This window comes from Populus alba, chromosome 11, assembly GCF_005239225.2.
Source record: "Populus alba chromosome 11, ASM523922v2, whole genome shotgun sequence".
Lineage (NCBI taxonomy): Eukaryota > Viridiplantae > Streptophyta > Magnoliopsida > Malpighiales > Salicaceae > Populus > Populus alba.
The window spans coordinates 17705197-17756425 of record NC_133294.1 but is presented as its reverse complement, the minus strand read 5'-3'; the positions used below and the strand labels follow the sequence as shown (position 1 = coordinate 17756425).

Sequence of the window (51229 nt, the reverse complement as noted above, 5' to 3'; positions counted from 1 at the left end):
ATTATACTTAATTGTACTCGTGACAAGTTACCAATAGCAAATGACTCTTACTTTTTAAGAAGTGTAGAGACATCGGCAAGTTTAATAAAAACAAAATAATATTTTTTTAAAGTTTTTAAATATACATGACACGAAAATTTTCTTGATGAACTTATAAATGCATTAGAGAAACATCAACTTGAAGTTAATGACATAAGAGGAAAATGATATGATAATAGCTCTAATGGTAGAGCTTTTTACACCCCATCCCATGTGGTTGTTATAATTTAAACTTATTTTATATGATATGATTAATTCATGTCTTAAGGCTATATTATTTTTTGGTGTAGTTCAATGTATATATTCATTATTCCCCCCTTCTACAAAAAAAAAAAAAAGAAAAAGAAAAAAAAGAGAGGAAAAATATTACAAAATAATCCAAGTTTGTCCCTTAAACAATTGTCACAAACATGTTGGGAAAATCAAGTAGAAAGAGTTAAAGCTATAAGATATCAAGCTCAAAAAATAAGAGATTCATTGCTACAATTAGCAAAAGTAAGTGAAGATCCTAAGATAAAACAGTGAAGCCACATGCTTAGCAACATATGAAATTTAAAATTTTGAATTTTTATTAGGTATGACTAGTTGTTTTGTGTCAATTTAATTAGTAATAGTTTGCAATAAGAAGAAATGCATGTTTATGTTCTTAAAGATCAATTAAAATTTCTTATATCATACTTAAAAAGTTATAGAGAAAAAAGATTCATAGATGCTTTGATTTCTGTTAAAGAAAATGAAATGAAAATAGAATTGGTATTTCATGAAAAACATATGATTCATAGAATTAAAAATTTTGATGACATTGTTGATGATAACATAGTATTAGCGGCTGAAGAATCTTTTCGAATTAATTATTTCTTATAGATGGTAAATCAAGTAATTTCTTCAATTCAAAATATGTTTAAACAATTCACTGCAAATAAAAAGTTGTTTGGTTTTTTATTTAGTTTTGAGAAGGTAAAGAAGTTTAAGTAATTAGATAGTGTTTGATATTGCGTTTTGAAAAAAATTAAATTTTTATTTTTACTTCAAATTAATATGTTTTTTAATATTTTTAGATCAATTTAATATGCTGATATTAAAAATTATTTTTTTAAAATAAAAAAATATTATTTTAATGTGCTTTAAAATAAAAAATACTTTAAAAACAAACTCTACCATATTTCTAAACAAAGGATGTTTCAAAAAACCCTGTTTAGTTCTTGAAAATAGTTTGAAGCATGATATATATTATGATATTAATAGTTTAGATATGCTCTGGAAGTAAAAGTCTTATAAAAAATTTTACAAATAAAAACCAGTTCTGCACTTGAAATACTAGATTATATAATAAAATTAATTTCTTTTTTTTAATACTTGTATTACTTATAGAATTTTATTGATAATACCTATAACAGTTACAATAGCTGAAAGAAGTTTTTGGAAATTAAAATTAATTAAATTCTTATTTAAGAACAATACAAGAAAAACTATGAATTAACTATATTACCTATATATAAGGATCTATTAGTAAGGCTTGATTTTAAAAATTTGATCCGAAATATTATAGTTTCGATCAAAACTCCTTTTTTTTTTATTCGAGAAAATCCCATATATCAAAAAATTGTATTTTGTGGATTCAAATGAGCAAGTAATATCCTAATTATTCCATGTTCTTACAAGATATGCACGTTTTGACTCAAATTTTACTATCATGCCATGTCCCTTAAAGACTTCGCTCAAAACTACATCTCGAGATTTGTTGTGCAAATCTTAAGCACTTTGCTGTTATGTCATAACCCTTGAGGACTTCGCTCAAAACTCCATTCACCTTAAACATACTCAAGAACATATGAACATTGAATTGAATAAAATCAAAGGAAATGAGAGGTTTTAAGGAAAAACATATAGAGAGCCTCAGCTCAAACACATTTAAGAATCACAACACTACGTCTCAGCAATGCCAGTGTTGAGTCAAGTCGTGTAAAACCACCGTATCCTATCCTATCCTGGAATTGTCTCTGCCAAAAACCAGGGTGGTTGCCCAGTTCACCACCACGTAAAGCCGGTTCCTCCAGCTGACCACACGCGTAAGGTAAGCTGAGCGCCAAATCAACCAGCTAACAAATCCAGCATGTGATAAACCTTTTGCATCCTGCCATAGATAAAACGAAGGTTTCATCAGCTGATGACAGAGGTAAGATTAGCTAGAAGAGAACTGCTAAGCAATGGAGGGCCACAAGTGGTCCAAATTTACAGGGGCGACCGTGCTTAGTGCCCATTGGTCAGGAGGCATGGCCGTAAAAATTGTTTTGCAAGATCTCAGGGTACCTTGGATTGGCGTAGATCAACCAGCGCCTTGTAACGACCTACTGATGCCATGCTCCCCAGATGCTTGTAGACAAAAGGATCACCAAGAGGGATATCTTTTGCACTCAAAGCCTTGCCTCCATCATGCTTTCCGATCTTGTTAAACAGCTCCAAAAGATACTTCCCTTGCCTTTCTGCAACCTGCAAATGAATTGTGAATTTTATGAGCTTACAGCTGCTTGTCCTTGAGCAGCTTAATATAAAAAAAGGGAAAAAAGAAACTGTCTCCTTAATTGCCCATTTCACAGTCACCAAAAGCATGCAAAGATTTTAGATTAGCTAGACTATTGTGACAAAACAGTGGAGGATGGATGTGTCAGAGAGGTAAACTAGCTAGAGGGTCTGACCTGAGCTAAAGCTGGAAGCACTGGTCTCCCTGAATTTTCAAGAAAACCAGCACAGTCTCCAAGTGCAAACACATCTTCTACGGACGGGACTCGCAACCATTCATCAATTCCAATCCTGTGTCAATAAGATTAGTCAGCAAGACCTTCCAAAGACAGGAATTGCAAGAAAGTAGAAAATTTTCAAATCAAATTGCTGTTTTGATACCTTCCACCAGGGGACTTGGGGAGGTCTAATGACTTCACAAACTGAGAGGGACCAACACCAGTAGACCAGACCAAAAGACCATAAGGAACATTAGTCCCGTCATTAAGAACTATATTTTTGGGGTGCACCTCTTTCACTACTCCTCGCATAAAACCGACACCAGACTGAAAAAAACTCCAGAATGTCACAAGCAGTTCATAAGAGAAATTGTTCAAGTGCACAATAGAGATTCGAGTACAAACAAAACTACCTTGGTCAAATGATTTGTTGCATATTGCCGCAGGCTAACATCAAAGGATGACAGGATCTCATTTGCCTGTTTAAGAAAGGAAAAAAAGGCAAAACCAAAATGTTAGCAATTTAATATCTCTTTGCAGAGTTATTTGTAAGCAAGTAGAGAAGCATGTACATTACCTCTATGAGGGTGACTTTGACATAATCCTTAACATGAGTATACCGGTCCCGAACATCTCTCATGATAAAATCACTCAACTCACCACTAAATTCCACACCAGTAGGACCACCTCCAATAACTACACAATGTAAAAGCCGTTTCTTTTCTTCTTCAGGTATGCCTGCAATAATATAACTGGAATAAGTCTTTCAATTTTGTTTTTTAAATGATGAATTAACAGCATGGAGCTGCCTGACTGAGCAAATAAGCCAGCTTCAGACACAAAAGCAGAGCTTCTTTTTTGCCTGGGAAGTTGGCTGGAATAGAACCATATCTAATGAGCATAAATCTAGATTCTCTTGTTAAAACCGGGAGCCAAAATTCAAGAAATGGTTCCCTGAGTTGTTCTTGGATCAAAGAATGAGCAAATACTTGAAATATTGGACAAAAAGGAACAGCTTTGATCATTTCTTCTTCTTCATTCTTTACGAACTCTGAAAAAAGGCATCAGAGTTTGAAATGGAAAACAAACTTTATAATTAAATAGCAGAACTCACCTGGATTTTCAGAAAGCATAAGATTCAAGAGAAGCTTTTTCCTTATTTCTTGAGCGTGATTCACTTCTCTAAGAAAAAACGCATGTTCCTTTACTCCTTTGATACCAAAAGTCAGAGGCTCAGATCCAGCAGCAATGACAAGTTTGTCATATGCAACTTTAAACTGGTAAGGTTCATGTGGCAGTCCACCATTGCTGATTGTCTCACAGTACACCTGATCACATCAAAGTAACATCTAGTTTAAGTACTTTCACATGGAAAGCAAATTACATTGGATTGGCAATTGCGTATCCAATCAAAATACTATTTGAATTTGCATTAGAGGGGAAATGTAAGACTCACCTCATGCTTGTCTGTGTCAACGCCAAAACAGGAAGCCATGTAAAAGTATGAGTCGGGACTTGTTGCCAACGCAGATTGTATCCGATTAACAGGCTCAACCACTGAGCGAAACTCAAGTGTTCCAACACAAGTTGAAGCCAGCAAAGGTGTGAACACCATGTGATTCCTTGGAGATATGCAAACAATGTCATAAATCTTGGTGTCCAGTCCTTTCATGAATCGACAAGCAGCCCATCCAGTACCAAGGACAACTACCCTTGGCTTTTCACCAGGCTTTGTTGCTTCAAGCCCTGGATACCTTGGTTCATCATATTCGGATTCTGACTCCTCCGCAACCCTCTCTGCAGTTGTAGATTGATACCGTGGAGTTACCTTGATTCCCCTGCTCTGCATATTCACGTGATTAATCTTCCTGAAGCTGGAAATGTATGAAAAATCACTGGCAGCTTTGGCATTTTGAAGGGAAGGTAAGGGACTTCTATGGATAGATACTCCTTCAGTTAATAACGCATCCCCTTCACTTGAGTAACTGCCAAAGGTGCCTCCTGTTCTTCTCAAGCCACTTCTAGCAACCCTTGCAAATGCCATGTCAATAAAGTATCAGTCTAGAAACAAGAGCTGATACCCTCAACCACTCAATTCAGGATCAAATATAGTAACCTTTTCTTATTTAACCTGCAATAAAATTGAGAGAAATGAGCTAAGCAAACAGCACATGTATATGAATTCTTGAAGGAAGAGCTCAATGTACGTTTATATAGAGAAAGCCAATTCAAATTAGTTCCCAAAAAACTGCAATATATCATCTAACTAAGCCTAGCTAATTAACGATTTCAATTATGCAACTTCACAACAGATCACTTCTTAACTTCTAAGGTTCGGAAGCAATTCCCCTTCATTTTGCAAGCTCTTAAACCAAAAGGCAGGAAATATAGTTCCCTCCTGAATAATGCATCATGCGGTGAATTACATAACCCCAAAGGCCTAATTAATTTCTAATTTAGATGATAAATCCTCAATAGCCCAAACATGAATTATAACCATTCAAGGAACTCTAGAGATACATAAAAACGCTTGAAGCAAAAAAAATGGGCGTTGATTTAGCACAAACACATAGAGATACAACATGGTGGCATCGGTATCAGAATATTCGTTAATTTAAAACTAATCTATATTAATTTATTAAGCAGCAGCCATTTGAAGGTGGATTTTTTAATGATCACTCACAAGATCGAATCACAAACATCAAAAAACTAATTTACCAAACATGTTTAAGCTACTAAAACAACCACAAAAACTCATATAAACCCCTGGAAGAAAAGATTTTGCACATAAAGAAACATCATCCTAGTCCATTATAGAGATTTAAAACTTTCAGAGAAAAAAAGAATTGAACTTCCACAGATCTTGAAACAAAGTTAAGCACAAGAACTAAAACCCACCACCAACAAAACTGAAAATTAACCAGTAGCAACGCATGCCTAACACAAGCAATGACATATGCCATGATCAGTTACCATACTCAAAGTAAACAAGGACCATGAACAAAAATAGAAACATAAAAAAAGAGGAAAAAAAACATTACTTTCTTAAAAAAAACACGAACTTTTCTCGAGTTCTGCTTTGAACTGTACCCGAGATTTCTGTTTTCGTTTTTTAAGACAAAGTTGCTATCTCTTTAGTAATAATGAAACACTAAACAAGAACCAACTTAACAACAAAAACAAATTTCAAGTGTTTTATGAGGGAAGAGAAAGAGAGGAAGAAATCAACTCACGTCAAGGAATGTGCGTGGGAAGAGAGAGAAGAGAGGGGTAGAAGAAACCAAGGAGCCGACTTGAGTTACAAGAAAAATGCATGAATATTATTTAAAACAGCAAAAGCGGAGTCCGAGGAAGGAAGCAAAACCGAATCATCATGTCTTCTGTTTTCGTATATTCTTATTTTGTGCGCTGGTAACGAGCATCATAGAAAGAAAAAAAAAACATCATGGAAATTGTTCGAGAAATGTTGCAACAGTAAAAAGAGAACGTTCTACAAAACGACTTGCTATTTGGCCCCTTTTTTTCGCGTTTTGGTGTGGTTTACGTTTCGGAAGGACAATTACGTCCCTGCAGTCGTCTGCATGTGTTTCGTGTGGGTGGCTGAAGGGCATAGTTGTTAAACCCTAACTGGAAAAAAAAATCTAGATTATTTTATTAAAATAATAGTATTTAATTAAAAAATAGATTTAAACAAGTCAATATTTAAAAACAATTTGATTATTTTAATGTGATTCTAAAAACTCGATGGAGTTAATCATGTTTTACCAGTTTAATATATTTTTTATTTAATTTTAATTACAAATCAAATTAGATTTTAAATAACAAGTTTCTAGATTAATTTAATAGACCAGTCAAACAGGTTAAATAATTAGAGCGTGTTTGGAATTGTAATAAAAATTATTTTTTAAAGTGTTTTTTATTTGAAAATATATTAAAATAATTTTTTTTATTTTAAAAAAATTATTCTTGATATTATCATATTAAAAAATTTGATTTTTTTTAAAAAGCATATATATATATATATATATTATATATATATATATATAATATATATATATATATATATATAAACAAACGTAAAGGGTACCTAAAACCCTTGTTTGACTAAGGTTTAGGAAGGCTGTTAGCAAGAGTAGAGTTAATGGCATACAGTTGGGTTGATGGTTTAAATCTCCAATCAAATCTTCCACTTTTTTGGAAATTGAAAACAAAGTCAATGGGAAGGAAGCATATGGGGACCACAGCCCCCAGGAATCTGGAAGGGAGTTTTCGTGTAAGAGTTTTAGGCTCACGTGTCCAACAAGGTCTGCTTCCTTATTGGTCTTGATGCTGTTGCAGAGTAGTAGTCTCCCGTGATTCAGGACTTGCAGCATCCTTGCTGATGCTGATTTTCATTTTCAAACTGTGAATTAGCACCGTCAATTAGCAATACCACAGGTCACACGTTTTGAAATGGTCTAGTGGCAGGGAAATATCTCAGATTCACTGTAACATGTTTGTTTTTATGTTTTAAATATTAAAAATTAAAAAATATTATTTCAATTCATTTTTAAATAAAACATGTTTTAAAAAGATTACTATCTTAATACCAAACGCGATATTCACATGGCATTGGCTTGACAGAGTAGAGAATGATGTATTTTCTTTAAGTAAACCTAAACTGAACACGACCTGGAGCAGTAGAAGCCTCCCATGATTCAGGACCGGCGGCGTCTTTGCTGACGCTGATTTTGATTTTTCAAACTGTGAATTAGCACCGTCAATTAGCATGACCGCAGGTCACACGTTTTCAACTGGCACTCCGGCAGGGAAATATCTCAGAAAGTCTGGTCAAATATACTGTAGCATGATTTTTTTTTGTCTTTGATTTTAATACCGATAATATATTTTAAAAATTGAAAGATTTTATTTTAATATATTTTTAAATTAAAAATATCTTAAAACATAACCTAGGCACATGTCATTTGCTTGACTGAGTAGAGAAAGATGCATTGGCTCGAAGAAAGCCTAAATTGAACACGACCTGGTGTGCCGTCCAGACACAGAGACAGACACTGGCGAAGTTTGTCTGCCTGTCCAATGCTAATTCGGTTCGTTTTCAAGGAGTGTCTATAAAATTCTCTCTCTGAGGAATATGAATGGCATGGTCAACGGGGTGTAAAGGTCCAGGATCGGTGTTTCTCAAGCTCCAAAAATTATCAAGAAAACCCTAAATCGAAAAAGTTTGGAATAAATTCTTAAATTCTTTTATAATAATCTCTAATGAACAATCCATACAATAAATTATACCAAGAAATTAAAAGAAATTGTTTCATGTCGAACCGTCTATTTTTTAAAAAAAATTCATATTCGAGTTCATGGTAAAAAAAAAAAAAAACTATTACATTCCAAGTGGATATATATTTTAATTATAGTATCATTATTGGTATAGATTATAGTTTTAAAACCTGGCTCGGCTAGGCAGGTCGACCCAGGATCTGACCAACCTAGGGTTGGAATCGAGTCGGTTGAAAAAAATAGAAAAAGGAAAAAACTTGGTGTAATCTGGTTAGACTCGGTTGCAATCCGTTGACTTGTTTTTTTTTTATTAAAACAACGTTGTTTTGATTATAAAAAAAAAAGCATTGACCCGGGCGACCCAATTAAAATCTAGAACCCTGGTCTTAAACCGGGTCGAGTCTGAAAACTATGGTGTAGATTTCTCGTAAAGATAACTTATATATGTATTAAAATAGTTGAGATTTTCTTGTTCTCGAGTTTGTATACCTCTTTTTAGATGCTAATCTTAGTGCTACAACCTTTACATGGAGTGGAATCCTTACATAATCTTCTTTCTAATAACAAAGTACCAAAGTTGTTTGGTATTTGAGTTGTGAACCATAACACCTTGATTGACAAAAGAATTTTATAATTTAAATTTAGTTTCTAATATAAAAGATTGATATCCATCACAGTGTGTTTCTATCATTTTCAACATTTGGATTATAGTTTTAAAACCCGGCCTAATCTGACCCGACAGGTGACCTGATTTGGGACCCTGGGGTTAGAACCAGACTAAATTTAAGAAAAAATAAAGAAAGTAAAACCAAAGTGACCTGGCGGGTTGACTCGGTGACCTGATTGACCAGGCAATAGTTGATCAAAAACCCGATCGCAACTAAATTAACATGTTAGACCGAGTTTTATAATCATAAAGTTAATACTATTTTGAAACAACTATATTATTTTGTTGCGCTAATATTAAAAATAAAAATTAAAAACATATATTATTATAATATATATTTTAAAAAATAATAGTTACCGTAGTCTTATATCACTGACATCTTAAGGTCCACATAAAAGTTCATCCCCACCGGTCTTTGGTATCTTCAATGCCAAGCCAAAGATAAAGTTGGTGGCTAGTTGATATGGAAACTTGGTGGCAAGAAGAGCCGAAATTATTTGACTAACAAAAAAGGTTAGCTAGATATTAAGTAATTTGTATGAAATTATTGGATTGATTTTGACAACCAAGATGGGTTAGCCAGATTTCTTGAGTAATTAAGAGAATTATCGGGTTTATTGATTAACAAATAGGTTTATTGGTTAATCCCTCTATTCTTTATGCCTTCATATCATATTATTTATGATATCTAAACATATGTAAGAACTATATTCAAACTCAATCTAAACATCTTGTTTTCATGCTTTCTCTCTTTTTTTTTTAACCAGTTCAATTCTCTTTTACATTGAATTTACTTATTTTTCTCAACTTTAATGCTATTTCTTCACTTAGTCTTTCTTAAATATTTCAAATATCATGATTAAACATAGTTTTCTAAATATCAACATCGAAAACTCATTCCTCCACTTTTTCTTCATTTGGCCGAATGTCATCTTCCTTTTCCTCCCCCAAATTTTTCTTCATCTACTTGTTATTTCAACTTGTTTTCATGTTATTCCACTTCAACTTCATCATTTTTCCTTTTCCTTCTAACTTCCCCAAATTCCCATAAGAACCTTAAGTTCAAGAATCAAGGATTTAAGGGAAATTAAACAAAAATTCCATGAAATTACTTCCTAACTTAATCAAGTAAGCTTAAAAAAAAAAACCATCTAAATCAAACATTAAATCCAAACTTTTCATGCTTACCAATTGACTTTCTTCCAATTTCTCTTCTCTCCCAAGGTTAGCCAAATTCCCTCTCTCAATTCCTCCTTCCTTCATTTGATTCTTTCTTAGATTAGTGTTTTATAAATTGAATTTTGTAAGTTTACAAGGTTATTCTCTCATTTTTTTTTATTTTTTTTGTTTTTATATTTTTCCCTTACTTTTTTTTCTCTCTCTCTCTCTTACTTTTGACTTATTAATTGATATTATGAGACTTAAATATATTGATAAGTATAAGTATTGAGAGATTGATTGATGAATGAGATATGATCCAGGATGATTGGATCAAGATGGAAGTTTGTAATGGCATATAATAGAAGTGTTGTCGATAACTTGGTACTAACAAAAAAAATAGAGGAAACTCTGTTGAATTTTCAAAAATAAAATAAAATTCTATAATCTTAGACTTTTTATTCAATACTTGACCTCTGTAAAGAAATGTTTGAGACTTCATGACATTATAAATTGAAAATGTTACATGTTCGCTCTAATTGTCAAACAGGATACCATTCGATTGGTTTTCTTTATTGCAGCACAACACTTTTGGTTCATTTTTCACATGAATTTAAACGAAGCCTTCTTCTACAGAGACATACAAGAGCAATTACACATTGAGCCACCACTTGGTTTCATAAACAAAAGCTAATGAAATAAAGTTTATAGGTTGAAGAAAGCTTTTTACAGACTTAAACAAGCACCAAGAGCATGATAGTCGAATATATTCATACTTCAAGAAGGATGCTTTTCATAAATGCCCATATGAACCCATATTCTTCATAATGATAAAAGAAGATGGGAAGATGTTTTTGTTGTGTCTATATGTGAATGATCTCTTTTTTATAGGAAATGATGAAACAATGGTGGTAGAATTTAAAAGCTTAATGAAAAAGGAGTTTGAGATAACAAATTTGGGATTGATGCACTACTTTATTTGCATTAAAGTAAAACAGTCATCAAAGAGAATCTTTATTACTCAGTTGAAAAGTTCTAGATGAAAGATTAAAATCCTATCATCATACCAATAGAACCAAGCTTGAAGCTACACAAGAATTCTGAGGGAAGGACGATTAATTCTACTCTCCATAAATAAAACAAATTGTAGGAAGTTTAATGTATCTTACTATTACAAAGCTAGATATTATGCATGCAATGAGTATTATAAACAAATACATGGAACATCCTACCTACAGAACTTATTTTAGAGCAACAAAAGGGATATTTTATTATTTAAAGATCACTTCAAGCTATGTGTTTATGATGGGATCATGAGCAATTTCATGGTCATTTTAAAAAACAACCAATAGTGATCTTATCTACCACAAAAGTTAAATTAATGGCAGTTAGTTCATATGCCTTATAAGCAATTTGATTAAGAAAGTTATTTAAGGTACTATATTTGAATAAAAAAGATTTTATTGTTATGCATTTTGATAACATGTCCCTTATAAAGCTTGTAAATAATCCAATCTTTCATGATAGAAATAATCATATAGATGCACGCTATCATTTCTTACATAATTTTTACAAAGAAAAAGTTAATAAATACTGTTCATTGTTGAAATGCGGATCAAATTGCAAATATAATGATCAAATCATTACAACGATTAACGATGCAGTACGAGCCACGTAACTAGGGAGGGGTTATAATGGGTGATATCCAACTAATTGAATGATAAGGCCCGGCCCAGTCACTGATCACATCAACAGCACTCTACTCTGCTTGCAAGGGTGACCAGATCGGGGTAAGAAAATAATAGATTTGGGGTCAGAGTTGTAACTAATTAATGACGTCTCAATACTTGATCATCTCCATCAAGTCATACCATGAACAGAACATTTGATTGGTAAAACAACGTAGTAAAATCTTGTTTTTGGCCTGGAATCTTCAAGGAATTTAGGAAAAGCAATTGATGAACTTTGAGTTTTAAGATTATGCAGTGTAACAGCAAGGAAAAGGGAAAGGAAATCTGAGAATGCGAAGAAAAAAAAAGAAGGAGAATCTGAGAAGAGATCAGTTTTAACTTTCTTTATAATTACAAAATGACAGAAAATGTGGCTGTGGTTTTTATACAGCAGAGTTAAGCCATAGCAACCTAATTAACAACCTTATAAATTAAGACCAGGATCATACATGAGACAGTTGTAGAGACATTAGTTACAGTAACAACAAATATTACAGTCAAAGTTTCCAAGTCCTGTGCTGGTTAGTAGGTTTTTTTTTTATGTTGGTGACGCAAACCCTTCTTCGGGATCCCCAAAAATCCGATTCAAGAACATGGCTAAACGAACTCCACCTTGAGCAATGCGTTTCATGACAATTGGCATCCTCGAATCGAAGTAATCATCTATGATCATGCAACATATTTTCAAGTGTTAAACTTCAACCACACTCTTTAATTCTTAATATTTTGGATTTTAACAGATTGACATTAGTGTGCGTTGTTGTCTTTAGGTGATATATACGTACCTGCTAGAGTTACACCTTCCTTGACGCCTTTGTAACCCCATTTGCAAGCCATGTTTATGCTCTCTGTGGCATACCTACACACGTAAAAGGCAAGCATGATTAACAAATCTGAACTACGTAACCTAATGAGAAATCCCAGTTATTTACATGTTGTGTTTTGAAAGAAACATGTAGATGTCTAGAATTAGAGAACTCACTTGTCTGGACATGAAAGGAGATCATCACAATCTTTCCACGATGCTACATCGTCAAACCATATTCCCTGTGTAACATGGCAGAAATATATAACAGTTGGTTGAAGAGAACCAGATGTTTAATGTATACATGAAGATGAAGTGAATAGGCAAGTTGTCTTACATCAGTGAAGTTCCCCTCTATGGCTTCTTGCAAGAGAGCCATGTCATTGTCATAGAAATCCTTTAGAGCTGTAAGAATAATCTCCCTGTCCCATACCTGGATAAGCAGATTCAACTTCAGTCATTCATAAAAAGAAGGAAAAAGAAAAAGGACACTGCCCCTGCAATATTATCTGTACAGGAAAACTGCCACTGCAATATACATCATAAGCTGAGGCTCCAAGGATGGTCATTGATGGTACTCACATGGTGAAGATTAGATTTGTGCCTGAACCATCGCAGTTCAACGGTGTTTCCTCCTTCATCACTAGTGAATCCAACATGCATTGGCTGTAAAAACAAGAAGAAACTCATTGAATTATGATAAAAGAAAGATCATAAGACGTGCAGCACCGGAACTATATATATATATACCTGATGAATATCTCCCATGAAGTGGGACAAGAATAACAAGGCTTCTGTCAAATTATCTGCAAAGTTGTTAAAAGAAATTGTAAATCACAGGACTCCAACAGTAAAATCATAATCCTGGAATGTGGAATTCCTTACATCGACGATCTGCAGTGCCGTCCCTATAGTGCAAAAGCTGAGAGGTAAAATTTTGGATGGCACCATCAACACAAGCATCTTTCACACAATCCCCTAACACAAAGTAACAAATTAGCTACAGCAGTTTACTAACGACTAAAAATAATAGTGATAATTATGAGGTACAAATTAGCTTACTCGAATAATCAAATGTGCAGGCTTTGTCTGGTGTGTCAATGAAGTGAAGTGGGCTAGTCCACCTGTATCTATACCAATGGCGGATTTGGTCAGGCCATATGCAGAGTGCCGATAAGTCGCCGTTGAGGTTGTGAGGCAACAGGTTTTCTACAGCATGTGCTGCCTCAGGCCCTAAAAGATTCTGCTAATTGAAAGTTCATCTGTGAGTAAACAAGAGGACTCATAGTCTTGTTGCAAACTAAAAACGCATCTCCTGACTCCTGACCATTTCTTTAAGGCAAAGTAAGCTCGCTTATCCATCACGTAACAGTTTTTTGATTTTTCATACTTTGATGTACCTTTCTTAAACGGGTATTGTGTGAGCTTAAAGACATTTGTAAATACCTTACGGTTTTATTTCAGGCAAGAAAGGCCCTATTTAGGTCACTAACAAACACAATTTAAGACTTGTAAGAATTAACTAGTATATGGGGAAGCAAATTTCAGGACTGCAATCATGATTTCACGGGTTTGTTGCTTGAGCAAGCTAGCATTTAGGTGTATGATGCACAACTCCCAGATGCCAGCCAATCAAACTGGTTAAGTCCCTATAATTCCGGCTCACAGGCCTTCATTGGATCCATTGTTCTGTATTCAAGGTGGAAGAGGACCAAAATCGCAAATAAACAGACTGTTGATATCCAGAAAATTGTTTGAGCTAACACAGGGGAAAGGGTAGAGAACTTGTAAGAATTATAGTAACAAATTCAATTTATTGGTTGTTATCTCATGATGATGAATATTCGCCTCTAATGATGATATATCTTCCTTGATTTTTGATAGAATTTTAGTTTCTATTTTTTTGCTGAAAAGTAATTTGTTTTTTTGGATTGAAAAGTAAATTCTGAGAAAGTGAATTATTTTATGATGTTTGGTAGTATAAAAAAAAAAATTAAAAAATATTTTCAAGTGTTTGGTTATGTCATGGAAAATAAACTAGAAAATAATTTATTAATATTTTATTTTTCTCAAGTTTATTAAAATAATAAAGAACAAATCTTACAAATTAAAAGTTGAATGAGAATGAAATTGAAAACAAAATATAATTTCATAAATTGATCTCAAATAAAATAAATAATAATCAAAATAATAGAGATCAAATCTATAAAAAAAAATTAAAAGATGAAGAAATTAAAATAATAATAAATAATTAACATTTCATAAATTATTTCAAATAAAATAAGTAACAATTAAAAAAATAAGGATTAAAATTGATAAATAAAAAATTTCAATAAAAAAATAATAAGGAAAAAGCAAATAACAATTATAAAAATAAGAACCAAAGTTAATATAAAAATTAAATTTTAAGAGATGAAATTGAAATATAAATATTCAAAACAAAATATATATAGCAATCAAAAGTTTGAGGACTAAATTTAATATAATTAGCAAATAATTTAACATTTCTAAATTTTTTCACAACTTCCGGAAAGTGTTTTTCACTTAAATTTTCCTGGAAAACACTTTCCTGATTTTCCTTTAATTAAAAAATGTTTTTCGTTGATCAACTTTCCTAATAACAAACAAACACAAAAAAATTTAAAAAATAATTTTTTAAAAATCACTTTTCAGAAAGCAAACATAGCCTTAAACATATTTCACACCTTAAGACCTATGGACCTACTTCTTAGAAGAAAGGATATGAGATATTACCTGTGCAATCCGACAAGTTATTATATGACCCTCCTTGCTCCATCCCAGAGCTCCTGGCAATGAAATGGAAGCTACACCCGCAAAAAAAACAAATGCAAGAGCACACAATCTCAGCAAACCTCTAATTCTATCCATATCTTTACTTTTTTTCTCAGCTTGAACTGCCTGATGTTTTCTTCCTCCAATATCACAAAACATGAGAAACGAAATGAGCCATTAATTTGAGTTTTGGATACATATATAGAAAGCTTAGAAAAGGTTCGGTTACATTTATACAATAAAGAAAGAAGGGTTCTTATTGAGTACAAGTATTAACCACTCTTGAGTGCCCTTCAAGTTGACATTTTCCATGTGCAAGAAGGGCATATTCGGGAATATCCAAGACAAAGCATACCACATAACAGGATTGAAATCAAGAATTGGTTTAAAAGATTAGTTTGGAGCTTGCTTAACAGAGCTGACGATGAGTAAAGTATTACGCATAAGGTAAGTTCGAGCTATATATAAATTGGTCCGGTGGTCCCCGCTCTGTGTAATCAACTGAAGATGCTTCTTTCTCTCTTTATCTTCATGCTTGAGCAATTTTCACGTGAGAAGCAAAAATGCGGTTCAGGGTGGCAGCTAACCGAATGCCCCCTTGGGCTAGTCTCTTTTCCACAACGGGCAGCCGGGAAAGAAAGTAATCATCTGCAGCGCAAAAGATCAAGGATTACAAACTATTCTTAACAGAGTATGGCTAAGGAAATTCAGGTAGTTTATGACGTGAGAAAACAGTCTATTTGTTAAAAAACTTGCTGGATTGAGTTTGCTGCAGTCCACAAGCATAACATGCTGGATTGAACTGGACATGTGCATGGTTAAATACATGAGAAGCATGGTCCAAACGTCCATACGATATTGTGTTGGCTACAAAGACCTTTGCATTGTCCAATCAAATATTGGAAGGTCCGATTTTGCGGCTTTGAGCGTAGAGATAAAATGATTCATGGGATAAAATGACATGTAAATAAAAAAACACAAATATGTAGCATTTTCAAGGTTAGTTGTGATAACAAAAATGGCATTTCCCCTCTTACTTGGAATAAAATAAAACCATTATCAACAACCTGCAGGGCACGCTTTGCACCAGTAGGAAGCAGGCAAGACTCATGAGGTATAAGCTTTACATGAGTCACATTTTAATCATATGCAAGGCTACCCTGATCTAGCTTCTGTAACAAGAATCTAAAATTTATTCATTGTTTGATTGAAGAGAATACCTTCCAGAGTGCTTCCAGGCGTGGCACTCTTGTATGCAAACTTGCATGCCAAACTAATGCTTTCAGAAGCATAGCTGCACAATTTGAAGGGAAAAGGATCAAGCCATTATTTACCAAGTCCTTGCAACTGATGGATGAAGTGAATTTATTCCCCGAATGAAATGAAAAACTTGCATCTCGAGCAATCAAGTCTAACTCTATATGGGAGAATTGACATGCGTATGTGTTTCAGCAGTTTCAAACGAGTAAAGCTTTCACCATTCTGAAAATAGCTCTTTCAGTGCATGGTTGATTGCACTATTACATGTCTGCCATTACGCAGATGAAGCATGCAAGGAAAAAGGAATATACTTACGGGTCTGGACAGACTGTGTGGTTGTGTGCACAATGCTCCCATAGTGGTTGTTGATTGGACCAATTTTCCTATCAACAATGAAATAAAGCAATAAAAAAAAGCTTCTCACTAGAAAAAATGGCAAATAAATAAAGCAAAGGCAAAATCCAGGAGTACGCACTCACACAAAATAAAAATTTGTGAAGCAACAAATTCATATCCCCTAGTTATAACTTTCATGCGATTTATATAGAACAATTCAGAACAATAAAAGAAGCAGATATATCAAGTACTGTCCTTCAACACTACTGATACCAATGTACATGCTATTTTCCAAATAGAAATCAGAGAAATAGATTAGAAGTATACTGTTATATTTTCCTGAATGGCCCGTATCATGGTCGCAAGATCTGAACTGTAGAATGTCTTCAAGGCTGTTTCAATAATCATGTTGTCCCATACCTGTGAGAGAGAATAACAGTATTGAAACTGATATAGGAGACTATATAATGCTAATGACATCCAAAAACACATGGGAAAGAGCATTTGTTGTTCCAAAAACATATAAACGATGACCATTATTTGGAAACCATATTGACCCACAGGTAGGTGAAGAGAACAAAATAAGCATAAAAGAAGGTCATGTCAAAGTAATTTGATGGTCATTAAAGTCCACAATGCTTTTCTATTTAGAGCAAAGCGAGTGAAGTGCTTTGCTGCTTACTTTACTGTGTATACCTATCATCCAAGTTGATAGACCAACTTGGATACTCTCAAATTCTTGAGAACATGATGGATCATGTTTAAACTTGATTTTTTACATAGTTTTCAGATATATAATTAGCAAGGTACTTGAATTTAAGCTAAAATATAATTATTGATTTGAATTTAAACACGATTCATCATGTTCTCAAGAACATGAGAAGATCCAAATCCATTCCATGCACATTAACTGTCTCAAAACATTCTCTTTGTTTATAAGGGAATCATCCTCCGCATGTGTAGATTAACACACTACAGAAAAGCTTACATGGTGCAGGTTTGACTTCCTACGGTACCAACGGACTTGTATTGTGTTTCCTCCCAAATCTCCAAGGAAACCTACATGCAGGGGCTGTCATCACAAAAAAAGTTCTGAAATCAGGTCAGTAGACAAGTGAGTCAAGTTAAATGGCTCTGCAGCTAACAGATGAGCATTACTAAACATCATCACATATAAACCACAACAGATAAAGTATTTACTAATATCACAGAAGCACTCCAAAGGAGTAGAGACCCAAATAAGGCATCCAGTTATGTACTAAAAAGAACGCCTTCAGAAACAAATCCTTCCTGTTCAATGATGACAGGTTTCTATTCCAAGGTTGCTTTTTAGTTCTTCAGTGTTGCATGTCCATAGAAGCAATTCCAGAGAAAGAATTTAAGATTCTAATTATATATGCAGAACAATCCAGTTACCATGCTAATTAAGATTTAGCACCTATGTGCTGTATTAAAGCTGTGAAGTCTTAGCAATAGGCAACAGGAGCAGACCTGGTGTACATCTCCAATAAAATGTGATAAAAACATAAGTGCCTCCGTCAAATTGTCTGCACAACCAACATAGGAATAGTCCGCATATCATACTTTGCAAAAGGAAATGTCATGATATATAGCACTTGCATGTGCCAAATTCAATGATATAATGCTTAATTACAGTTTGACTCTGAATTGGAATTCTGATATAGCGATGAAAGTTGGTTCGTGTAGTTGTGAATTGCTCCAGTGACACATCTATCTTTACGTCCAGAAGAGTCATGACAATCCCCTGAAAGAAAGCTGGAGAACATTAAAAGGGCTAATATTTGCCTCTATACCCCAGCAAAGTGGAAAGTCATGAATGCAACTCAACAAAAAAACTACCATTGAATTTACATAATAGTGCAAACAATATATAGCTGATCCAAAGAATAGAAGGGGCAAGCTGAACTTACTACAGTATTCATAGTTACACCTGAAATCTGGCGTATCAACATAGTGTAAAGCACCACTCCAGTGATAGTGGAATCGGATCTCATCAGGCCAAGAACAAACATTTGCAAGATCACCTTCAGCAGACTCTGGAAGCAATTCCTTCACCGCAGCTAGAGCTTCTGCAGTTAGATACCCCTAAAGAATCAAAAGTGCTTCATCAGATAGGATTAACAATTGCAATATTCCAGGCAGATTCTGGGCTAGACATTGCTCTACATGATACTTATTATGTGGTTGCACATTCCCATTACATACTTTCTATGGGAGCCCGTTTTGCTTTATTTGCAGGATTTTACTACTGGGTGGGTAAAATCACTCATTCAATCATTATCTTCTAATCATTGACAAAGATACCGTAAAAAAACTCAACAAACCTTGATCATTATCGTTCTCCACACATCTCTTGTTTAGATTAAGTATTTGTGGTCCCACAATATGCGACCAGCAACTGCTAAAATGTATCAACAAGTTCAGGTATACTAGTAGTACTGGAGATTTTTCCATAATCTCAAAACTCAGAGTTCACTTGAATTAAATCTCAATTAAAGTTGCCTAGGACGGGTGGATTAAATTACCAAAAAAGCGAATCCTAAACAGGAGCATGTATGCAATCAAGGCTGGTCTAAAAGTCCAAGAAGAACTGGAATATTCGATGAAAGCAATACCAACAGTTAGTAAAACCAAACGTTTTCATTTTCTTAGCAGCTATAATTCAAATTCTCAATCAGACAATCACCCCACATCCAAAATGATAAAAAGAAAACTACCTAAGCAGACCTAGAAACATAGCAAGCAAATTAAGTGAACCAAACAAAGATCAAATTCTGATCACTGAGAGCCAAATACAAAATTGACAATTTAAAAAGTCCAAAATTATAAAGGATAAAGACCAAATCTCGCCTCTGCAATTTTGCAAGTAGCATAATGACCTTCCTTTCCCCAACCAAGAATCCCAGTAACAAATTGAAGAAGAACAAGCGCCCTCACAGCCCACAACAGGCCAGACACCCCCATTTCTGTTCAGTCAATAAAGGGTCAGTTTCACTTTCAACTAAACCCCCTTGCTTGGTTTCTGAGAAAATGGAAGAAAGAAGACAGAAAAAAAACGGTACAACATTTCAAGGTAAAAGAAACAGCTCAAGTGACCCACATGGAGGAAGTTACGTAATACAGTGAAAATGACCCACATGGATTAAGTTGCGTGATTGAGAAGGGATACGGTGAAAGTTTCAAACTTTGAGATTAAAGTTTGTTTTCCGTTCTTTCTTTTTCTCTTGGCATTTTCTCGGGAAACAAACAAACAGAAACTAGGTAAGATTAAGAAAAGGAAAAGGAGGGAGATAAAAAGGGACTTTTTTTTGTGTAACGAACTTACCTAACTGAGAAGGTGATCAATCTGGGCTGGCCTGTGTTGTCCCAATTGCTTGCTTCGGATTATGATGCTTTTCTTTGATTTTGGATGGTTGCGGTAATATGAGTAACACTAGTTTCTAATGGGGTTGGTTTGGGGAAAGTTACACTATGGTATACCAAGTTTTAGCTCTGTTCATTTTGATACATGGACATGTTTAAGGCTATGCCTTAACTTAAACAAGTAATTTTAGAGAAGAAATTCAGAAGAAAATGGAAGAAGAAGAAGAAGAGATGTTTTATCATTCAAATACTTGCATTCCTTTCTTTACAACAGCTCATGTACACCAAGATTCTAATTGACTTAACCATATCAACTGTACTAACTAACTATCATCCTCACGTGTATACTTCTCTGCAGTTGCTTTCCACCCTTTATTCTCCTAATTATTCACATGCTTATCCCTTTATTTATCACATATCAAATACTTCATTGATGATGTAAGCTCATGATCATAACAATACTTTTATCTTCAATAGTTTCTTATCCTCAAGAATCAATATTGAATTCTGGAAATTGTTTTGCCAATTCTTCCAGCTCTTCCTATGTAGCATCCTCTTGGAATATATTTGACCACTGTACCAGACTCATTATTATTGTCTTGTTACCTTTCTTCATCAATTTTCGATCTAGGATTGCTATTGGACTAAATTTGATTCTGCCCTCTTCATCAGTCATGGGATAGCTTATAGGCTACCCCTCCAACCTTTTGTATGATCTTATAGGGACCATAAAACCTCGGGTTCCGCTTCACATTCTTCCTTAGTGCCATACTCATCTGCTTATAAGGTTCAAGCTTTAAGCAGACCAAATCACCAACTTGAAACACCTTTTCGGTTCTGCCCTTGTCAGCCATTTACTTCATTCTGTTTCTAGCCTTTTCTAATTATGACTGCAACCATCTATCCATGTTCACCCTCCTTTGAATAACTTCATTCACAGCTGCTACTGGAGTTGGTGCAGACGGAGTTACCTCTAAGGTAGGGTAGGAGGTCGATAGCCATATAGCTGAGTGATAGCTCGAATTGTACCACTACTGAGCTTTAGACAACCAATTATACCACTTGTTTGGATTATGCGTGGTCATACATCTTAGAAAGGTTTCTAAGCACTGTATAACCTTTTCTACTTGACTATTGATTCAAGGATGGAATGTTGTGCTCATAAATAACCTCACTCTTAGTAGTTTGAATAGTTCCTTCCACAAAAGACTTGTGAAAACTTTGTCTCTATCAGTCACAATAAAAGATGGTAATCCATGAAACTTGTATACATGTTCCAAGAATAACTTAGCAATGTCTTTAGCTGTAAAAGGATGAGTTACAGCCAATAAATGTCCATATTTTGTGAATCTATCAACAATTACCAGTATATATACCATATTTTGGCAATCTTTCCACAAAGTTCATTGTTATGTTCTTCCAAATACCTTCTGGTATAGGTAGCGGCTGCAGTAAACCAGGGTAGGGTACTCTTTTCCATCTTAGCTTGTTTACACACATCACAATCTTCCACAAATCCTTTAACTGAGGTTTTCGTGCAAGGCTAGAAAAACATTGCTTTAAGCCTCTTGTATGAATTCTGTATGGTGCATTCCCTTCCACTTGAGAGTCATATATTATACTTACTAGCTTCTCTCTCAGATTTCCTCTGCTATCAATAATAATTATATTGTTATACCCTCAAACCTCTTATCAAATAAATATTATGGCCAGTTTTTCATGTTAATCAACTTTGTAGTCACAATCTTCTTGGATTGTTCACCATCTTTATATGATTCACTGACTTCATCGATCCTGTGAGAAGTACTCATCCCATCCATAGAGCTTTTAAAATTGCATACATAGATGATTTCCAAGATCATCTCTTCTCTGGTTAGTTCTTGTACAAGGAATTATTCCACCGGTCTCCATGGTTCTTGGATGAGAAAGTATTCCATCAGCCTCTAAATTGGTTCTACATTTTTTTTGTCAACTTTGATTTCTCCGAGAGTCTTAAGATGCCGAATTGCCTCTAAATTGCTTTTTTAGTAAACAATAATCACTTTTCATCAATCGAGTACATGGATTTTAACGTTTCAGTATACCATTTTTTTATTATGCCAATCAAGAAGGCTTTGTTTTAGAGAAATTCCCTATAAAATAATATTGTATAAAAGATATTTTCAAATTAAAATGAATATTTTTATTAAGTTGACCAAGAATTCCTTTTTAAAGTTGTAAGATTACGTTCATCAAATGCGATCTAAAGTGTTAGATGAAAGTTGTACAAGAAAATAAACAATAAACGAGGTAAAGATAAGCAATGAATTGAGTATTTGGTACCTTGAAGTTGTATAGTGTTTACATGGCGGCACATATGTGAACTTATATTGCTTTTTTGAGTTTTTAACAAATACAAGATAGTGAAGAAACTAACTGGCTGCTTGAAATGCTTATTTCTGAAATATGCAGGACACTCAAAATCACAGATTTGAAGGACAAATCTGGAGAGCCAGAGTTGTTATTGAGAAGCCATTATAGTAATCGCCTCCGTCGGAGCAGCATTGGAATCATTCACTGCATAGAGCTTCAACCACAAAGCGTTTTACAACTCCAGGACAGGGGTCACCAAGTTTAGCTGCTGATATAGGAATTGAACATCCTTCTTGGCCAATGCAAGCCTGTAATTATCATTCAAACGTGTAATAGATGAAGAGAAGCAGGAGGAAGGTGCTAGGAGTAAGATGCAACCATTGATGGAGGACAAATTTATTTCACAAGTCCAAAATAGGAAGGTGCTATGATTAACAGTAGAATAGTAACCAAATAACCAGCAATTGTATTTGTATGGCTCAAAGGAAATGGACTCTTAACTAAGAAAACGTTGCAACAGAGAATTCCAAGAAGGCTTTCGAAGGAAACAGTGACTCATTAAGCCTCAATCCTTCTAACCCCCAAAATAATATCCAGATTTCAAATGATACGATATATGTAACAATTTGGGAGTTGACAAGAAAAGATACAAAACTCAGGCTCGTCTCTGTCAGAATGTCATCCTTCAACATTTAATGCAATGCGAAGAATTGAATTATCTTTCAGATAACATGCCTCTTAAGTCTTCAACACAATGAGGAGCCAATAGTGGCAATTACTGTTACGATAGCATCTGAAATATGTGACTCATGCAACGGCCAAGATTAAATGCTTGGATAACTGAGACAGAAAAACGAGAACCCAGGTAGCTGTTGTGTGTTGGTCCCGCACCATGTGATGGGGGACCACCACATTAATTAAAAGGAGAGGCAGTTGACTATCTCTCTTAATTAAAAAGCTGGAGCTGCCACTGTAGACGCAGCAGAAGAAAAACAAGAGAGAAGAGAAAACCGAGAGAAAAAGAGAAGAAGAGGCAGCAGAGCAGTCCGTCCTCTTCCTTCGATTCCTAGCTCGTTCACCGTTGGATCGGGCTGAAATTTTAACAGCAGCTTCTAGACACGTTGCTCTTCATTCTAGACGGTTGGATTGAAGATTGGTGGCGTGGAAGCTGGCCGTTTTGACAGAAAACGGGGCTGTCAGTTTGTGAGTTTTTTCTCCAATAATTCTCTTATAATCTTGTTGTAATCCGAGAATAAGTTGTTCTTGATGATATTATGTTGTATCCCTTAGTTGAATCTGAGGAAGAACAGTTGTGAACCCATTATTGTTGATAGTGGAAGTTTTTTAGGTGGACTACGGTCCCGTGGTTTTTCCCGCATCGGGTTTTCCACGTAAAAATCTTGGTGTTGATTTGTGTGAATTTTTGCATTATATTTGGTCATTGTTTGATTCTGTTTTTACTGCACAAAGAAGGAAATAATTGGGACTTGTGAATTGTATTCCGCTAAATTGGTGTCCGGTTGTTCCTAGTTTTCCCAACAAGTGGTATCAGAGCACTGGTTGTGTAGATTGAATTTCTTGTGCAGTTAAAATGGAGAAGGAAGATTCGGGCATGATAAAGCTCACTTCCTCAAATTATTTTCTATGGAAAACAATGATGGAGGATCACTTATATTGCAATGATTTGGCTTTACCGATTGAATGTAAAGGAATAAAGCCTGATGAAATGGATGATGCAAAATGGAATGGGCTTAATAGAAAGGCTACCGCTAATGTTAGAAAATGGGTATCCTCCAAGTCTATTAATCATATTTCTCAAGAACATGACTGCTATACAGTTTGGAAGATGTTGGAAGAAACCTTTGCCAAGGAGAGTGCACAAAACAAGGTTTTTGTAATTAGAGACCTTGTGAATTTGAAGTATAGAGATGGTGAAGATGCTTCGGTGCATATAAATGTATTCCAAGGATTCTTGAATCAGTTGTCATTGATGAATCTTGAGTTAGCCGATGAAATGCAAGCATTAATCCTATTGAGTTCATTGCCGGATAGTTGGGAGACTTTGGTGGTGTCACTTAGCAATTCTACTCCGAATGGAAAGCTCACTTTGAAAACAGTGAAGGATTGTATCCTCAACGAAGAGAAGAGAAGGAAAGGGACAAGCACTTCCGAGTCTCATGCACTTGTTACAGAAAGTCGGGAGAGAAGTCCAAGCAGGTTCTCTCACAGCAAGCAAGATAGAGAATCCAGCAATAGAAAAGGCAAATGGAAGCCAAGAGGAAGATCTCAGTCAAGGAAGGGTTTCAAGTGTTATTATTGTGACAAGCCTGGGCATATGCAAAAGGATTGCAGAAAGTACAAAAGAGATCAAAAGGGTAAAAATGAAGACAAGAATGAAGAGAATGGTACAGCTGCAGTTGTATTTGATGGTGATGTTGCATTGTTTGTGATGATGGTTGTGTTAATCTTGTATGTCAGGATACCACCTGGATTGCAGATTCAGCAGCTTCTTACCATGTTACACCCCGACGTGATTTTTACACATCCTACACTGCTGGTGACTTTGGTCAAGTTAGGATGGGAAATCAAGGGATGGCTAGTGTTGTGGGCATTGGAGACATTTGGTTGGAAACCAATACTGGGTGCAAGTTGCTACTCAAAGATGTTAGGCATGTGCCCTGATATGCGCCTACATTTGATCTCTACAGGTACTCTTGATGAAGAAGGCTATTACAATTTCTTTGAGATGGTAAATGGAAACTCTCCAGAAATTCCCTAATTGTTGCTAAAGGGAAAAAAGATGGGTCTCTACATGTCACAAGCCAAGGTGATCAAAGGGGAGGTGAATGCAATTGAAGATTGCTCTACTGATTTATGGCATAAACGGCTTGGACATTTGAGTGAGAAAGGCCTTGGCATCCTTGCCAAGAAAAAACTACCTTCCATTAAAAGGTATGAACTTGAACACATGTACTCATTGTTTAGTTGGTAAACAACATAGAGTAGCATTTCAAAGATCACCTTCACATAGAAGATCACATGTTCTTGATTTAGTTCATACTGATGTTTGCTCTATGATTGATAAGTCTCTTGGAGGTGCATTGTACTTTGTTAGTTTTATTGATGATCACTCCAGGAAAATTTGGGCCACTTGTTTGAAATCCAAAGATCAGGTGCTTGATGTCTTTAAGGATTTCCATGCCAGAGTGAAAAGAGAAACTGGTAGAAAGCTTAAATGTATTCGAGCTGACAATGGTGGTGAATACAGAGGTCCTTTTGAGAAGTATTGCAGGGAACATGGTATCAAGTTGGAGAAGACAGTTCCTAAGACTCCACAGCAGAATGGAGTGGCTGAGAGAATGAACCGAACCATTGTTGAAAAGAATTAGATGTATGCTCTCTCATGCAAAGCTGCCTAAGTCCTTTTGGGGTGAGGCAATGAAGACTGCAGTTGCCATGATCAACCTTTCTCCATCAGTTCCTCTTGATTTTGATGTTCCAAAATAGAGTTTGGAAAGGAAAGGATGTCTCTTATGCACACTTGAGAGTGTTTGGATGCAGAGCATTCGTACATGTTCCAAGGGATGAAAGGTCTAAGCTTGACAGCAAGACAAAGCAGTGTATTTTCTTGGGCTCTGAAGATGATGAGTTTGGCTATAGGCTATGGGATCCAAAGGAGAAGAAAATTGTGAGAAGCAGAGATGTTATCTTCTTTGAAGATCAAACCATTGAAGACTTTGAACAGAAGGAGAAAACAGAGTCTACTACTTTTATCCCATCTAATTCAAATCCAATACCTACTCCACAGTTACCTTTGATGCCTGCTAATCACGGTGGAGATTTGCAAAATGATGATAATGGTGGTTTTCTTAATGAGCCATTAGTTGGTGATCCTGAATCAGCTAATGATGATATTGATGTTATTCCTGAACAGGTTATGCAGGAAGCTCCAGATGAGCCACAATTGAGGAGGTCAACTAGACCTCGCCAACCTTCCACCAAATACTCTCCTCATGAATATGTGCTGGTTACTGATGGGGGAGAGCCAGAATGCTTTGATGAAGCTATGTCACATGAGAAGAAAAGTGAGTGGTTGAAAGCAATGCAAGAAGAGATGAAATCCTTGCATGAAAACCATACTTTTGAGTTAGTGAAGCTTCCTAAAGGTAAAAGAGCACTCAAGAACAAATGGGTGTTCAAGCTGAAAATTGATGAACATTGCTCACAGCCAAGGTACAAGGCAAGATTGGTTGTGAAAGGTTTCGGTCAGAAGAAGGGTATTGATTTTGAAGAAATCTTTTCACCAGTGGTCAAGATGTCTTCAATCCGAGTTATGCTTGGTTTAGCTGCTAGTTTGAATCTTGAAGTTGAACAACTTGATGTGAAAACTGCCTTTCTTCATGGTGATTTAGATGAAGAGATCTACATGGAGCAGCCTGAAGGGTTTGAAGCAAAAGGTAAAGAGCAGTTAGTTTGCAGGTTGAAAAAGAGCCTATATGGTTTAAAGCAAGCTCCAAGACAATGGTACAAGAAGTTTGATTCTTTCATGGTGGATCATGGGTTATGACAGGACCACTTCTGATCATTTGTGTATTTATGAAAAGGTTTCCAGATGGAAACTTTATTATTCTCCTGTTGTATGTGGATGATATGTTGATTGTTGGCCATGATGCTAAGAAGATTCAGATGTTAAAGGAAGAGTTAAGCAAGTCTTTTGCAATGAAAGACTTAGGACCGGCCAAAACAGATTCTTGGCATGAAGATCACACGTGACAGGAAGAAGGAGAAACTTTGGCTATCTCAGGAGAGATATGTTCAAAAGGTACTTGAGAGATTCAACATGAGCAACTCCAAACCGGTTTGTTCTCCACTTGCAAGCCACTTTAAAACTAAGTCTCTAAGCAGTGTCCTTCAAGTGATGAAGAAAGAGATGAGATGAAAAAGGTTCCTTATGCATCCGCAGTTGGTAGCTTGATGTATGTCATGGTTTGCACAAGGCCGGATATAGCTCATGCAGTTGGTGTGGTTAGTCGGTTCCTCTCTGATCCTGGTAAAGAACACTGGTCAGCAGTGAAATGGATACTCAGGTATCTCAAAGGTACTTCTAGTTTCAGCCTATGTTTTGGTAATAATAAACTTGTGTTGGATGGATACACAGATGCAGATATGGCTGGTGATGTTGATTCTAGAAAGTCCACATCAGGATACTTGATGAAGTTTGCAGGGGGAGCAGTCTCATGGCAATCAAGGTTGCAAAAATGTGTTGCATTATCCACTACAGAAGCTGAATATATTGCTCTTACTGAAGGGGGCAAAGAGTTGTTGTGGATGAAGAAGTTCTTACATGAACTTGGCCTAGTTCAAGAGAACTTTGTGTTGCACTGTGATAGTTAAAGTGCAATCCATCTCAGTAAGCATCCTACTTTTCACTCTCGATCAAAGCACATTGAGGTTAGATATCAATGGATTCGAGATGCTATGGAGATGAAGTCATTTGTTGTTGAGAAGATCCATACCGATGATAATGTGTCAGACATGATGACCAAACCTCTACCGAGAGAGAAGTTTGAGTTTTGCAAAAGGGAAGCAGGCTTGTCAGAGCCTCCTAAATTGAAGCTTACATGTTGATCGCCAGTATGGCGAATTCCTCACATGGTGCGTGAGGGGGAGATTTGTTGTGTGTGGTCCCGCACCATGTGATGGGGGGACCACCACATTAATTAAAGGAGAGGCAGTTGACTATCTCTCTTAATTAAAAAGCTGGAGCTGCCACTGTAGACGCAGCAGAAGAAAAACAAGAGAGAAGAGAAAACCGAGAGAAAAAGAGAAGAAGAGGCAGCAGAGCAGTCCGTGCTCTTCCTTCGATTCCTAGCTCGTTCACCGTTGGATCGGGCTGAAATTTTGACAGCAGCTTCTAGACACGTTGCTCTTCATTCTGGACGGTTGGATTGAAGATTGGTGGCGTGGAAGCTGGCCGTTTTGACAGAAAACGGGGCTGTCAGTTTGTGAGTTTTTTCTCCAATAATTCTCTTATAATCTTGTTGTAATTCGAGAATAAGTTGTTCTTGATGATATTATGTTGTATCCCTTAGTTGAATCTGAGGAAGAACAGTTGTGAATCCATTATTGTTGATAGTGGAAGTTTTTTAGGTGGACTACGGTCCCGTGGTTTTTCCCGCATCGGGTTTTCCACGTAAAAATCTTGGTGTTGATTTGTGTGAATTTTTGCATTATATTTGGTCATTGTTTGATTCTGTTTTTACTGCACAAAGAAGGAAATAATTGGGACTTGTGAATTGTATTCCGCTAAATTGGTGTCCGGTTGTTCCTAGTTTTCCCAACAGTAGCAAACTTGGGGTCATCATAGCATTATACTCAACTCAGCAAGTCCATGTGAGATCCAAGAGTTTTAGATTATGTTGCGAAGTAAGTGTTTCTTACCTTCTGCACAATTGTTAACATGTCAGCATGACAATTCCCTGGAGTGAACGTTCCGCATTTTCCTTCAGGAGTTCCAAAGCTAGCAAAGTTGATACCAGCAATGTGCCATCCATGTTCACAGGTCAGTCGAACTTCTGGAGTTTGAGACATGAACTCTAAGTTTGGCTTCCAGGAATCAGCTGGTGGAGGATCATCTTCTGATACAATAGAGCATATATCTTGGCCAGTTCGTGTGAGCAGAGAAATCTGTGAAGGGTCACCTCCAAGTTCTTCATGTAGGACCAGTAGGTTCTCACCAGGATGAACCCAAGTGCGTGGAATATGATACCTGAGCAATGAGATAAATTACTTACAAATGATGAAATCATTTGTAATTATGTTTTAGTTATGATGTAACTTGTAAGTGCAATAAAATGAACATTAGATAAAATACATGGAAAAGCATTCGCAGAACAAAAGAATTGAACCTATGATCTTGGTTCTCATAAAAGGAATCTATTTTGCTAGTCTTATTGTATTCATATAGAGCAAACACTCTGAGTATTCCACTTACAGTGTTTGAGCAGGTTGACCACATTTCTTTTGGCATTTAAATGAATTGTAAGCTCCTCTGTAATCACAATTGTCGGTGCAACCGGTTGATGGTGATAGATAGGCGGACCAATAACGTCCTATGCTTTGCCCGTTAATCCATGCCTGGCCCTTCCCCATGGTTGCTAGATTTAAGGCTAGGGGACCGTTCCCTTCAGGAGCAAGGATTGTACCCTAAGAATGAAAGCAAAAACCAAAAAAAGGATGCAGTAGTCTGATGGTGAACTTATAGGAAAAAGTAGCTTCAACTTGTGACTGGAGAAGGGCAGGGCCTGATTTGAAATATGTACTTTATTTAACTGGCACCATACAGTTCATTATTGATAGAACTGAACAAAAGTTGTAGCTTGTAAATTCAAGCTCGTAATGCATAAAAACCCCCCGAGTCTGATTCAGCTGTTAGTTTCACAATTTTTCTTCATCAATAATAGTTTCTCATCACATATCTACAACTCAGAAACTTCATTATCATGATGGGCAAATCAACAAAGTTTTCCAGGAAAAATGACAACTGCAATCTACGTTTTTCCAGTCCAGTCATATTCTACAGCACTTAAGAACTGTCAAGGCGTTCAAACATCCATGAGTGTTAAGCCATAGAGGTGCTTGATATGTGAAAAAGAAGGGAATCATCAAACCTATAAAGCCATAAAAGGGATCGAGAAACAAGAATGATGGCTTAACTGCAGCCAGTGCTAAGTATGAGAAATATTTCATCAACCAATTCTTGAAACATATGCATTATACAATTAATCATTAAAAATTAATGAACTAATAACTTTGACGGTTGAATGCATCCACTTACCTTGTACCATATCAAGCTCTTATTAACAGGTAGAGAAGTCCCCTGACTCCACAGTGAGCTATTTGTAAGACTGACGTTATCCAGTCCAAGGTATTCCCCTTCAAGTCCCACCTGGAGAGGAGAAAATGTTTAGGGCAGCTAAAGTTGAAATCTTCTTGGTGATTAACAGGAGTGAAGTGTTCTCTTGCATGGAGGGTGGGGAAGTACAGTAATAGGCTGTTCTCAGCGCAAGGGCTTGGTATTTTAATTTCTTTTTCTCAGAAAAAAGACAGTTAACTTGTGATGTCTAGAAATTGAACTTCGTTTGGCAGAGCTTCATATAGATAGATTAAAGAAAACTCTGTATAGGACAGAATCTTTCCAAGTCAAGCTGATATATAAGATGTATTTTAACCTGGTAGGTCCATTTTCCGGAAGAGAGATCTTTCTTGGTCTTGTGCAAGTCAACAAGAAAAACAGAATGAATTCCAGCTCCTTGAACATCAAACCATGGTCCGTAGTTCTGATGCTCAGAGAAAACATTAGAGATGTTAGTAACGGGCATCAAAGATAGCTTAAAATAACTGGAGACTGGTTTGTTGCTCCAAGGACCAATTAGTTTAAATACACAAAACATCGTATACTACTAGAGGAGCAGCTAGCATTTGCTATGAAGTTCAGACAGTGATTTCCATTGAAAAATCCGCACCCACTGGTGGGAAAAGAAGACTGGGATCCTCGTATGTGCTTAGAGCAGACACTTGAACAAGAAGCATGTGCACGTGCATCTACATGTTCATATATTAAGGTTGGCAAACACTTATAAAGAGAAGGAAATCATTGGAGGGTAGGGCACCCGCTTACAGACCACTAGCCAATAGATTTTCAAATGGGTCATAACAGGATAAAAAGAAGAGATAAATTGTCCAACACTCATGGAGCTTATTCCTCGTATGGATTGGAGCAAGAAGACACTGCAAAAAAATCCAATACTGATTTTGTGCCAACGCATATCAACTTGCAGAAAACATTTGAAACTGATCAGATGGTGCTTGTGTTCACACATCAGTACAATCTACTTGGAAAGTAAATGAATCTGTCATTACCTGTACACCAATCAACATGCTTAAAACATCCAGTGTGTTATTCCCTTCTTCAAGACTAATTTTCTGAGTGAGTGAGAAGCTTGCGTCATCATGATTGCCATATCCGAAAGCTGACGTGTATCCAATATGCAATGTGCACCACTTATCATAATAATTCATAGACACAATAGGCAAAGCAGCAACAGATTGCTTTGAAAATTATTTATTAGAATGGCTGATAATGTATCCGCAGGCAATTAGCTAAAAAGGGAACCCTGTAATTCAAGATGATTCCATGTGAAATGATAACAATAGATAAGCAATCAGAGAAACTGAGGATGTAAGAATGCTGGCTGAAAAAGGGCATGAAAACTGAAGAAAAAGGGCAAAATGAAGCTTCCAATACAGAAATTAAAACCAATCAAGACAGAAGAAGACTTGCATCCTGAACAAATAATTTAAATAAGTTGGGAAAAAAATCCATAACAAAATCCCAACATGAATTACCATCATAGAGACAAAAGTCATATATTGCAAAATCAAGTCAGATAGCCACTAGAAAACCTACCTACAATTCTCTTGTTAACAAAAACAAGTGCTGCATGCCCCAAACTCCCAATATTCAAAAAGTGTTCTTTGTCTTGTCCAGCTTCCACATAAAGACTGCCAATATGGTGAAGCAAAGCCCGAAGGAGAAGGGAAACCAAAATTAAAGAGTCATGAGAAAAAGCAGGAGTTAGTATGGGTAAGAGGTTCGTGAAAAAGGCACCAATCTTCTTCAAAAAAGACTAAATACAGCATAGATTCAAATGATTTCTGAAAGGAAACAAAAACATATATCAGAGGCCTGCTTAGTTTATTAAATCACTTTCCATCTAAACAAAAAACAAAAAGGTTGGTAGAAACATTTGATTTCGAAAAGAATAAATTTAACTGATCATCCAGGTTAACTAGATGTAATCAAATTACTCGTCCGCACAAGAACCAGCAATATTAATGATGAAGGCCGGATGAATTACCTGGTTGAGTACCACAGAAAATCACTGGTATCTTTTGTTGTATTAATCTGCTCCAGTAAACCTGGCTTTGTAAAAGAGTTGTTACCCCAAATACCCACTTCTTCTTTATACCAACTCCATGGTGATGCCACCCCTAAATTTCCATCAACAGTGGTGGAGCGGGAAAACAAAGCATCTCCTATATGTCTTTGCGTAACAACCTTCAATACAAAGAAGGATGCGAGAAATGAATTGCTGCGTAATTTAAGCATGGCTTTTGCCTATAAATTTGTATGAATGATTGCTACATCTATCAATACAGTCACATAATCACCAAGCAAGATTTTCATTTTACTATGTACCAGCAAAAGAATTTTGTATTGAAGGTTGTAGTCTTTAGTCATTTATAATCTTTCGATGAGTACCTTAGCCGTGTTGAAAATGACATTCTGGCAATCTGCAAGTATGCTCACAGACCATGCAGGAAGAAAATACGTGTTGCCGTTAAATGTGACATTTGCATCTGAACCACTGTCATAATTGGCAAGAAAGGCTGCACAATCATTGGAATGCTTATAGTAGACATGTGCCTGATGAAACGAAAGAAAAGGGTCAGTGCAAAACGCAGGAAACCAATGAAGAAAGCTTATTAATGGCATCATATAGTGTGAGAATCTTAAAGCATGAGTTCCATAATGCAGTAGGGAAAGGCATGTAGAAAATATAAGCATGTCATTGCTAAAATTGCAATGGGAAGCACTAAAAGCAGGGTTTGTCAACAACTTATCAGCTTTAATATAAGCAAATTACTTTATGTTCCTTAATCCTGAATCAAGGACAGCATCTTGGCAACAAAGATTATCCCAACAATGTCTTATATATTGTTTAGTCCTCAAATTGACCGAAATATATCAGAAGCTGGTTTCCAAAGAAATGGAGACTTGTGTGGACAACACCAAGCCTGTCATCTAAAACAGATGAGCATTAACAGAATATGAATTTTCAATGTGGTAGGTAACAAAAGCAGCCATTGGGGTCCATGGAATAAGAATTGAAACAAATTTTCGAACTAAATTAGTGGCAGACAGAAATATATATATCGGTGTAAACAAGCTAAATTCAGGGTTTTGGTAAGCTCTGATGATTCAATCTTGATGGAGAAGGTACTCATGTATCACATCCAACATACCTCTAACTTTTTGCCTAGCTGCTGGTGAACTGGATCTGAGCTGACCAAATATTCTTCACACTGCTTTATTGCACTGTGCAAATCACGTAAGTGGCCCCACTTTGGCTGTCTAATAAAACCTGCATTAGATAAACAGCCACAAGGTATTCTGTATCAGTTGGAAACTACAGCTTTATCTCGGATAAATATTGCCTTGCTAAGCGCTAAAAAAATATGATTCTGAGATAATTAGACAAGAGATGTAATTAAAAGGATTCTTATCACTAACACAGGTCACTGCAAAGTATATGCCAATTGACTTAATTCTATACTAAAATGGTCAGAAACATCATGGTGATGATGCAGATTACAGTGAACTGAAAAGGGTGACCATGAAAGTGATTATTGAACAGGACCAATGTATCTACTGTGTGCAAAGACAATGATAAGATTGCAGCTCAGGAGATTGATTTACTGGTTAAATGGAATAATTTACTTGGGGGTGCATCGATTTAGGGATCTTTTTAAGCTGAGATAAATCAGTAGATCCATTATCAAAAAGTTTACCATATTCATCTATCGGGGCATCGTAATCATAGCTTGTTGCAACCATAGGACCTCCCGCAATTCGTCCAAAGTTGGTTCCACCAAAATACTGCAAATAAATATCAGCACAGAGGAGAGAAATGGAAATGAGAGTTGCATAACTGTGTTATGACATTAGGTTCACTTATTCAGTGTAAAAAACAGAATAGGAGAAGCAGAACATGTTACGGCCTCACCATATAATAGTTTTGAAAAGAACCTCCACGCTCAAAAAATCGTGCAACAGCAAATGCTAGGTCCTCAACAGGTCGATAAGGAACTGCATAGCCAAACGCAAGAAACCTGCAATATTGAATAGGACATAGGACATCTTATTCTTCTCTGATTAACCAGAACCTTGAATCATTCTTGATGTTCTCTCACAAGGAAACAATTAAGCTAAATCAGCTCTGGATTATTACCATCCACTATAGTTCTCAGTCCACATTTTTGGTTTGGAAGGGGAATTTGGGGTAAACTGGTCACAGTAAAATCCATTACATGTGTTTATCTGCATTGAAATGATAAACACACGAGCAAGAACAAATAAAAAGCATGTTATAGTCCGAAGTTGCTATAAGCTGTTCAGAATACACCTGCAAAGAACAACAATTTGTTATCAATTTAATCATACAACTGGATCAGGAGCATCTTCTTGTACGCACATCACCCAGGGTACAGTTGTGTTCAGACTAATAGCAGTTTCTGCAGCCCATTTGACATATAATTCTCCACCAACCCCATATGCCCATTGAACATTTCCATATTCATTCTCAACCTGTTACAGCACACACGGGACATGAAATCAACAAGACTTTCTTGTTGCACAACATAATATAGTGCTGATTTCATAAACAGCAGTGGCTAACTTATATATATGTCAGAGCTTAACAATAGTGCTTCCTTAAAGAATCTTCAACTAGAAACCAAGAACAGATTAAGATCTAAGAAGTGTCAAAAATCTTCACACGCAGCAGGATATTCATAAAGACAGTACATGTCTTCTGTAGAATGAAAAATTATGATTGTAAGTTTCTACTATTAATAAATAGAAATAGAATATTGGTCAACCACCTGAGCAAGAATGATTGGTCCTCCTTGTGATGCAAAAAGATTATCGTCCTTCATTAGATCGACAATTTTTGTCAGAAAACTCTTCATTGCATTCTGCAGGGACAATGATGCATCATGTAACTCATAGGAAAAGATTAAACTAATCAGCAGCAATAACATTATTACTATTAAATGCATCGTCGTCGTCGTCAAGATAACAATGTACCTTAAATATATCATTACTTGTTCGAAACTGAACACCAGGAATGAAATGTAACCAAAGTGGGAAACCCCTGTCATAATAAATTAAGGGAACTTAAAAATAATATTGATGCTAAACTAGAAAGAAACTGTCTGAATAATTTTGGAGCAGATTACTTATGATGATGTTTCTTGACAATTATCCTGTATCATGAGGAGCCTTATGGTCATTGTCTATGTAGTGTACAGACATTATGCAGCACATTGATGAAATGCAGGAGCACAAACACGCTTTCAAACTTTCTAATTTGTTAAAATAAATAACGAATAGGGAGGCATACAAAGTGTGGAAACAGAGAAGGAGTGTTAAGACTGAAAGAGGGAATTGAAATCAGAAACAGACCCATAATTCCACTCAGCACAGGCATATGGACCAATCCTCAGATGAACAAAAAGACCGGCTTCCTGAACCGTTTTCACAAACCGCACTAAATCAAACCGGCCTTCAAAGTAGTACTGTAAAAACCAAAGAAATCATCAACACCCCCGACAAATTAAGACAATAGAATCAATAACCAGTTGTCCCAAATTTCAAAACAATCAACAGGCACACAATTGCTACTAAACAAACACTGAAACATGCATGCAGACGACTTACTAAAATCATCATTCTGTATAACCGGTCACACTTCCTATCCATCTAATAATGCATTAAATTCACTATGCAAACACAAGGGCTAGCACATTACCTGTCCTCTCACAGGCTCATGATAGTTCCAAAACACATAAGTCTCAATCACATCCAGCCCCCCTTCCTTTGATTTCCTAATAATTTCTGGCCACACCTGAAATCCCGTCTCCGACAAACACATTCCATATTATCACACGTTACAACGTCATATAACCAACGAAACCAATCAAAGCAGCACGCATGCAACTGAGATAATACCAAGAACCCACCTCAGGAGTGGTTCGAGGATAATGAATAGAACCAGACTGCAAAACCCTTCTCTTTCCATCAATCACCAGAGCTTTGTGATCGTACGTCACTGTAACACACCACACTCTTTCAACCCAAAAACATTGAAAAACTAAAACAACAAGCAAAACCAATGCTAAACAAGAACTCCTGCGTCCCATAATACCACTGGTCATAAAACTATGGAACGAGGAGAAGTGAACCACTTTAGCTCCTTAAAGTGATCGAGCAATGTAAAGAGGAACATTATCAAGAAAGGAAGATAAGATTCTGGGTTTTGTTTGTTTCCTTTCATTTGTTTGAATTGAAAAGGAGGAATAAGTAAAGAACGTTTTTTAAGGAGGAGAATCCTGTACGTTCATGATTATCCAAACGGCATTTACAAAGCTTTGTTTTGTCCAGCTAGCGATGATTGTGAAAGGAAGAGAGTTTGATGAGAAAGAGACATTTTGGAAAGAGACGATAGAGAAATTGATGAGAAAGAGACATTTTGGAAGTTCTTGAGTGGTGAAATGCGAGATAAGATTGCCCTGTTTCTTGCTTTTGGCAGTTTCGATTGACGGTATGTTACAGCGCCAAAGGCTACGTGGGTTGTCCACCTTCATGATTGTTCAAAAATTAAGGGGGTGTTTGGCGTATTCCAACTAGGGTTTTTAAATTTTCTCTCTCCAGCCATGCGAAAGAGCCTCCCATGCACAAATATTCCCCGTACAAATCTCCATGCATTCTCTCCAGCAATCTCCACATGCAAATCTCTATACATTTTCTCTCCAGCCTAGACGACTGGAGTGTCGGCCATTGGCCCCGGCCGACAACTGATCTTGGATTTGTCAGAAATTTTATACTCCTATTGATATTTTTTATTAATTATTTTTTAAATTTATTTTAAAAAAACATATACAAAGAAAAAGAAGATGATAAAATTTATAACTCATCAAAAATTATAAAATTATCTTAGTCTAAAATTTCTTTTTCCCTATCTATTTTGTTCTTTAAAATAAACTAGAAAATAATTAATAATATATCACTAATTACTTTCTAAATACTATAAAATCTCATGATTTATACTGAGTTCTACTTTGAAACATCTTTTTTAGTAAAAATAATATTGTTTCAAATAAAAAATTTTTAATCAGATCTTGGGTTGATCCCGAACTTGCGAATCAACTCACAAAATCCACCAAATACATGTTTTAAAGTGTCTTTAAAAACTGTTTTTAGAAGATTTTTAAAAGTATACTTGGTATAAAAAAAATATTAAAATAGTATTTTTTAATAGTTTAAATGTATTAATATTAAAAATAATTTTAAAAATCTAAAAATATATTTTTAAAAATTTTCATCACCACAGTCCCAAATAAAAACTAAATTATGGCTCAACAACCATAGGTTGACCAACAGTTTCGTCGACGATCCACCAGTCCTCTTTATTTCCCAGTTTCCTTTGAAACAGGTCCTTAGCCCTTCTTCACCACAGAAAGATAAAAAACGAAAATAGTGAAAACGAAAGAAATCTCTCCCGTTTGTCCCTTTTATGGCAAATCAAATGAATAAGAGAACATGGACTCGCAGACTGCTAGGTGTCGAGAACTGACTGGAGGCAAAATCTTGATCTTGATTGGCCTTATTTATTACTTTCCATCACGCTCTAAGTTTGTGAAATAATTAAAGAAACAATACGTGGATTTTTTTTAACCGGTCGTGTGATCATTCGCTTGGAACAGTGATTTATGGTTTAGTTTAACTCCAATCATTGTATCTTCAAAACTATATAGTGGGTTCTCTTACAGTATCCCAGAGAAGCAGGAAAAGAAGACAAAAAAACTCAATCAAGAAAATCTCAGTCTCACTTCATCTTCTTGGTCCTGTAAGTGTTTCGTTTTTCTACGTTAAAGAAACCTCACAAACTTTATATTGTTCAGTTCTCTTAAGATTACACTGAGGTTGGTATCTTCTTGAAATGGTTGCTTTGGTTCTTACTAGAATGTAGTTTATGGTTTGATTAAGAGGATTACATTGCTGCGGCATCATGGGATTAATCAGTAGTTGTGCTTCATGATATTTTATACCTGCCATTATTGATGACCCTGAAAATGTTAACTTAAAAATGTTGATACATGTTCCTATTTGCATCTGCATATATGTGCGTGCGTATGCATTACTGCCACAGTTATGGATTGATGAAGTTCCCAATATGTCTCTGAATTCATTATCTCAAAAAGAACATACAAGTGAGCCAAACTTTGGTAATTGTGTTGGATTATTGCTTTGTTTTTAAAAGGATTTATTTTCGTGACGGGCTTCATTTGCTCCTAAAATTCTGTTCGTGTATTGGATAGCTGAATTTTTCTTCTGAAACTAGAGGATTGCATCTCGGTTGTGCCATCATTGGCAGCTCTGTAACTGCTTACTGTAGATCTTGGTACTTGTGTGCCTATTTACATGTGCACATATGCACGGATATGCATGTTACCCTAAGTTGGATGCATCAGTAAAGCTCACACATTTATCATCCACCGATATATCCTAAATTGATGTTTTCCAGTTGCAGATCTGAGTGTGCAGTATAGAGGAATAGTAGTTGATTGCTTCTGCTATCACCATTTTCCACCTTGCAATTGTTTTAGAATTTAACTTATTGATTATCCTTTTATTTTCTGACTTTGATCTGTTAAAGCAGCATTTGCTTTATTTATTCCTACCACTGAGAACTGGTAAAAAAGGTTCTGATGATTTGCTGATGTTCTTTTGTAGATTTCTGCTTCTCAATTAGCTGTTTAATCATGGATTTCAGCAATATGGATCGTGGACAGATTACCCTATTAGGGTGCGGGTTCTGTGTGCTGCTTACACTGCTCTTCACAGTGCAGCTCCTATCTCAGCATCTGTTTAACTGGAAAAACCCAAAGGAACAGAAGGCCATAATAATTATTATCCTAATGGCTCCCATATATGCTGTTGATTCCTTTGTGGGTTTGTTGAATTTCCAGGGGAGTGAAGCATTCTTCACGTTTTTGGATTCAGTTAAGGAATGTTATGAGGCCCTGGTGAGTTTTCAATGAAATAATTGTGATTTAACTTTGTTTTGTAACTCCTTTCGCTTATGACATCAGTTCTAGTTTCTCATTTCTACTTGCAGGTGATTGCCAAGTTCTTGTCATTGCTATATAGTTACCTGAAAATATCCATTAGCAACAATATTGTGCCTGATGAGGTCAAAGGAAGAGAGATTCACCATGCCTTCCCAATGACACTTTTTGTGGTATGGAAATGATTTCTGCAGTTTCTTTCCTGTTTATAGTTTATAATATATAACAGTTACATGAGAGGAATGCTACCGTTGACTTGTCTATCCAAGTTTTTAAGCACATTACGTTTATATAAAATGCAGCCTCACACGGTGCGGCTAGACCACCGTAATTTAGTAGTGCTCAAACACTGGACATGGCAATTTGTCATCATTCGCCCAACATGTGCGATCTTGATGGTAACTCTGCAAATGCTTGGCATTTACCCCAATTGGTTGAGTTGGACATTCACCATTATCCTCAACATTTCCGTTTCACTGGCTTTGTATTCTCTGCTAGTGTTTTACCATGTATTTGCAAAAGAGTTGGCACCACACAAGCCTCTTGCAAAGTTCTTATGCATCAAAGGGGTTGTCTTCTTTTGCTTTTGGCAGGTAAGTATCCTTCCCGTACTCATTCTGCTTCCTGTTCATCTTTTCTCTCTCCCTCCTGCTTTGTTGTGCAAAGGGTGGGTGTGTGTTCTTAAGCCAAAGGTGCAAACCAAGCCCTCAAGGGCTCCAAGGGCACAAAAGGAGACCTAACAACCTGAAGCAAACCAACCAAATCCCCCTCATCCCCGATAGGATAGACAGGGAGAATATCCAGGTTAATCCGATCAAAAGGAATTTTACAATCTTTGAAGATTATGGCACCTTGTGCAAGTATCATTTTCACGATTTATTTAAGAAGAAAATAGGCGGGCCTCTGCAAGTCACTTAAAACAGAGCCATTCTAATGGGAAGCTACTCTATATGCTAGCTAAATCTTTTGCTTTGAGATGGTTCGGATTCAAGTTTTATTGGGATATTTGGTGTGAGTGGTTCAGATTTTAATTGGCTCGAATATATCAGATTAGTGCTTTCGATATGGATAAGCTACTGAAAAAAGATGGCTGTGGCTTGTTTGCTTGTGCCTTTAAATTTGAGATCAGGGCCATGCATATTTGATTAAATTCCATTTGGAGACTCTTCAAAAGCCTTGAAATAGAGCTGTGCAGTGTACCTAATGCATTTTGTAGTTTTATGGGCCTATAGAATACCTTCGGGAAACTCATTGTAAATGCTTTTTAAATCACCGCTAATCATTTGGACTGTCTAATCAGAGTTCCAGAACTGAGGAAGTGGGTTAACTTGTTCTCTAGAACAGATCAGGAGGTTATAGCTGTGGCTCTAAATGTCTAAACATATGTAGGTTCTTGTGTATAATGTATGTGCATCTCCAGATCTCAGAGGATTGCAACTTCCTTCTGTCTTTCTCCCTTTCCCTGCTTTTGTCTTGCCCAGTTTTATTCATGGTGTATGGATGCCATCACTTGTCCATGAAGGCCATTTTTTTACCATGTGCAGGGAATAGTGCTTGAGATGCTTGTTTCGATGGGCATCATTCGGTCTAATCATTTTTGGTTGGATGTGGAGCACCTTGAAGAAGCTTATCAGAATGTCCTGGTAATTTTGGAGATGGTTGTCTTCTCTGTTCTCCAACGGTATGCATACAATGTTGCACCTTATAGTGGAGGAGTTGATACAAAGATGCTTAAGAAAAGAGAGTGATATGACCAGAATTCTAGACCATGGAGGGGACATGGCACTACACATGCTAAGAAATGCACTTCCATAGGTCTGCTCTATACTTTTATGGAGTATGAGGTGTCTACCTTTGTTAATTCTATCGTGCCCGTTTTTCTCCCTTTTCTCTCATGGCAATGTTGCTGTGTTCTCTGTTATGGACAAATTTGCTCATTATCATAAATAAAGTTTTCTTCTGCCTACCACATAAACTAATTCTAGTAAAATGTCGATATTGTATCTGGTCTCGCATGCTTTCTTGGTTCTCTTTAATGCAATAAAACTTTGAGACAGCCTGCGAGTAGGTTTGTTTGAAAGCGAGGATGACAGCAGAGATGAAAATGGGCACTTTGATTTATTCAAACTTGTACTATAACAAACGCATGGGGCACCTGGGACTTCCCAGTTTATCTTAATTTCAATGATTGAGCTGTTGAAACTTCTCAGATTGAACAAGATTCTTAACTGTGGACAGCTTTTCAAAACCAAAATTGGCTTTGATTTCTGAGCTAATACTGGTTGGAAACATTGTGAAGGATTTCTATTTGAGATTGTTGGCACCAAGACAACAGCAGTTGGAAAAAGGCTACAGTTGGTCTTCTTCCTTGAATCCTGCCTGCAATATTCAACAAATATTGGATATAGAATTGCAGTTGAGCTTCCTGCACCATGTCTTGTGATAGACAATTAGACACTTCTTGGAGAACTCCGACCCCTCTTTTTTGGGTTCAGAAAGACAAAAATTACACCTGGAGCTCAAGAAACCTCCATTACAGTGTCATCTGACACAAGTCATCTAACAACTTCCATTGCGTTCAAATTGCCCATCAAGGTGGGGTTCTTCTGAACTTTCAAAGCATATTGTTTATACCATCCAATTATGGCAGCACAGCTCTAGTTTTCTTCTCTCTTACACGCTTTGTCTGAGATTGAATATTCTAATCTGAATACTATCGAATGATTGTTCTGTTGAACCATTATCGATAACATATTATTGTACTTGTAATTGAAGTCAATTCTGAAGTGGCATGATTCCTAACAGCTAGGGATGGTGGCCCAGATAACCCAATTGACTCATGTTCAAGCTTATCTTAATGAGGGTGGTTTAGTCTGGTTTAGCTTGTGATTTCAGGTCTAGTTGAAGCTGCCTTGACTAATGGTGAAGCCCTAGCTAGTGCTAAGAACATTATGCATCTCTATCATTTTCATTTTCTTCTGTGCTCATTGATGGTAGTTGAACAGAGGTAACAAAATCAAGAAAAAATGGTTTGATAAGGCCTGCGGGCATTGATGGGCAAATATTCAATCAACTTTTTGTGATTCGAAGTTTTGTCCATTTACAAGAACTTTTTTTTTTTTTTTTCCAATTTCTACACACAGTAAGTTCTAGCGCTCACATGAAATCTCCTGTAATTTCATGTGAAAATCCAGAACGAGATAGTTGACGCTAGGATCTTTCGGCTTTGGATTTTCAAGAACAGAACTGGGAAAGGAGCCGGCATCTTGTCCACATAATTCACTTTTGCATTATTAATGGAAAATCTAATTGGAATCCAATCAGTAGGATTTGATCTAACTAACGTCCATCAAGGGTTACAATATAATTGTGAAGATCATTAGAGAAAATGGACAATCGCAATTTGTCAAAAAGATTTTGATTTCCATGCAACTTTGTGTTGAATGGCTACCAAGGTTGTGGTCCTAGCTGGAAAAAAGATTTGAGTTATCAAGCTGTCGGGTTGATTTATAAATTGCTGGGTCAAATCAAATTTATTGTTTTTATCCAAAATAATATCATTGTAGTTATTTTACTTGTATTTTAGTATTTATCGTGATCGATCGAGTCTAAGTAAAATTTAGTTAAAATAATTAAATCATAAATCAACTCAGTCGGGTTAATCCTAGTTTAATTAAATAAAAAATTTTTTAAAACAACATCATTATAGCTATTTTATCCAAAATAGTTATAAAACAAATCTATTATTTTTATCCAAAACAATATAGTTATAGCTATTTTATTTTATTTTTAGTATTTATTGTGATCGAATCTAAATAAAATTTAATTAAGATTAATTAAATTATAAATCAATGATCGATCAACAAGTTTAATCAAATTAGATTTTTTAAAACAATCCAACTAAGGTTTACCAATTATAGTTGGAAAAGGGTTAGATCATAAGGGAAAATAGACAGTTGCAATTTGTCAAAAAAAAATGATGGTAAGGGGTTGGATACAGACAACAAATAGGGTTATTGGATTGGTTTCGCCTGATTTTTTTCATATAAATGGTCGGCATATATCCACTTGAGATTTTATTTATTTTTAAAATAATGTCATTTTTTCTATTTTTCAAAGAGTATTTTAAATAGTTTTTTTATTTTAAAAAAATATTAAATTGATATTTTTAGATATTTTATTATTGTTTTAATATATTAATGTTAAAAATAATAAAAAAGCAATTATAAAAAAAAATATTTTAATAATATATGATAAGTTTAATTAAATGCTTAATTACATCTTCCATAATTCTTTCTTTGTATTTGTCAATGTGAAGTTGGGAGATTAAGAAGGGTTTAGGCACACCAACCTGGGTAGTTCTTCACCATTCATGGCATTGGTCTCAAGTTCTCAACTTTCAACAATATTCTCCTACCATTTAATTTAAGTTGGAAAAAAACCTAAATGAAGCAACGAAGTTGTTAAGCATGCGGATTCAAATTTTAAAATAATCGAAAAGAAATATTGTTCATTAATAATTTACTAACTTCATAATTGATTTCTATTCTATCCACACCAAATTAAAAAAAAAAAAAAAAAAAAAATGATAGAATAAGCTTAACAAGTCAACCTATGATTAGGTGGGGATGATCATTTTTTGTTCGGTTCAGTTTTTATCAAAAAAAAAATAACCAAACTAAATTTTTTTTAAAAAAAAAATGAAACCAGTTCAAACTGGCCGGTTTAAGTTTGGTTTAGTTTTTTAGGACAAAAACCTGTTGAAACCAGATTAGCTTGTTTTTTCGGTTTAGCTCGGTTTCGGCTTGATTTTTTTTTGGTTTTTTTTTTGTTTTGGTCCAATTCGGTTTGATTTTTTTAATTTCAGGCTTATAAAACCAAAACCGAATCAAACAATCAGTTTTTTCAAAATTGTAATAGGTTTTTTTTTCATGATTCGGTTTTTTTAGTTATTTTTTTCAGTTTAATCGGTTTTTCAATTTTTTTACTCACTCCTAGGTTGAGTTAGTTAAAACTCGGTTTTACTTTTAAGAAAAAAATTCTTCAAAATGATATTTTTTTATTAATTGGGCCAACTCATCCAAGTATCCAACCTCTAACTCATGTTTTGAGTCGGGTCATGAATCAAGCCAAATTTAATGTATGTTTGATATTATAATGTATAGTGTTTTTTTAAAAGTATTTTTTATTTTAAAATACATTAAAATAATTTTTTTATTTTTGATAACAGAACATCAAACCTATCATAAAACACTAAAAAAAATATCAATTTAATAATTTTTCAAAACCAAACATATTTTTAAAATATATCCAAAAACAATTTTATAAACAAAAACAAATATTACATTTAATAACTTTGATCTATAAGTCAAAATGAATGGATGCTAGGTAGTACCTGCAATCAATGGTGGGGAGAACTCAAAACTCCTAATTAAGAAATCAAATTTGATAAAGACTTTAATTTTTCTATTAACAAATAGCATGAAAGGGCATTATTTTGGAGAGGAGGAGGTTGCTTGCAAGCATGGTTCATCATTTTTCATTTTGGGTTGTGGCCATGCTGCTATCCAAGAGGAAAAATTAAAAAATTAAAAGGCCAAAAAAATAAAAATAAAAAATAAAAAGAAAGAAAGAGTAAGGATATGGCAATGAAAAAGAAGAAGAAAAAAATTAATGAAAAACCTCTCCGCGGCGTATTTTTTCATTTTCGAAGAGCAAGAATAATTGCGGCGTCAAATTGCCACCCACCCAAGCGTGAACAAGCCACGTAAAAGAGAGCGGCCACCTCTTGGATAAAATTGTGTTTGGGCCTTTAACAATTGACGTTTTGTCAATTCACCCCCTTAAACTTCTAGCTTTTCTCAAATTTAGGCCTTTCCCAACCATTCCCATTTATCAAGGGGTGTTTGAGAGTGAAATAGCTATTATTTTATTTTTTAAAAAATAATTTTTTATATTAGTAGATCAAAATAATTTAAAAATATAAAAAAATAATTTTAAACAAGAAAAATCTTAATTTTTCATAAAATATCGTTTGAAACACAATTTACTTGTATAAATAACCAATAGAAACTTGGACATGAAAGAGGGGTAGTTTTAGGTTTTTCATCCATGTCCTATATTCATTGGGTTCTGGGTTCTGGGTTCTGGGTTCGAGGTCGGGGAAATAATTTTTTTTTCCCATTAAGTTCATTTTAGATTTGGAGGTTTTTAATTGTAATATGATAGTTTTTCATAATTATAATATAATAATTAATAGATATATATATATATATAAAAAAAATATTAATTCATGTACATGTTAAATTTTAGTATAGCTCTAATGCGTAGTTGAATATAAATAATAAAAAAACGAACTTACAATGGTCAAATTGTTAATAAATAAAGTAGAAAGGTTGATTTAGAAACGTACTAGACATTGAGGGATTGTGTCCTCAAAGCTCAAAAGTGGTTCGTTCCCATTTAACGCGTGCAAGGACACGCTGGTCTCCATTCAAAAACCGAAGCAAAGAGAAAGGGAGAAAAGATTCCCACTTTGGCTTCTCTTCTTCTTCTTCCATACCTTTTAACTTCCTTTCCCTGTACTGTCGGCCTTTGTTGGATTCTAAGCCGCCATACAAAGAAGTATTCAGTTTTTCTCTGAGAGAAAGGGAAGTATAAGTTTTTGTTTCATTAGAGAGAGAGAGAGAGAGAGTGCAAAAACATGAATGAGAAGGCTAATGTTTCGAAAGAACTTAATGCAAAGCACAGAAAGGTCTCTTCTTTAGTTTCTTTTCTCTCTGTGTTGATGTTTTGCTTCTTTTTCTTTGTTCGGTTTGGAATTATAAGCTGTTTTTTAGATAAAGTCTCTGTCTTGTATTTGTTTCTTCATTCATTTTAGTAAAAGTTCATCTGTTTTGCTTATGTTTTACTAGATCTTAGGTGTCTTGGTCAGTTACAGGAAAGGCATAGTTATATTTAATCTGTTTTTTTTCATTGCACTTGTCTGAAATTACGTTCTTGTTCCACAATTTGAATTGGTTTTTCTTCAAATTATAAACATGGAATGGAATCTGTTTTGAGTTGTCTTAGTTTCTTATGTATTTGGATTGTTTTTACATTGAATGTTTTGCTAATCATGTATGCTAAAAAAATGGGCCGACAAAGGAAGAAACTTTTTAAAAATTCATAACATAGCTGTCGAAGGTTTCTGGTGGTGCGGAGACTGACTGAAATTAAAGGGTCGTGCTGTCTGTAACTAGACAAGTGTTGCGGAGTTGTTGGTTTTTGCACTATGGATTTTGTGCAATTAACAACTGTGGGGCTGTGTTTCATTTCTCTTTTTCTTTTTTTGTTAGATATCATATCCATGTTGTGTGGTATTTGGAATTAGTTGTAGTTCGCTGTACAGTTGTAGACTCTTATTTTATTGAAGTTGTTAGTGTTCTATCCACCTGCCTCATGCCATTAGCATGGAAGTCAATTATAATTTTTACAAATTAAAAAAGTTAATAAAAGTAAGATGCTTACAAATTAATAAAGCCAATGATAATTTTCGCAATATAATGTGGACTGTTCTCTGCAAAATCCAAAGCAAAGCTCTGTGATTGTTGCTTCAACTTCTCTTTTCATAGCAGGCATTATGGCCTTACAGATAACTTTCTTGTAATTTCTAGTCTATATGATGTCATCAATTGATTGGATTCATTAACTCTGATTCTGTTTTCCTTAGCTTGTGATTTAAAATGACATTCACTTTTGTGGTTATTTTGATTGCAGATACTGGAAAGCCTCCTTAAATTACCGGAGAATCGGGAGTGCGCTGACTGCAAAAGCAAGTAGGTATCTAAGCACAATATAAGTTGTGTATAAGAAATAATGCAGGTTTTCAAATTGCTGACCTTTTTCTTGTTACGCCAATGTTCCTATCAGGAACTGGCTTTTTAGTAGTATAATGCAATGTATGGGTTTGAGGATTTATGATTTGCAATGCTGTCTCATTTTCTATACAGAGGGCCTAGATGGGCTAGTGTGAATCTAGGAATCTTCATATGCATGCAGTGTTCAGGTATCCACAGGAGTCTTGGAGTACACATATCAAAGGTGGAGCATTTTATTCCATTAAAATCATGTATATCTTCTTCTTTTTTCAAGTGAAGAGTGATGACCATCCCGCGATTCAGTTTGCAACTATTCGCACATTCTTCTACAATGTGCTTATTCATCTCCTTTATGACCCTGACACAGGTTAGATCAGCCACTTTAGACACGTGGCTTCCAGAGCAGATTGCATTTATCCAATGTAAGCATGATTTTTAATTCTCTAAATTGTTTACCTCTCGATTTTTCCAAGTTGCATCTGAGATCAGGTTTTTGTTTCTTGTTTTCCACAGCTACAGGGAATGAGAGATCAAATAACTACTGGGAAGCAGAGTTGCCTCCTAATTATGACAGAGTTGGAATCGAGAATTTCATTCGAGCAAAGTATGACTTTGTCACACTGCTTTGTCCATATCATTAGTTTTCTACCTGATGTTGAACTTAAGGATGCTTATGTTATATGTTAGATATGAAGAGAAGAGATGGGTTCCTAGGGATGGAAAAGTCAAATCACCTTCGAGGGGGAGTGGAGAGGGGACCTCAATTTATAGACCAGAACCAAGAAGTGGGCATGGCCGAATGAATGGCACTAACCATGGTTCTGAGGAGAGAAGAATTACCCGTCCACCCATTACAAATGACAGTAGTCCTGCTTCGAGAAGTTCCACTCTGGCGCCTGTTAAAGCATCCACTCCAATGCCTGTTAAAGCATCTCAACCGGTAGATACATTTTTGCTTCCTCTTGCCTTTTTTTCACATGCAACATTCCATTTCCCTTCTCCCTTCCAGTACCATTTTAATTTAAGTAATATATATTATGTATGAACCAAACAAAGGAAAATCATAATAGATACAAAGTGTCAAAAAAATTAGGAATATAATTTGTATTGATTATCAACTGATTGATAGAGTTCTGAACAGTTGATTCCATTTGGGGTTTAATTGAAGAACCATTTGATTGTTAGAGTGTAAGAGAGGAAGTTGTTACAGCCAGAAACTGGGGCAGGCAATTAATATAGATCTAGCTCGGGATATGCCTTTAATAGTAATAGTTAAGGCTGGTAATATGGTACCAGGAAAGATTCAATATTTTTATCACTAGGCAGGAGGTGGGATAGAGCTAATTCTGGGATCGAATCCATCTCTGACCGATCAATTGCAGTAGAGTTAGAGAGGAATGGCCTGTTGTGCTTTTCCTTGTGTGTCATCATGTGTGTTTAACATGCACGGTAATGTGTTGCTTTGGCTGCTAGCCATGCATACAACTAAACTAACAGACTGCAAACAGGTGGTACGTGATACCAAACCACAAGAACCTGTGCGGAAGTCAGAACCAGCAGCCCCAAAAGTTGAATTAGAAAAGAAGGAAGAAAGTGCAACCAAAGTTGAAACACCACCAAAAGTTGATTATGCAACTGAACTTTTTAATTTGCTTTGCATGGATGATTCTAGGGGGAGTAATTCCACGACTCCTGCTCATGATATTGGATGGACTGGTTTAAAAGGTGAGTTTTTGCTCCTAATAATTTTATAAAAGAAATTATTGACATTGAGATGCTCTTTTCCCGTTTTTTCCTGGTTTCCCAGTTCCATAATTGTCAAAGAATCTTGCAGCTGCTGAAGCAAAATCAACACCAGAGAGAAGTGGTACATCAAATTTTATTGAAAGCATGACACAACCAACCTTAACTTCACCTCCTTTACAGAAACCCCTAGAGTATTCAAATAATGATCCTATGAACCTCTTCAACAAGGTATGTATTGTGAAAAAAATGTCTACATTGAAAATTTTTAGAAGCATGATTAAATGCGGACAGGGTATTGTGGAAGAAAAAAGGTTCAATTCAGTGATCATATGATAAAAAGTTGTGAAGAGCTCTGTGTGTGTGTGTGAGTGTCCATCACAAAGCTATCATGGCAGAGGATTATAAGCAACACTATTTTTTGGCCATCTATGGCATATATGTTAGCTTCCCAATTGGCTGTTCTGACAAGAAAAAAGGGGTGAAGGTGTCTTTGTAATTTCTTTTTTAAGACAGATCGATACTAAAGTTTCAGTGTCCATAGTTTTCTATCATTTGATAAAATGGAGTATGGAAGGTGGCATTATGGAATCTTTGATGCACAACAGTCCATTTGTGCCATTTGTAATTTTCATCTAGCCCTTTTCTTGCGTAAAAGAGATTCATGTTCATCTTACCATTTTGTTTGTGGATTATGCACAGTCCAGTACGGTTTCTCCGTTTTCCGTCCAGCAACAGAAACTTGCAATGTTATCCCAGCAACAGCAATTCCACATGACTGCTGCAGCAAGGACTGGTGGTGGATCCCAAACCGTTCCTGCCAATGCACATAGACCCGGTTCCAATGGCGTTCACTTACCTGCTCAGAGTTGGGGAAGCTATGGCTATCAAGTTCCTGGGATGGTGATGCCAAGCACTTATCCACAGACATATATTCAGGTTGAGCTTCGAAGCGATTTCCCCATACCTTTTTTATTTTAAAAGCTCGATCTCTCATCAATTATTCTTTTCTCGCACCAGATGGGAAGCGGCCAGCAAACCTATTCAGCAGGGAATTCAACTAATTTCCCAATATCAAGGTAGACACTGAGGACTCTGGTGCAGTCATTTATTTATTGCTGAATTCTTTTTAGTTTATAAATCCCAAGTATAGATCTTTCTGGGTCTGGTTCTTAGAACTTTATGTTTCCAAATTCAAGTTATTTTAAGTGATGAAATCAGCTAGTTCACAGTTTAGAGTTGACATAGCCAACACTGAGAGTGGTCAAAACCCGAAGCAAAACAATCATGTTGCAACAGAATGAGGGTTATCCCCTCCAGTTGAAGTAAGTCATGGCTAAGAGTGGTCCTTGCATGTTTTGTAAGGTCTGGTTTGCCTCGGACACTTAAAAATTAATTCTTGTGAATTATATATGCAGCATGTATAGGCCAGGGCCAGGAGCTCCTATCAATGGCGTGACGAACTCGAATCCAACTCTGCCTCCTCCAGCATTCCCTGTTGCTCCAACTCAGCCCGCAGGATACTTCGATCTCTCATCGTTGGCACAAGGGATGTATACAAAACGGTGATGGATTGCCTCGACATTCGTTCTCACATAAAATCTGTTAAATCATAGGAAAATTCTCTTTCGTATTACTTAGCATGATGAACTCGTCCAATTTCTTATTGGGGGTCACTGCTTTGGTTTGTATTTATTTGTATTATTGTCATCATTGGTTTGTAAAGTTGGTTTCGTATTGAATGATTTGTTTTATGATCTCCCATTTCTTACATCAAGGTTCCAAAACTCCTGCAGCTGGTTAACATGGTCGGATCTGGAACCGTAAAGTAACCTACGGACTTGCGTTCATGCTTGAATGGCACTCAACTCTGACAGTAACTTGAGCTTTCGACTTTCTAGTCAGTTTCTAATCGGCTATGGAAACCTTTTTTCTTCAGAAATGGAATATGAATTTACCAGAAAAGTATCAGTCCTTTTTCTCTAAGTCTTCCATGCTGGTTCCTGAGCATATACTTGGCAAGCTCTGTCAGAGAGAAACAGAGAACATGGTGATCTCTGTCTCGTTTCATCAATTGTTTCATCCATCTATACCACAGCCCATTAGGCTAGTCC

The 51229-nt window shown here is 35.7% G+C and overlaps 6 protein-coding genes across 19 annotated transcripts; 2 read left to right on the top strand and 4 right to left on the bottom strand.

Annotated features, from left to right (window-relative positions):
* Positions 1-1828: 1828 nt before the first annotated feature.
* On the bottom strand, positions 1829-6230 carry LOC118031442 (internal alternative NAD(P)H-ubiquinone oxidoreductase A1, mitochondrial). Of its 2 annotated transcripts, none has more exons than XM_035035875.2 (9): positions 6011-6230; positions 4234-4908; positions 3892-4105; positions 3355-3515; positions 3191-3256; positions 2941-3104; positions 2736-2850; positions 2350-2529; positions 1829-2173 (listed from the first exon to the last, which is right to left on the bottom strand). In XM_035035875.2, exons 2-9 carry the CDS (start codon positions 4819-4821, stop codon positions 2018-2020), a joined length of 1644 nt encoding a protein of 547 aa, XP_034891766.1. In that variant the 5' UTR covers positions 4822-4908; positions 6011-6230; the 3' UTR covers positions 1829-2017. The 2 variants fall into 2 exon arrangements, with proteins under 2 accessions (XP_034891766.1, XP_034891767.1); XM_035035876.2 differs by lacking the exon at positions 6011-6230 and adding an exon at positions 5819-5982.
* A 5698-nt stretch (positions 6231-11928) lies between these two features.
* Positions 11929-15366, bottom strand: LOC118031440 (endonuclease 1). Its single transcript, XM_035035865.2, has 9 exons — positions 15169-15366; positions 13477-13657; positions 13300-13392; positions 13165-13220; positions 12997-13080; positions 12752-12847; positions 12592-12656; positions 12395-12468; positions 11929-12272 (listed from the first exon to the last, which is right to left on the bottom strand). Exons 1-9 carry the CDS (start codon positions 15364-15366, stop codon positions 12148-12150), a joined length of 972 nt encoding a protein of 323 aa, XP_034891756.1. The 3' UTR covers positions 11929-12147.
* Positions 15366-20373, bottom strand: LOC118031441 (endonuclease 4). 8 transcript variants are annotated; one of them, XR_012171282.1, is made up of 11 exons: positions 19962-20138; positions 19675-19790; positions 18735-18909; positions 18458-18568; positions 18295-18350; positions 17792-17875; positions 17131-17223; positions 16783-16850; positions 16428-16501; positions 15675-15855; positions 15366-15643 (listed from the first exon to the last, which is right to left on the bottom strand). XR_012171282.1 is itself a non-coding variant. In XM_073412763.1 (11 exons), the coding sequence occupies exons 3-11, from the start codon at positions 19786-19788 to the stop codon at positions 15737-15739; spliced, it is 894 nt and encodes a 297-aa protein (XP_073268864.1). In that variant the 5' UTR covers positions 19789-19846; positions 19962-20058; positions 20150-20373; the 3' UTR covers positions 15366-15736. The 8 variants fall into 8 exon arrangements, 7 of the variants coding, with proteins under 7 accessions (XP_073268864.1, XP_073268862.1, XP_073268863.1 ...); XM_073412763.1 differs by adding an exon at positions 20150-20373 and having other exon boundaries at positions 15366-15855; positions 19675-19846; positions 19962-20058; XM_073412761.1 differs by adding an exon at positions 20150-20373 and having other exon boundaries at positions 15366-15855; positions 19962-20058.
* A 2088-nt stretch (positions 20374-22461) lies between these two features.
* On the bottom strand, positions 22462-36755 carry LOC118031438 (beta-galactosidase 6). 3 transcript variants are annotated; one of them, XM_035035864.2, is made up of 19 exons: positions 36406-36741; positions 36195-36290; positions 35849-35961; positions 35471-35537; positions 35266-35358; positions 34826-34969; positions 34614-34702; positions 34389-34494; positions 34174-34261; positions 33628-33746; positions 32864-33028; positions 32460-32659; positions 32009-32103; positions 31462-31571; positions 30771-30878; positions 30377-30487; positions 29534-29745; positions 28981-29308; positions 22462-22847 (listed from the first exon to the last, which is right to left on the bottom strand). In XM_035035864.2, exons 1-19 carry the CDS (start codon positions 36598-36600, stop codon positions 22737-22739), a joined length of 2550 nt encoding a protein of 849 aa, XP_034891755.1. In that variant the 5' UTR covers positions 36601-36741; the 3' UTR covers positions 22462-22736. The 3 variants fall into 3 exon arrangements, with proteins under 3 accessions (XP_034891755.1, XP_073268860.1, XP_073268861.1); XM_073412759.1 differs by lacking the exon at positions 36195-36290 and having other exon boundaries at positions 36406-36742; XM_073412760.1 differs by lacking the exon at positions 22462-22847 and having other exon boundaries at positions 28993-29328; positions 36406-36755.
* A 1377-nt stretch (positions 36756-38132) lies between these two features.
* On the top strand, positions 38133-41488 carry LOC118031437 (uncharacterized). Of its 2 annotated transcripts, none has more exons than XM_035035862.2 (5): positions 38133-38291; positions 39179-39471; positions 39564-39686; positions 39816-40106; positions 41058-41488. In XM_035035862.2, exons 2-5 carry the CDS (start codon positions 39208-39210, stop codon positions 41259-41261), a joined length of 882 nt encoding a protein of 293 aa, XP_034891753.1. In that variant the 5' UTR covers positions 38133-38291; positions 39179-39207; the 3' UTR covers positions 41262-41488. The 2 variants fall into 2 exon arrangements, with proteins under 2 accessions (XP_034891753.1, XP_034891754.1); XM_035035863.2 differs by lacking the exon at positions 38133-38291 and adding an exon at positions 38349-38367.
* A 4513-nt stretch (positions 41489-46001) lies between these two features.
* Positions 46002-50874, top strand: LOC118031436 (ADP-ribosylation factor GTPase-activating protein AGD5). Of its 3 annotated transcripts, none has more exons than XM_035035859.2 (11): positions 46002-46267; positions 47272-47330; positions 47505-47595; positions 47740-47794; positions 47886-47976; positions 48060-48312; positions 48881-49097; positions 49207-49346; positions 49818-50054; positions 50136-50194; positions 50534-50874. In XM_035035859.2, the coding sequence occupies exons 1-11, from the start codon at positions 46217-46219 to the stop codon at positions 50682-50684; spliced, it is 1404 nt and encodes a 467-aa protein (XP_034891750.1). In that variant the 5' UTR covers positions 46002-46216; the 3' UTR covers positions 50685-50874. The 3 variants fall into 3 exon arrangements, with proteins under 3 accessions (XP_034891750.1, XP_034891751.1, XP_073268894.1); XM_035035860.2 differs by having other exon boundaries at positions 47272-47334; XM_073412793.1 differs by lacking the exons at positions 46002-46267; positions 47272-47330 and having other exon boundaries at positions 47541-47623; positions 48068-48312.
* The last annotated feature ends 355 nt before the right edge of the window (positions 50875-51229 follow it).

Bases quoted from the DNA above. Each gene is read 5' to 3' on its own strand.
- LOC118031442 (XM_035035875.2), bottom strand. From the start codon at position 4,821: ATGGCATTTGCAAGGGTTGCTAGAAGTGGCTTGAGAAGAACAGGAGGC. The intron at 4,106-4,233 runs GTGAGTCTTACA...TGATGTGATCAG, and splicing joins TTGACACAGACAAGCATGAG to GTGTACTGTGAGACAATCAG. The intron at 3,516-3,891 runs GTGAGTTCTGCT...ATATTATTGCAG, and splicing joins TATGCTTTCTGAAAATCCAG to GCATACCTGAAGAAGAAAAG.
- LOC118031440 (XM_035035865.2), bottom strand. From the start codon at position 15,366: ATGTTTTGTGATATTGGAGGAAGAAAACATCAGGCAGTTCAAGCTGAG. The intron at 13,221-13,299 runs GTAAGGAATTCC...ACAACTTTGCAG, and splicing joins CGGCACTGCAGATCGTCGAT to ATAATTTGACAGAAGCCTTG. The intron at 12,848-12,996 runs GTGAGTACCATC...CTGCTTATCCAG, and splicing joins ACAAATCTAATCTTCACCAT to GTATGGGACAGGGAGATTAT.
- LOC118031441 (XM_073412763.1), bottom strand. From the start codon at position 19,788: ATGGGGGTGTCTGGCCTGTTGTGGGCTGTGAGGGCGCTTGTTCTTCTT. The intron at 17,876-18,294 runs GTCTGCTCCTGT...TTGTGATGACAG, and splicing joins TTATTGGAGATGTACACCAG to CCCCTGCATGTAGGTTTCCT. The intron at 16,851-17,130 runs GTATACTTCTAA...CATTGTTGATAG, and splicing joins CCATTCAGGAAAATATAACA to GAAAATTGGTCCAATCAACA.
- LOC118031438 (XM_035035864.2), bottom strand. From the start codon at position 36,600: ATGACCAGTGGTATTATGGGACGCAGGAGTTCTTGTTTAGCATTGGTT. The intron at 33,747-34,173 runs GTAAACTTTTTG...TATCTAATGCAG, and splicing joins TGCCCCGATAGATGAATATG to GTTTTATTAGACAGCCAAAG. The intron at 30,488-30,770 runs GTTAAAATACAT...TCTCCTCTCCAG, and splicing joins CCGGAAAATGGACCTACCAG to GTGGGACTTGAAGGGGAATA.
- LOC118031437 (XM_035035862.2), top strand. From the start codon at position 39,208: ATGGATTTCAGCAATATGGATCGTGGACAGATTACCCTATTAGGGTGC. The intron at 39,472-39,563 runs GTGAGTTTTCAA...TTCTACTTGCAG, and splicing joins AGGAATGTTATGAGGCCCTG to GTGATTGCCAAGTTCTTGTC. The intron at 39,687-39,815 runs GTATGGAAATGA...TATAAAATGCAG, and splicing joins TCCCAATGACACTTTTTGTG to CCTCACACGGTGCGGCTAGA.
- LOC118031436 (XM_035035859.2), top strand. From the start codon at position 46,217: ATGAATGAGAAGGCTAATGTTTCGAAAGAACTTAATGCAAAGCACAGA. The intron at 47,795-47,885 runs GTAAGCATGATT...TGTTTTCCACAG, and splicing joins GCAGATTGCATTTATCCAAT to CTACAGGGAATGAGAGATCA. The intron at 50,195-50,533 runs GTAGACACTGAG...TTATATATGCAG, and splicing joins ACTAATTTCCCAATATCAAG to CATGTATAGGCCAGGGCCAG.